We start from the raw sequence: 69,194 nt of genomic DNA on the forward strand, positions 1-69,194 counted from the left end.
TCTATAACCTTCCCTGGCACCAAGGTCAGGCTAACAGGCCTGTAGCTCCCCGAGTCCTCCTTACAACCCTTCTTGTAGATGGGAGTCACGCTGGCAAGCCTCCAGTCTTCTGGGACTCACCAGTCAACAAGGAGCGCTGATAGATGATGGAAAGTGGCTCAGCTGGCACCTCCACCAGTTCCTTCAGCACTCTTGGGTGAATCTTGTCTGGCCCCATGGACTTGTTGTCCAGTTGGAGCAGTAGATCTCTGACTGTTTCCTCCTGAATTGTGGGGGGTTTTGTCTGCTCCCCAGCTGAGACTACCAGGTCAGAGTGTGGAGTAGTCTGAGGATAACTGGTCTGATCTTTAAAGACAGAGATAAAGAAGGCATTCAGAACATCTGTCTTTTCCTTATCCTCAGTGGTCACATTCCCAGCCTCATCTCCTTAGTCCTCTTCTTACTGTTGATGTATCTGTAAAAGAGTTCCTTGTTCTTTTTTACCCTAGTGACCAGGCTGACTTCAAGCTGCGCTTTTGCCTTTCTGATTTTCCCTCTACTGTTAACAACTTCTCTGTACTCTTTATGCATCACCTGCCCCTTCTTCCACAGGAAGTAGATTCTCTTTTTCTCCTGGAGCCTCAAGAATAGCCCTTTATTCATCCACGCCGCTCTTCTTCCCCACCAGCTCATTTTGTGGCTCAGGGGGACAGTCTGCTCCTGTTCCTTTAAGACTTCTTTCTTGAACAGTGACCATCCATCTTGGACCCCATTACTCTCAAAGACTGAATCCCAGGGCACTCCCCCTACTACTCTTCTGAACAATTCAAAGTCCACCCTCCGGAAGTCCGAGGTAGCAGCTCTGCTGCTCCCCCTCCTGGCTCCCTCAAGAATCGAGAACTCTAGCATTTCATGGTCACTCTGTGCAAGACAGCCTCCAACCTCCACATCTCCCACCAGACCACCTTTTCTGTTTGTGAACAGCAGGTCTAGCAGGGAAGCTCCTCTTGTTGGCTCTCTCACCAGCTGCATCAGAAAATTATTTTCCATACACTCCAGAAACCTTTTAGACTGCAATATTGATATCAGCTGCTCTTCCTTTATTCACTGATGCTGTAGCTCCATCATAATAAAAGGCCACAAAGTTTGTCAAACAGAATTTGTCCTTGGTGAAGCCATATTGTTAACCAACCATCACCTCATTTTTATTTTCTATGTGCCTTAGTAGGGCTTTCAGTAGGATTTGCTCTATTACCTTGCCAGGCACAGACATGAGACTGACTGGCCTGTAATTCCCTGGATCTTTTTTTTTTTTTTTTTTTTTTTTTTTTTTCCTTGAAAATGGGGATTATGTTTCTTCTTTTCCAATCTGTGGGAACTTCAAGAGACTGCTGTGATCTTTCAAATATGGTGGATAGAAGCTTGGCAACTTCATCTGCCAGTTCCCTCAGAAACCATAGATGGATCTTATCAGGATTATCCCATGGACTTGTGCACCTTCGGGTTCTTTAGATGATCTTGAACCTGGTCTTCACTTACACTTAGGTCTACACTTACACTTAGGCAGATGTTCCTCCTCCCTGTTCTTACCTTTACAAGCAGGTTCTTGTTCAGCCATGCTTGTTTCCTGTCTCCTCTGCTTGACTTCTTATGCTGGGGGTTGGAGAACTCCTGTGCTCTTAAAACATCATCCTTAAAGTGCTGCCAGTTCTGTTCCTTTCCCATGCCCCTAAGGACTGTTTGCCAGAGCATCTCATTCAGCAATTACTTAAAAGGTATGAAGTTCACTCTCCTGAAGTTCAGGGTCCTGTCTCTGCTCTTTGTCAGACCCACACATATCATGAACTCAGGTCATGATTATCTGGGTGAACAAAATCATGAACTTGACCAACTTATGGTTGTTACAGCCCAGGCTGCCTTTGATGTTAGTGATCTCCTCTGTATTGGTAAGCACCAGCTTTAGTAACACTCCATCTCTTGATGGTCTATCCAATACCTGGATCAGGAAATTATCCTCAACAGACTTAAGGAGTCTCCTGAATTGTTTTCAGCTTACCATGCTGTTTTCCCAACAGATGACCAGATGAGAGCCTGATTACATGGTGCCTTTTGTAGCTGAAGAAAAAAGACCTTGTCAACAGGCTCCTCTTTATCAGATGTAGAGCCCAAACACCAGATTTCCTTTGTTGTTCTGGTCCCTAATCTTAACTCACAACTCTCAACCTGGTCTTGACTGTTTCTCAGAAGCAGCTCTTCCCCATATATTCACTTCTTTACATAGATAGAAGGTATCTTCCCCACCCCTTTTTCCCCGATTATCCCTTTAAAAAAGTTTGTGGCCCTCGGTCATAGTATTCCAGTTCTGTGATTCATCCCAGCACATTTTTGTGATATCAGTCAGGTCATAATTTTCTAATAGCACTACAGTTTCCATCTCCTGCTTATTTCCCATGCTGTCTGCATTGGTGTAGAGGCACTTCAGCTGGGTAACACAGTTTGCTGTGTTACCTTCTTGGAAGAGACCATCCCTCTGCTTCTTAAACTGACTGTTGCCTGTCACTCAGTGGTACATCTCCTTCCTCCATCAAATCAAGTTTAAAGCTTGCTGCCTGATATGTTCTTTCCCTTCCTGGTCATCTGCACTACATTTATGTCACCAAGCCCTGTCACAAGGTGCATCCAAGATCATGGAACCCACTATCCTGAGTATGACACTATCAATGCAGCCATTAATTCAACTGGCCTGTGCTCATCATCATAGTATCATAGTATCGTGCGAGTTGGAAGGGACCTTAGAGATCATCAAGTCCAACCCCTGGGATTCGAGCCCTCTGTGTAGCAGAGCGGCAATTCTACCACTTGCGCCACAGGGGAGATTCGAACCCGGGCCTCCGGTGTTGCAGTGGCAGTTCTACCACCGTGTGCCACCGGGGGCACACACTAATCCTTCTTCTTGTATCCCAGCTTCCAACCAGGAGGACTGAGGAGAGCACTGCCTTGGCTCCCAATCCCTTCAACATCTTCCTAAAAGACATAAAGTCTTTTTTGGTATTTTGTGATATCCTAGTCTGTTGCTGTGTGTGCCCAAGGTCCAAACTCCCCTTGCCCAGATTGTAGTGAAACCCCCGCTAGGGCCAAGAAGACCACTGTGACTCAGCAAGGAAGGTGGCAAAATGGCCCTTTATAGAAGCCGACACACACTTATATATTCTATGCCTTTTGTGTACACCCACTAGGAATGTACATGTCCTAATCCTTATCACAAGGAGAAAGGCATAACACATCACAACCCAAGGCCGTATGCCCACTGGGGCCGTACAGTCACTAATACTTATCACAAGGGGAGAGCCTAATGCGTTACAATCTGAGGTCGGTACATTCGCCTAATACAACACTAGTCATAGCCTCATATGATCAAGTATGAAAGAACAGGAGTGGATAGTACTCCTCTAGCTTTATCAGACCTGGTAGCCTCTTTCTGGTGTCACAAATGCAGGCCCCTATAGAGGCAGGCAGTAATCCTCTTTAGAGAGATTATCTGAGTGACAAATGGGTGCCTTAGCGTCCCTTGATGTGGAGTCCCCAGTTACTAAGAATTTACGCTTTTTTAATTTTAATTTTATTTTATTTTTATTTTTGGCAGTATTGGGGCTGTCTTTGTTTCCTCATCTGGACCACCTGAATGTGGTTGTTCCTTTCTTGTTCTGAACCATTAACCAGATCATTTTTTCTTTCAATTCCAAGAGCTTCATATTTGTTGTTTAGAGGGACTTGAGGAGCAATGGGGTGGCTCCTTTTGCCCTCAGTACCCAAGACAAACCCTTTTCTCTCAGGCCCTTGAAAGATTTTCAGATTCTGGAGTTCCCCACAACCAAAGGTCTGAGCAGACTGTCATTGTATGAAGACTCAAGGACCTAATTTCTCATCTGGTTTGCAATTACCAAGCAGAATGAGAGTAAAAAGAAGAGTTATTTACTTCTCATAAAGGAACAGTCTGACCTTTTCTCTTTGGATATAGTCTCCATGCTGCTGGATTCCCTCTGCATGGCAGCAAATTGTGTGAGTCAGTGCACAGAAGTTGTGTGGAGATCCACTTTGAAGTGTGGGTGCCCTATCCCACCACACAAGAGGATTTATATCCAGCTCCATGGAGACTGACACTGGGTATTTAAGTTTCCTGGTTTCTGTGTGGGGCAGATGTGAAGATTTGGTCTGTGCTCTGAACTCTTCCCTAGGCTCACAAAATTGTACTTCACAGGGTGACCTTCATAGCAAGCCCTCTGAGATGCTGAAGTATCCCTGAGAGTTGGCCTCTGCAGAAGATGGTCAGGATCTTCTAAAACTGCAGCAACTGGCAAGACACCTGCCAGGAGAATTTGTCTCCTGAGAGAGAACTGTTCTTACTCCCAAAGAGATTGTATTGCCTCAATAGGAAAGTGAAAAGGAGGCAACTTTTCTGAATTAGAGGCAGGTATGGTCTGGTGTATTACTTTGACTTTGCAATGAGAATGCCATTCAATTCAGTGGGTGCAGAACACAATGGTTTAGCAAGTCCAGCACCTTCACTAGTCAGCAAATCTGTCAGAAAGCTGAAGTGCTTGCAGTGGCCACTCCTATTCCTGTTTGTCTTGCTGTTCAATCTCTCACCCCTAGTCATCCTTATGCACTTGCTCCTCCTACTGCTGCTCCTACTGCACTGGTTCCCTGTCTTAGTTTCAGCTGGGATGGAACTGTTTTCTTCATAGTGTCTGACATGATGCAATGATTTCAGTTCTAGGAGAGAAACAATGCAGATAACACACCAATGTTTATAGTTGCTACTAAGCAGTGTTTTACAGAGCCAAGGCCATTCACCAAAAAAGGCTCAAGGAGCTGGAAGTGGATAGAATGAAGGCAGGTGACTTAAACTGGCCAAAGAGATATTCCATACCATACAACATCTTGCAGAAGGAGTTTTGGAGAGGGTGGGAGTCCATCTCAACCTCTTCCGCTGCTCAGGAGAATAGCTGGACATCAGCTGGGGGGGTGATGAGCAAATGCTTCTACATCACTTGTCATATTTACATTCACATATATTTATATTCACACACATATATATATTTAAATTGTTGTAACCATTATCCTTTCCCTTTTCTCAATCTTAGTAAATAGTTTCATCTCAATCCATAAGTTGTCCTGAGTAGGGAGAAATAATGTAGAGGCCAGGCAGGATTCCTGTGCTCTGTGGGACAGGATGGCGACATGGTGCTGACTTGTGTTCCCAAGACTAGTTCCTGGAAAGACTCTTTTCTTGAGGCTGAGACCAGCAAGACAGGCTGATTCCAACCCACTAGGTCATGCACCCTTGAAAACAGAAATGTCAGGATAGGATTGCACACCATGGAACAGATATCAATGGCAAGTCCTTGGCAGTCATATCTGTCTATACAGCGTGTGCTGTGTTGGGGATCAGGATACATGTATGATCCATTTGCATACATGTACTGCTTTTTATGCTCTTCCTGTTTAATTCCTGTCTTGTACAAAGTAGAGAAATCCACAGCCCTGGGGTCTGGGACAAGAAGCACTTTCACACTGGTCACACATAGGCACAGCACCATCTCCAACCACAGATCATTCCCTGCATCTGTGACAGAAGTCCTAGGAATACATACAGTAGGATATTACAAAGGTTCCTCCACAAGAGGGACTTTGCTCCCAACAGAAGAACTCCCAGTAGTTTCTCAAACCCCCCTGTGGCGCAAGTGGTAGAAGTGCCGCTCTGCTTACACAGAGGCTCGAATCCCGGGAGTTGGACTCGATGATCTCTAAGGTCCCTTCCAACTCGCACGATACTATGATACTATGATGACACAGCACCAGAAATAAAGCCTTGTAGATTGAAATTGTCTTACACATTCTCTTTCCGTTGATGTTGCAAGACTGCCAGATTTGGTCCTTGCAAAAAAAGGAGTTGAAAAGCTCTGTGAGGACAAGCTGTGTAAGATTCTTTGCAACGATTAAATGGTTTTTTAGCAAAGAATTTCCTTGCAAAGCACCCAGGGACAGGATAGGCTACGACCGATACAGCAGAACTACTGGTAGTTGCAGAGGTATTTAGTGCTCAAAAGAGTCGTTCAATAGAAAATTTGGGATTCCTTCACATGTTCCAATGTGGTTATAAAAGTGTGTTAGTAAGTAATGACAAAATGTAAATGAGCTCAGTAGAAAAAGACATTTTCCATACAGAAAAGAACAAAAGACATTAAATTATCAGACCCAAGAACTAGGGACAAAAATCATGACATTGTGGCCTCTGAAAATTACAAACCACACTTGGGATTAGTACTCAACTTCCTCGCCAAAAGACCTCACCATTCCAGAGGGTGGAAGCTGATGTTCAACCCAGGCCCCCTGTGATCCGGTGAGAAACTTCATTGTGCGTATGCAGAGAGGGAAACTTTGAGACCATAGCTGGAGTGGGCCAGGCAGCTCCGTGGCGCGTCTCTGCTCCCCCCGGCCATGATGATGCACACAATTTCCTGACCTGCAAAGGCTTCCAGCTGTTTCCTTTATTTGGGTAAAGTCAGAGTGTTTTGTGTGGGAAGGGCACGGGCTGTGCCTTACCAAACTGGATTTACTCATTGCACGCCCGGGGAGAGGCTGGAGCACCAGGAGGCCCTGGTGAAGGAGGGAGGCTGCTGAGTCAGGCCTGGAAGCGGGCCACCGCCAAGTGGTTCTGCTTCAGCATTCTCTCGCCAGACCACACTGGCCTTGGGCCCTTTCCCTAGTCGCTTGTTTTCCCAGACGTGTGCCACGAGAACCTGGCTTCCTTTCTCTTGGCAGGGGACACAGAGGCGCAGGTAGTGCCTTTTAATTGCCAGGTGGCCCTCGCAGGCCCCCTGTGACTGACCAGGAGTTGCTGAGCCACTGTAAGGAGCCTCTGCTCTACCTCACTCTGAGTCATCCATCCGCACGTTAGCATCAGGGACGTTGAGGGAAAAGAGCTGAGACATGCTAAGGGCTCTAGGCACAACCTCACGTCCTTGTTCCTGCAGAAATGCAGCTTCTGTGCTGTCACAGCCATTAGCCTCTTGCCCGACCACTTGGCAATGCCTTGAAATGCTGTCATGCTGCCCCTTGGTGAAAGAGCAGGCAAAGGAGGATGGCAGAGACAGGCCCTGATGCCCCTACTCCCATCTCACTCAGCATATTTATGAAGGAAGGTGGCTAGAGAATGGTTGACTTCTGTTCCCGTGGTGCGTTGCTCTCCTTTCTTTGTCTAGCAAGCTAGTCTCCCCCCTGTAACAGTATCAGATGCTTTGCTGAAGTCTGGCAAAGCAACGTCCGCAGCCTTTTCCTAGCTCACCAGGAGCTAGGCCTTCTTATCCTAGGAGGCGCTGTGTCTAGTGAAGCAGGAGCTGCCTTGTGTAGAAAGGCGTGCTGACTGGGTGCGATCACGGGGTTGTCCTGGACGTGCTGTGTGATGGCACTCAAGACGATGTGCTCAGTGACCTTCCCTTGTACCAAGGTCAGAGTGAGGAGCCTGTAATTCCCCGGAGCCTTCTCCTTCACCAATTAGTTGATGGCATCCCATTGCCTAAGCCGCAATAAACTGGGCCCTCCTAGTTAACCAGGAGAGCTGTGAAAAGTGGCAAGTGGCTAGCCAGCAATTCCACCCTTACTTTCAGTAACCTTGAATGGATCCCACATGGCCCCATCAATTTATGTGTGTTCAAGCGGCATGAAGTAGGTCACTAACTACTTCCCCTTGGATTATAAAGGCTTGATTCGGCTTCCTGTCCATGTCTTCCAGCTCCACGGGGCTTGATGATGTGAGAATGATCAGTCTTACCTACAGAGACTGGTGTAGAGACATGATCAAATTGTGTATTTGAATATTTGATTGCAACTGCAAACATTCCATTTGAAAATTTGCAGACATGTCGCTGCCAGCGACGACAACCAGGGTGAACGGACGAGGAGACAGCTCCCAAAGCGCCTACGGCTAGGCGGACAGAATAACAGACTGACACTAATCTTGTGATATCCGTCTTCCTGCTTTATTATGTGGGACGAAGGAAAAAACCCACACCCCCACAGCAAGGTGACCATTCTTATAGTGCTAAACAAACGCAACGGAGCCCCGATTGGCTCCCCTTGGCACTGTGTCCTAGTTGGGATTGGTTGTTGCCAGACTTCCTCATTAACTCCCGTCAGGGTCGGTTCAAGTAGTCTCTTGGGATACTGGGTTGCTCAACTCCAGCTGCAGCCGATCACGGCCCCGCTCAACTCCAGCTGCAGCCAATCACAGTCCTGCTCCATCAAAAACATCCCCACACAGACAATGTAATTATGTTGACTGAAAACGATGTATCAGCTGTTCCAAAAGTTGGACAATATTTTCAGCCGTCTGGAAACCACTTCTCAAATTGCTGTATCAGAACAGAAAGCAAGGCTGCATGCTTTTGCTGTTCACAGGCCTTTGTTTAGCGAGTGTCTCAAAATGCATTCAATTACTCCCTGTAACTCGAGTTCGCACTGCACTGCGCCCTCCCCATGCCCTGGTTTCAGTTCAGACAGAGTCAATTGCATGCCCGTGTTTGGCTGTTGCTGAGGGATGGGTGCATGCCCGGGGCCAGGCAGGGCCACTCCATGGGAAAGAGCTGTTCCCATCGTTTGCAACTGGAGTACTCAACAGTTTTCTTGCCTCGCTATCCCTGGCAAATGTAGGTAGGCCAATGCCCTCACAGCTGCAGTCAGACGGAGAAGCCTGTAATTCATCACAGAATCATAGAACCATTTGCGTTGGAAGGGACCTTTAAAGGTCATCTAGTCCAAGTCCACTGCAGTCAACGGGGACACCTAAAGCCCAGTCGGGTGCTCAGAGCCCCGTCCAGCCTGACCTCTAGCTTGCATTCTTTTACCATTAGTAGTACAGCTGTTCTCTCCCCTTATCATAATTGGGTAGACCCTTCCATCTGCTTCTTCGTGCCAGCTGGGTGGTCGGTCACATAGTCCTGCCACAGTTTCTGCCGTGTTGGTCTTTTGCCTGACCCCCGTGCAGCCACGCATGGCCCTGCCATCACGACAACTAAGTTGCGTCCAGTCAAGCCTGTCCGTAACACAGAGGGCTCCCTTGCCTTCTCTCCTTCCCTGCCCTCCGGTCATGAAAGCCATCCCATCTCGTCCCACCGAGGCCTACGACCTCGTAGTCCTGAGCCTGGGCTAAAAATTCCCATTCCCCGCTGCGTATTTCTCACGACACGTGCATTTGTAGCGAGGCATTTAAGTTGGTCCCTTAATTAAATGGAGTTGTAACTCAGCCCAGTGATAGTTGCGGACGTCCATCTCAACACCAGAACCATCTGTCTTAAAGTGAGGGTGGTCACCGAATGGAAAGGAGGGCCCCGAGAAGCTGTGGACTTGACATCCTTTGAGGTACTGAAACCTGGCCGGACTGTGCCCCCACCAACCAGCTCAAGCTGACCTTGCTTCAGCAGCTGTCTCGGACTGATCAGTCTCAAGAGGTCCCTTCAAACCTCCACAGTTCCCTAACTCTGCGTTACTTCTGTTACTCTTTCTTTCTGCTCTGCTTCGTTAGTTTTTCTCCTGCACACATGCACAGACGCGTGCGCACCCACAAACGCACACACACGCACAATGTAAGTAAATGAATTAAAAAAAAAAAAAAAAAGGAGTGATCCTCAGTCCTCAGAGCTGGGACCAGAAGCGCTTTCATGCTGATCTCTCCCAGACACCGTTCCCGTTTCAGCCACGCTCACGCCTTCTCAACCCGTAGGCTTGTGATTGTCCTGGGAACAGATGGAGCACCATGTTACTCGGCTTCCCCCGCCAGAGAGAACTTGGTCCTTTCCAACTAGCTTTGTCGAGCTCAGGAGTTTCTTCCTTGGTCAAACTGTCCCCTTTGTGGAGGAGACGGTGAAACGGACACAGTGTCTTTCTCTCTCCCAAAATGGAGTGCGGGAGAGTTTGCCTGTTTCACGCCTCCACTCCCGACTTTCCGTGTGTGACGGGACAGCTGGCTTGGGCCCTTGTGGATGGAGAAGGAGCTGGAAAGCTGCCTGTCTCGAGAACGGGTGAAATTCCTTGAGGAAAATGGAGTTGGGAAGCTGCCTGTCTTGTGAACGGTCGGTATGGCGTGAGTTGACTTTCTGGCTTGTTAGAAAAACGTTTCCTACCAAAGTAGCCCGAGACTGCATGGGTTCTTACCAACCCAGGAGGATCTCCTGTCCCTGCAGCAGTTAAAGCAGCCCAGGAACATTCCGCAGAAAATGCCGTCTCCCTTCACACTTGGCTGCGTGGCTCCTGAGCGGTGCCAGTGAGCAATGATCGTCCTTCCCAGAGAGCTCTCAGCGTGAAATGATCTTATCTCCCCCTGCGAGGAATGGAAGACTCTGCACTCTCAAAGCCCAGAAGTACAGAGTCCCCCAGAGTTTTGCAAGGAGATGAAGTCTGTTGCATACTGGGCTGGCGGGGGCTGGGCAAGGAGGGAGAAGGAAAGGAGACTCGTTTCCAAAGCTGATGCTCAATGTCTTTAATGGGAGAAGGAGAGGGACAGGCTACAGCTGAGAGCTTCAGCAGTGCCCTTTGGGCGTTCTGTAAAGCTCAGTGAAAGCGGAAGACCACGGAGAGTAAGCAGGGGAAAGAGGGCGGGCGATGAGCAGGAGAAGTCGGTGGGAACTCGGCTCCTCTGCAGGCCGTGGCCATGCCGTCAGGGCTGGCTCCAGGGCTGCCTTCAAGACCCGCGGTGCTCATGCGCAGGCAGCTGATCCACGGGCTTTAGCAGAAGACATTGCCACGTCCCAGAGTCCCACAGAGCCCACGGCCCAGCCCTGACCACCCAAAGCCCCCCAGCCCCAGGGAGCCCCCAGCACCGACGGGCACACTGCCAGCGCTGAGAGAGCTCCCCACGGCAGCCGACGCTGTGGATCCCACGGCTGTGCTCTGAGGGAAGGAGCTGAGGATTGGGCCCGGCAGCGTCACCACGACCGGCGGGGGCTGGATCGCTACACTGGAGTCGGCACAACGAAGGACACACGGCTCGTTGCAGCTGTTGGCAAGCGGGGCTGGGCCGCAGGCGGCTGTCTGGCACGGGCCGTAGCACGACATGTCTGGCGGAGGACGGAGGTGACTCTGCAAGATGGAGGGGAGAGTGAGCTGAGGGCTCGAGCTGCCGCTGAGGGCTCGAGCTGCCGCTCAAGGCGCTCTGGTGTCACGAGCCAAGAGCTGAAGGCCCTGCCGTGGCTGCTGAGGGGGAGTGTGTGAGTATCTGGGTAGGCTGGGGATGGGTATTGGTGGGTAGGTTAGGGATGGCGGTCAGAGAGGGAAGCTCCTCCCGTCCAGCTGAAGCTCCTTTCCAGTCTGTCTTGTCCCTCCCCAGTGTGCCCAGCGGAGGCCCTCTCCAACTCGCCCTTGCTCCGTGATCAAGGGTCCACGTCCAGGCTGCAAGGGCGTTTCCCTCACAGCCCACAGCCATCATTCTAGTCAGCCTTGAAGGCTGGCCTGGAATTTTCATCTGTGAGAAGAGGCTCCTCCTCACACCACATCCTGAGAAAGGTATGAGGAACAGGACGCTAACTCTTTCCGGGGGGATGTGGGGTGTGTGTGTGTGGGGGGAGGGGGGGGGGATGTGTGTGTGTGTAGGGGGGGGGGGGATGAGTTTGTCCTCGCTGCTATCTCCTCGGTCGGGGGGGAAAGATGTTCTACAGTACAACAGAAAAGCATCACTCTCAGCATTACTCTGTGGAGGTCCTGCACTTGAGCCTTTCTTTCCAGTGGGTGGTTACCTATTCTTCCAGAAGCAAGACCTCAGCTAGTTTCCTCAACGGCTTTTCCCTGTAAAAAGAGCTCTCCTTCTGCTCCGACAGCTCTGCTGCTCTGTCCCCCTCACTCCCCCAGCTTCTTTCAGAAGGAGACAAGTGCAAGCAAAGCGCAACAGGGCTACTGAAGACAGAAGACACTGCGTACTAAGACACCTCTGGTGGAACTAGCTTTCCTGAGGAAATTCCAGGCCGCGCTAATAATGCAAAAGGTGCATTGCCGCCCTGGTGGGGGATGGTGGAGGAAGAGGCCAAGGCACTGGTTAGAAATTTCTGGCCGCACAGCCAGGGTCTTGAATGGCTTTCAAAGCAGCCCTGCAACGCCCCGCTTCAGATGAAAAAGCCACGCTCCCCAACCGCCCTCCCCAGATACAGGCTGGCACGGTTGGTAGCCCCAGACCGTTTGTGGAGGACAAGGCAGGAAAAATGAATGCAGCCCCCTCCTTGGGAGGCATTCTGACCGGTGAGCAGACAGAAAGCAAGGAGATCGCAGACTTACCGGCTTCACAGAGGAGAGCAAGGCCCCAGCAGGGAATAGAGTAGCTGGGAGACGAGGCAACTATTTATGCTGCGCCTGATGGCCCCGAGGGAGCTGAAGTGTCAAAAACACAAAGCGCATTCAGAAAGGGTGATTTTGGCTTCCCAAGCTCTGCTGGCAGATGAAAGACATTCTTCCTTCACCTGAAATGCTTAGCTCCCTTGTCATGCTGCGTAAGGCTGAAGCAATCTGGTTGATGGCGGTTGTGTTTCTTCCTCAGGCCGACGCTCGCAAGAGGCCTCGTTGCCATTGCTGGTGAAGACCTGCAGAAGAATCAGGCCGTGCGCAGGTGCTGTGCGCTTCCTCCCCATCCCAGAGGTCACGGCTCCTGCTTGGTAGGGCTTTGCGTGTGGACCACTGCTGAAGGGATGGCACACGTGCCTTGCGCTGACAGGCTGAGCCTACCCTGAGCAAAAGTGGTGCCGGCGGGCTACGCAGGAGCTCCTAGCACAGGCAAGCCTCTACAGGGGACTCCGATGTCCGCGTGAGGGTGGAAGCTGATGTTCAACCCAGGCCCCCTGTGATCCGGTGAGAAACTTCATTGTGCGTATGCAGAGAGGGAAACTTTGAGACCATAGCTGGAGTGGGCCAGGCAGCTCCGCGGCGCGTCTCTGCTCCCCCCGGCCATGATGATGCACACAATTTCCTGACCTGCAAAGGCTTCCAGCTGTTTCCTTTATTTGGGTAAAGTCAGAGTGTTTTGTGTGGGAAGGGCACGGGCTGTGCCTTACCAAACTGGATTTACTCATTGCACGCCTGGGGAGAGGCTGGAGCACCAGGAGGCCCTGGTGAAGGAGGGAGGCTGCTGAGTCAGGCCTGGAAGCGGGCCACCGCCAAGTGGTTCTGCTTCAGCATTCTCTCGCCAGACCACACTGGCCTTGGGCCCTTTCCCTAGTCGCTTGTTTTCCCAGACGTGTGCCACGAGAACCTGGCTTCCTTTCTCTTGGCAGGGGACACAGAGGCGCAGGTAGTGCCTTTTAATTGCCAGGTGGCCCTCGCAGGCCCCCTGTGACTGACCAGGAGTTGCTGAGCCACTGTAAGGAGCCTCTGCTCTACCTCACTCTGAGTCATCCATCCGCACGTTAGCATCAGGGACGTTGAGGGAAAAGAGCTGAGACATGCTAAGGGCTCTAGGCACAACCTCACGTCCTTGTTCCTGCAGAAATGCAGCTTCTGTGCTGTCACAGCCATTAGCCTCTTGCCCGACCACTTGGCAATGCCTTGAAATGCTGTCATGCTGCCCCTTGGTGAAAGAGCAGGCAAAGGAGGATGGCAGAGACAGGCCCTGATGCCCCTACTCCCATCTCACTCAGCATATTTATGAAGGAAGGTGGCTAGAGAATGGTTGACTTCTGTTCCCGTGGTGCGTTGCTCTCCTTTCTTTGTCTAGCAAGCTAGTCTCCCCCCTGTAACAGTATCAGATGCTTTGCTGAAGTCTGGCAAAGCAACGTCCGCAGCCTTTTCCTAGCTCACCAGGAGCTAGGCCTTCTTATCCTAGGAGGCGCTGTGTCTAGTGAAGCAGGAGCTGCCTTGTGTAGAAAGGCGTGCTGACTGGGTGCGATCACGGGGTTGTCCTGGACGTGCTGTGTGATGGCACTCAAGACGATGTGCTCAGTGACCTTCCCTTGTACCAAGGTCAGAGTGAGGAGCCTGTAATTCCCCGGAGCCTTCTCCTTCACCAATTAGTTGATGGCATCCCATTGCCTAAGCCGCAATAAACTGGGCCCTCCTAGTTAACCAGGAGAGCTGTGAAAAGTGGCAAGTGGCTAGCCAGCAATTCCACCCTTACTTTCAGTAACCTTGAATGGATCCCACATGGCCCCATCAATTTATGTGTGTTCAAGCGGCTTGAAGTAGGTCACTAACTACTTCCCCTTGGATTATAAAGGCTTGATTCGGCTTCCTGTCCATGTCTTCCAGCTCCACGGGGCTTGATGATGTGAGAATGATCAGTCTTACCTACAGAGACTGGTGTAGAGACATGATCAAATTGTGTATTTGAATATTTGATTGCAACTGCAAACATTCCATTTGAAAATTTGCAGACATGTCGCTGCCAGCGACGACAACCAGGGTGAACGGACGAGGAGACAGCTCCCAAAGCGCCTACGGCTAGGCGGACAGAATAACAGACTGACACTAATCTTGTGATATCCGTCTTCCTGCTTTATTATGTGGGACGAAGGAAAAAACCCACACCCCCACAGCAAGGTGACCATTCTTATAGTGCTAAACAAACGCAACGGAGCCCCGATTGGCTCCCCTTGGCACTGTGTCCTAGTTGGGATTGGTTGTTGCCAGACTTCCTCATTAACTCCCGTCAGGGTCGGTTCAAGTAGTCTCTTGGGATACTGGGTTGCTCAACTCCAGCTGCAGCCGATCACGGCCCCGCTCAACTCCAGCTGCAGCCAATCACAGTCCTGCTCCATCAAAAACATCCCCACACAGACAATGTAATTATGTTGACTGAAAACGATGTATCAGCTGTTCCAAAAGTTGGACAATATTTTCAGCCGTCTGGAAACCACTTCTCAAATTGCTGTATCAGAACAGAAAGCAAGGCTGCATGCTTTTGCTGTTCACAGGCCTTTGTTTAGCGAGTGTCTCAAAATGCATTCAATTACTCCCTGTAACTCGAGTTCGCACTGCACTGCGCCCTCCCCATGCCCTGGTTTCAGTTCAGACAGAGTCAATTGCATGCCCGTGTTTGGCTGTTGCTGAGGGATGGGTGCATGCCCGGGGCCAGGCAGGGCCACTCCATGGGAAAGAGCTGTTCCCATCGTTTGCAACTGGAGTACTCAACAGTTTTCTTGCCTCGCTATCCCTGGCAAATGTAGGTAGGCCAATGCCCTCACAGCTGCAGTCAGACGGAGAAGCCTGTAATTCATCACAGAATCATAGAACCATTTGCGTTGGAAGGGACCTTTAAAGGTCATCTAGTCCAAGTCCACTGCAGTCAACGGGGACACCTAAAGCCCAGTCGGGTGCTCAGAGCCCCGTCCAGCCTGACCTCTAGCTTGCATTCTTTTACCATTAGTAGTACAGCTGTTCTCTCCCCTTATCATAATTGGGTAGACCCTTCCATCTGCTTCTTCGTGCCAGCTGGGTGGTCGGTCACATAGTCCTGCCACAGTTTCTGCCGTGTTGGTCTTTTGCCTGACCCCCGTGCAGCCACGCATGGCCCTGCCATCACGACAACTAAGTTGCGTCCAGTCAAGCCTGTCCGTAACACAGAGGGCTCCCTTGCCTTCTCTCCTTCCCTGCCCTCCGGTCATGAAAGCCATCCCATCTCGTCCCACCGAGGCCTACGACCTCGTAGTCCTGAGCCTGGGCTAAAAATTCCCGTTCCCCGCTGCGTATTTCTCACGACACGTGCATTTGTAGCGAGGCATTTAAGTTGGTCCCTTAATTAAATGGAGTTGTAACTCAGCCCAGTGATAGTTGCGGACGTCCATCTCAACACCAGAACCATCTGTCTTAAAGTGAGGGTGGTCACCGAATGGAAAGGAGGGCCCCGAGAAGCTGTGGACTTGACATCCTTTGAGGTACTGAAACCTGGCCGGACTGTTCCCCCACCAACCAGCTCAAGCTGACCTTGCTTCAGCAGCTGTCTCGGACTGATCAGTCTCAAGAGGTCCCTTCAAACCTCCACAGTTCCCTAACTCTGCGTTACTTCTGTTACTCTTTCTTTCTGCTCCGCTTCGTTAGTTTTTCTCCTGCACACATGCACAGACGCGTGCGCACCCACAAACGCACACACACGCACAATGTAAGTAAATGAATTAAAAAAAAAAAAAAAAAGGAGTGATCCTCAGTCCTCAGAGCTGGGACCAGAAGCGCTTTCATGCTGATCTCTCCCAGACACCATTCCCGTTTCAGCCACGCTCACGCCTTCTCAACCCGTAGGCTTGTGATTGTCCTGGGAACAGATGGAGCACCATGTTACTCGGCTTCCCCCGCCAGAGAGAACTTGGTCCTTTCCAACTAGCTTTGTCGAGCTCAGGAGTTTCTTCCTTGGTCAAACTGTCCCCTTTGTGGAGGAGACGGTGAAACGGACACAGTGTCTTTCTCTCTCCCAAAATGGAGTGCGGGAGAGTTTGCCTGTTTCACGCCTCCACTCCCGACTTTCCGTGTGTGACGGGACAGCTGGCTTGGGCCCTTGTGGATGGAGAAGGAGCTGGAAAGCTGCCTGTCTCGAGAACGGGTGAAATTCCTTGAGGAAAATGGAGTTGGGAAGCTGCCTGTCTTGTGAACGGTCGGTATGGCGTGAGTTGACTTTCTGGCTTGTTAGAAAAACGTTTCCTACCAAAGTAGCCCGAGACTGCATGGGTTCTTACCAACCCAGGAGGATCTCCTGTCCCTGCAGCAGTTAAAGCAGCCCAGGAACATTCCGCAGAAAATGCCGTCTCCCTTCACACTTGGCTGCGTGGCTCCTGAGCGGTGCCAGTGAGCAATGATCGTCCTTCCCAGAGAGCTCTCAGCGTGAAATGATCTTATCTCCCCCTGCGAGGAATGGAAGACTCTGCACTCTCAAAGCCCAGAAGTACAGAGTCCCCCAGAGTTTTGCAAGGAGATGAAGTCTGTTGCATACTGGGCTGGCGGGGGCTGGGCAAGGAGGGAGAAGGAAAGGAGACTCGTTTCCAAAGCTGATGCTCAATGTCTTTAATGGGAGAAGGAGAGGGACAGGCTACAGCTGAGAGCTTCAGCAGTGCCCTTTGGGCGTTCTGTAAAGCTCAGTGAAAGCGGAAGACCACGGAGAGTAAGCAGGGGAAAGAGGGCGGGCGATGAGCAGGAGAAGTCGGTGGGAACTCGGCTCCTCTGCAGGCCGTGGCCATGCCGTCAGGGCTGGCTCCAGGGCTGCCTTCAAGACCCGCGGTGCTCATGCGCAGGCAGCTGATCCACGGGCTTTAGCAGAAGACATTGCCACGTCCCAGAGTCCCACAGAGCCCACGGCCCAGCCCTGACCACCCAAAGCCCCCCAGCCCCAGGGAGCCCCCAGCACCGACGGGCACACTGCCAGCGCTGAGAGAGCTCCCCACGGCAGCCGACGCTGTGGATCCCACGGCTGTGCTCTGAGGGAAGGAGCTGAGGATTGGGCCCGGCAGCGTCACCACGACCGGTGGGGGCTGGATCGCTACACTGGAGTCGGCACAACGAAGGACACACGGCTCGTTGCAGCTGTTGGCAAGCGGGGCTGGGCCGCAGGCGGCTGTCTGGCACGGGCCGTAGCACGACATGTCTGGCGGAGGACGGAGGTGACTCTGCAAGATGGAGGGGAGAGTGAGCTGAGGGCTCGAGCTGCCGCTGAGGGCTCGAGCTGCCGCTCAAGGCGCTCTGGTGTCACGAGCCAAGAGCTGAAGGCCCTGCCGTGGCTGCTGAGGGGGAGTGTGTGAGTATCTGGGTAGGCTGGGGATGGGTATTGGTGGGTAGGTTAGGGATGGCGGTCAGAGAGGGAAGCTCCTCCCGTCCAGCTGAAGCTCCTTTCCAGTCTGTCTTGTCCCTCCCCAGTGTGCCCAGCGGAGGCCCTCTCCAACTCGCCCTTGCTCCGTGATCAAGGGTCCACGTCCAGGCTGCAAGGGCGTTTCCCTCACAGCCCACAGCCATCATTCTAGTCAGCCTTGAAGGCTGGCCTGGAATTTTCATCTGTGAGAAGAGGCTCCTCCTCACACCACATCCTGAGAAAGGTATGAGGAACAGGACGCTAACTCTTTCCGGGGGGATGTGGGGTGTGTGTGTGTGGGGGGAGGGGATGAGTTTGTCCTCGCTGCTATCTCCTCGGTCGGGGGGGAAGGATGTTCTACGGTACAACAGAAAAGCATCACTCTCAGCATTACTCTGTGGAGGTCCTGCACTTGAGCCTTTCTTTCCAGTGGGTGGTTACCTATTCTTCCAGAAGCAAGACCTCAGCTAGTTTCCTCAACGGCTTTTCCCTGTAAAAAGAGCTCTCCTTCTGCTCCGACAGCTCTGCTGCTCTGCCCCCCTCACTCCCCCTGCTTCTTTCAGAAGGAGACAAGTGCAAGCAAAGCGCAACAGGGCTACTGAAGACAGAAGACACTGCGTACTAAGACACCTCTGGTGGAACTAGCTTTCCTGAGGAAATTCCAGGCCGCGCTAATAATGCAAAAGGTGCATTGCCGCCCTGGTGGGGGATGGTGGAGGAAGAGGCCAAGGCACTGGTTAGAAATTTCTGGCCGCACAGCCAGGGTCTTGAATGGCTTTCAAAGCAGCCCTGCAACGCCCCGCTTCAGATGAAAAAGCCACGCTCCCCAACCGCCCTCCCCAGATACAGGCTGGCACGGTTGGTAGCCCCAGACCGTTTGTGGAGGACAAGGCAGGAAAAATGAATGCAGCCCCCTCCTTGGGAGGCATTCTGACCGGTGAGCAGACAGAAAGCAAGGAGATCGCAGACTTACCGGCTTCACAGAGGAGAGCAAGGCCCCAGCAGGGAATAGAGTAGCTGGGAGACGAGGCAACTATTTATGCTGCGCCTGATGGCCCCGAGGGAGCTGAAGTGTCAAAAACACAAAGCGCATTCAGAAAGGGTGATTTTGGCTTCCCAAGCTCTGCTGGCAGATGAAAGACATTCTTCCTTCACCTGAAATGCTTAGCTCCCTTGTCATGCTGCGTAAGGCTGAAGCAATCTGGTTGATGGCGGTTGTGTTTCTTCCTCAGGCCGACGCTCGCAAGAGGCCTCGTTGCCATTGCTGGTGAAGACCTGCAGAAGAATCAGGCCGTGCGCAGGTGCTGTGCGCTTCCTCCCCATCCCAGAGGTCACGGCTCCTGCTTGGTAGGGCTTTGCGTGTGGACCACTGCTGAAGGGATGGCACACGTGCCTTGCGCTGACAGGCTGAGCCTACCCTGAGCAAAAGTGGTGCCGGCGGGCTACGCAGGAGCTCCTAGCACAGGCAAGCCTCTACAGGGGACTCCGATGTCCGCGTGAGGGTGGAAGCTGATGTTCAACCCAGGCCCCCTGTGATCCGGTGAGAAACTTCATTGTGCGTATGCAGAGAGGGAAACTTTGAGACCATAGCTGGAGTGGGCCAGGCAGCTCCGCGGCGCGTCTCTGCTCCCCCCGGCCATGATGATGCACACAATTTCCTGACCTGCAAAGGCTTCCAGCTGTTTCCTTTATTTGGGTAAAGTCAGAGTGTTTTGTGTGGGAAGGGCACGGGCTGTGCCTTACCAAACTGGATTTACTCATTGCACGCCTGGGGAGAGGCTGGAGCACCAGGAGGCCCTGGTGAAGGAGGGAGGCTGCTGAGTCAGGCCTGGAAGCGGGCCACCGCCAAGTGGTTCTGCTTCAGCATTCTCTCGCCAGACCACACTGGCCTTGGGCCCTTTCCCTAGTCGCTTGTTTTCCCAGACGTGTGCCACGAGAACCTGGCTTCCTTTCTCTTGGCAGGGGACACAGAGGCGCAGGTAGTGCCTTTTAATTGCCAGGTGGCCCTCGCAGGCCCCCTGTGACTGACCAGGAGTTGCTGAGCCACTGTAAGGAGCCTCTGCTCTACCTCACTCTGAGTCATCCATCCGCACGTTAGCATCAGGGACGTTGAGGGAAAAGAGCTGAGACATGCTAAGGGCTCTAGGCACAACCTCACGTCCTTGTTCCTGCAGAAATGCAGCTTCTGTGCTGTCACAGCCATTAGCCTCTTGCCCGACCACTTGGCAATGCCTTGAAATGCTGTCATGCTGCCCCTTGGTGAAAGAGCAGGCAAAGGAGGATGGCAGAGACAGGCCCTGATGCCCCTACTCCCATCTCACTCAGCATATTTATGAAGGAAGGTGGCTAGAGAATGGTTGACTTCTGTTCCCGTGGTGCGTTGCTCTCCTTTCTTTGTCTAGCAAGCTAGTCTCCCCCCTGTAACAGTATCAGATGCTTTGCTGAAGTCTGGCAAAGCAACGTCCGCAGCCTTTTCCTAGCTCACCAGGAGCTAGGCCTTCTTATCCTAGGAGGTGCTGTGTCTAGTGAAGCAGGAGCTGCCTTGTGTAGAAAGGCGTGCTGACTGGGTGCGATCACGGGGTTGTCCTGGACGTGCTGTGTGATGGCACTCAAGACGATGTGCTCAGTGACCTTCCCTTGTACCAAGGTCAGAGTGAGGAGCCTGTAATTCCCCGGAGCCTTCTCCTTCACCAATTAGTTGATGGCATCCCATTGCCTAAGCCGCAATAAACTGGGCCCTCCTAGTTAACCAGGAGAGCTGTGAAAAGTGGCAAGTGGCTAGCCAGCAATTCCACCCTTACTTTCAGTAACCTTGAATGGATCCCACATGGCCCCATCAATTTATGTGTGTTCAAGCGGCATGAAGTAGGTCACTAACTACTTCCCCTTGGATTATAAAGGCTTGATTCGGCTTCCTGTCCATGTCTTCCAGCTCCACGGGGCTTGATGATGTGAGAATGATCAGTCTTACCTACAGAGACTGGTGTAGAGACATGATCAAATTGTGTATTTGAATATTTGATTGCAACTGCAAACATTCCATTTGAAAATTTGCAGACATGTCGCTGCCAGCGACGACAACCAGGGTGAACGGACGAGGAGACAGCTCCCAAAGCGCCTACGGCTAGGCGGACAGAATAACAGACTGACACTAATCTTGTGATATCCGTCTTCCTGCTTTATTATGTGGGACGAAGGAAAAAACCCACACCCCCACAGCAAGGTGACCATTCTTATAGTGCTAAACAAACGCAACGGAGCCCCGATTGGCTCCCCTTGGCACTGTGTCCTAGTTGGGATTGGTTGTTGCCAGACTTCCTCATTAACTCCCGTCAGGGTCGGTTCAAGTAGTCTCTTGGGATACTGGGTTGCTCAACTCCAGCTGCAGCCGATCACGGCCCCGCTCAACTCCAGCTGCAGCCAATCACAGTCCTGCTCCATCAAAAACATCCCCACACAGACAATGTAATTATGTTGACTGAAAACGATGTATCAGCTGTTCCAAAAGTTGGACAATATTTTCAGCCGTCTGGAAACCACTTCTCAAATTGCTGTATCAGAACAGAAAGCAAGGCTGCATGCTTTTGCTGTTCACAGGCCTTTGTTTAGCGAGTGTCTCAAAATGCATTCAATTACTCCCTGTAACTCGAGTTCGCACTGCACTGCGCCCTCCCCATGCCCTGGTTTCAGTTCAGACAGAGTCAATTGCATGCCCGTGTTTGGCTGTTGCTGAGGGATGGGTGCATGCCCGGGGCCAGGCAGGGCCACTCCATGGGAAAGAGCTGTTCCCATCGTTTGCAACTGGAGTACTCAACAGTTTTCTTGCCTCGCTATCCCTGGCAAATGTAGGTAGGCCAATGCCCTCACAGCTGCAGTCAGACGGAGAAGCCTGTAATTCATCACAGAATCATAGAACCATTTGCGTTGGAAGGGACCTTTAAAGGTCATCTAGTCCAAGTCCACTGCAGTCAACGGGGACACCTAAAGCCCAGTCGGGTGCTCAGAGCCCCGTCCAGCCTGACCTCTAGCTTGCATTCTTTTACCATTAGTAGTACAGCTGTTCTCTCCCCTTATCATAATTGGGTAGACCCTTCCATCTGCTTCTTCGTGCCAGCTGGGTGGTCGGTCACATAGTCCTGCCACAGTTTCTGCCGTGTTGGTCTTTTGCCTGACCCCCGTGCAGCCACGCATGGCCCTGCCATCACGACAACTAAGTTGCGTCCAGTCAAGCCTGTCCGTAACACAGAGGGCTCCCTTGCCTTCTCTCCTTCCCTGCCCTCCGGTCATGAAAGCCATCCCATCTCGTCCCACCGAGGCCTACGACCTCGTAGTCCTGAGCCTGGGCTAAAAATTCCCGTTCCCCGCTGCGTATTTCTCACGACACGTGCATTTGTAGCGAGGCATTTAAGTTGGTCCCTTAATTAAATGGAGTTGTAACTCAGCCCAGTGATAGTTGCGGACGTCCATCTCAACACCAGAACCATCTGTCTTAAAGTGAGGGTGGTCACCGAATGGAAAGGAGGGCCCCGAGAAGCTGTGGACTTGACATCCTTTGAGGTACTGAAACCTGGCCGGACTGTTCCCCCACCAACCAGCTCAAGCTGACCTTGCTTCAGCAGCTGTCTCGGACTGATCAGTCTCAAGAGGTCCCTTCAAACCTCCACAGTTCCCTAACTCTGCGTTACTTCTGTTACTCTTTCTTTCTGCTCCGCTTCGTTAGTTTTTCTCCTGCACACATGCACAGACGCGTGCGCACCCACAAACGCACACACACGCACAATGTAAGTAAATGAATTAAAAAAAAAAAAAAAAAGGAGTGATCCTCAGTCCTCAGAGCTGGGACCAGAAGCGCTTTCATGCTGATCTCTCCCAGACACCATTCCCGTTTCAGCCACGCTCACGCCTTCTCAACCCGTAGGCTTGTGATTGTCCTGGGAACAGATGGAGCACCATGTTACTCGGCTTCCCCCGCCAGAGAGAACTTGGTCCTTTCCAACTAGCTTTGTCGAGCTCAGGAGTTTCTTCCTTGGTCAAACTGTCCCCTTTGTGGAGGAGACGGTGAAACGGACACAGTGTCTTTCTCTCTCCCAAAATGGAGTGCGGGAGAGTTTGCCTGTTTCACGCCTCCACTCCCGACTTTCCGTGTGTGACGGGACAGCTGGCTTGGGCCCTTGTGGATGGAGAAGGAGCTGGAAAGCTGCCTGTCTCGAGAACGGGTGAAATTCCTTGAGGAAAATGGAGTTGGGAAGCTGCCTGTCTTGTGAACGGTCGGTATGGCGTGAGTTGACTTTCTGGCTTGTTAGAAAAACGTTTCCTACCAAAGTAGCCCGAGACTGCATGGGTTCTTACCAACCCAGGAGGATCTCCTGTCCCTGCAGCAGTTAAAGCAGCCCAGGAACATTCCGCAGAAAATGCCGTCTCCCTTCACACTTGGCTGCGTGGCTCCTGAGCGGTGCCAGTGAGCAATGATCGTCCTTCCCAGAGAGCTCTCAGCGTGAAATGATCTTATCTCCCCCTGCGAGGAATGGAAGACTCTGCACTCTCAAAGCCCAGAAGTACAGAGTCCCCCAGAGTTTTGCAAGGAGATGAAGTCTGTTGCATACTGGGCTGGCGGGGGCTGGGCAAGGAGGGAGAAGGAAAGGAGACTCGTTTCCAAAGCTGATGCTCAATGTCTTTAATGGGAGAAGGAGAGGGACAGGCTACAGCTGAGAGCTTCAGCAGTGCCCTTTGGGCGTTCTGTAAAGCTCAGTGAAAGCGGAAGACCACGGAGAGTAAGCAGGGGAAAGAGGGCGGGCGATGAGCAGGAGAAGTCGGTGGGAACTCGGCTCCTCTGCAGGCCGTGGCCATGCCGTCAGGGCTGGCTCCAGGGCTGCCTTCAAGACCCGCGGTGCTCATGCGCAGGCAGCTGATCCACGGGCTTTAGCAGAAGACATTGCCACGTCCCAGAGTCCCACAGAGCCCACGGCCCAGCCCTGACCACCCAAAGCCCCCCAGCCCCAGGGAGCCCCCAGCACCGACGGGCACACTGCCAGCGCTGAGAGAGCTCCCCACGGCAGCCGACGCTGTGGATCCCACGGCTGTGCTCTGAGGGAAGGAGCTGAGGATTGGGCCCGGCAGCGTCACCACGACCGGTGGGGGCTGGATCGCTACACTGGAGTCGGCACAACGAAGGACACACGGCTCGTTGCAGCTGTTGGCAAGCGGGGCTGGGCCGCAGGCGGCTGTCTGGCACGGGCCGTAGCACGACATGTCTGGCGGAGGACGGAGGTGACTCTGCAAGATGGAGGGGAGAGTGAGCTGAGGGCTCGAGCTGCCGCTGAGGGCTCGAGCTGCCGCTCAAGGCGCTCTGGTGTCACGAGCCAAGAGCTGAAGGCCCTGCCGTGGCTGCTGAGGGGGAGTGTGTGAGTATCTGGGTAGGCTGGGGATGGGTATTGGTGGGTAGGTTAGGGATGGCGGTCAGAGAGGGAAGCTCCTCCCGTCCAGCTGAAGCTCCTTTCCAGTCTGTCTTGTCCCTCCCCAGTGTGCCCAGCGGAGGCCCTCTCCAACTCGCCCTTGCTCCGTGATCAAGGGTCCACGTCCAGGCTGCAAGGGCGTTTCCCTCACAGCCCACAGCCATCATTCTAGTCAGCCTTGAAGGCTGGCCTGGAATTTTCATCTGTGAGAAGAGGCTCCTCCTCACACCACATCCTGAGAAAGGTATGAGGAACAGGACGCTAACTCTTTCCGGGGGGATGTGGGGTGTGTGTGTGTGGGGGGAGGGGATGAGTTTGTCCTCGCTGCTATCTCCTCGGTCGGGGGGGAAGGATGTTCTACGGTACAACAGAAAAGCATCACTCTCAGCATTACTCTGTGGAGGTCCTGCACTTGAGCCTTTCTTTCCAGTGGGTGGTTACCTATTCTTCCAGAAGCAAGACCTCAGCTAGTTTCCTCAACGGCTTTTCCCTGTAAAAAGAGCTCTCCTTCTGCTCCGACAGCTCTGCTGCTCTGCCCCCCTCACTCCCCCTGCTTCTTTCAGAAGGAGACAAGTGCAAGCAAAGCGCAACAGGGCTACTGAAGACAGAAGACACTGCGTACTAAGACACCTCTGGTGGAACTAGCTTTCCTGAGGAAATTCCAGGCCGCGCTAATAATGCAAAAGGTGCATTGCCGCCCTGGTGGGGGATGGTGGAGGAAGAGGCCAAGGCACTGGTTAGAAATTTCTGGCCGCACAGCCAGGGTCTTGAATGGCTTTCAAAGCAGCCCTGCAACGCCCCGCTTCAGATGAAAAAGCCACGCTCCCCAACCGCCCTCCCCAGATACAGGCTGGCACGGTTGGTAGCCCCAGACCGTTTGTGGAGGACAAGGCAGGAAAAATGAATGCAGCCCCCTCCTTGGGAGGCATTCTGACCGGTGAGCAGACAGAAAGCAAGGAGATCGCAGACTTACCGGCTTCACAGAGGAGAGCAAGGCCCCAGCAGGGAATAGAGTAGCTGGGAGACGAGGCAACTATTTATGCTGCGCCTGATGGCCCCGAGGGAGCTGAAGTGTCAAAAACACAAAGCGCATTCAGAAAGGGTGATTTTGGCTTCCCAAGCTCTGCTGGCAGATGAAAGACATTCTTCCTTCACCTGAAATGCTTAGCTCCCTTGTCATGCTGCGTAAGGCTGAAGCAATCTGGTTGATGGCGGTTGTGTTTCTTCCTCAGGCCGACGCTCGCAAGAGGCCTCGTTGCCATTGCTGGTGAAGACCTGCAGAAGAATCAGGCCGTGCGCAGGTGCTGTGCGCTTCCTCCCCATCCCAGAGGTCACGGCTCCTGCTTGGTAGGGCTTTGCGTGTGGACCACTGCTGAAGGGATGGCACACGTGCCTTGCGCTGACAGGCTGAGCCTACCCTGAGCAAAAGTGGTGCCGGCGGGCTACGCAGGAGCTCCTAGCACAGGCAAGCCTCTACAGGGGACTCCGATGTCCGCGTGAGGGTGGAAGCTGATGTTCAACCCAGGCCCCCTGTGATCCGGTGAGAAACTTCATTGTGCGTATGCAGAGAGGGAAACTTTGAGACCATAGCTGGAGTGGGCCAGGCAGCTCCGCGGCGCGTCTCTGCTCCCCCCGGCCATGATGATGCACACAATTTCCTGACCTGCAAAGGCTTCCAGCTGTTTCCTTTATTTGGGTAAAGTCAGAGTGTTTTGTGTGGGAAGGGCACGGGCTGTGCCTTACCAAACTGGATTTACTCATTGCACGCCTGGGGAGAGGCTGGAGCACCAGGAGGCCCTGGTGAAGGAGGGAGGCTGCTGAGTCAGGCCTGGAAGCGGGCCACCGCCAAGTGGTTCTGCTTCAGCATTCTCTCGCCAGACCACACTGGCCTTGGGCCCTTTCCCTAGTCGCTTGTTTTCCCAGACGTGTGCCACGAGAACCTGGCTTCCTTTCTCTTGGCAGGGGACACAGAGGCGCAGGTAGTGCCTTTTAATTGCCAGGTGGCCCTCGCAGGCCCCCTGTGACTGACCAGGAGTTGCTGAGCCACTGTAAGGAGCCTCTGCTCTACCTCACTCTGAGTCATCCATCCGCACGTTAGCATCAGGGACGTTGAGGGAAAAGAGCTGAGACATGCTAAGGGCTCTAGGCACAACCTCACGTCCTTGTTCCTGCAGAAATGCAGCTTCTGTGCTGTCACAGCCATTAGCCTCTTGCCCGACCACTTGGCAATGCCTTGAAATGCTGTCATGCTGCCCCTTGGTGAAAGAGCAGGCAAAGGAGGATGGCAGAGACAGGCCCTGATGCCCCTACTCCCATCTCACTCAGCATATTTATGAAGGAAGGTGGCTAGAGAATGGTTGACTTCTGTTCCCGTGGTGCGTTGCTCTCCTTTCTTTGTCTAGCAAGCTAGTCTCCCCCCTGTAACAGTATCAGATGCTTTGCTGAAGTCTGGCAAAGCAACGTCCGCAGCCTTTTCCTAGCTCACCAGGAGCTAGGCCTTCTTATCCTAGGAGGTGCTGTGTCTAGTGAAGCAGGAGCTGCCTTGTGTAGAAAGGCGTGCTGACTGGGTGCGATCACGGGGTTGTCCTGGACGTGCTGTGTGATGGCACTCAAGACGATGTGCTCAGTGACCTTCCCTTGTACCAAGGTCAGAGTGAGGAGCCTGTAATTCCCCGGAGCCTTCTCCTTCACCAATTAGTTGATGGCATCCCATTGCCTAAGCCGCAATAAACTGGGCCCTCCTAGTTAACCAGGAGAGCTGTGAAAAGTGGCAAGTGGCTAGCCAGCAATTCCACCCTTACTTTCAGTAACCTTGAATGGATCCCACATGGCCCCATCAATTTATGTGTGTTCAAGCGGCATGAAGTAGGTCACTAACTACTTCCCCTTGGATTATAAAGGCTTGATTCGGCTTCCTGTCCATGTCTTCCAGCTCCACGGGGCTTGATGATGTGAGAATGATCAGTCTTACCTACAGAGACTGGTGTAGAGACATGATCAAATTGTGTATTTGAATATTTGATTGCAACTGCAAACATTCCATTTGAAAATTTGCAGACATGTCGCTGCCAGCGACGACAACCAGGGTGAACGGACGAGGAGACAGCTCCCAAAGCGCCTACGGCTAGGCGGACAGAATAACAGACTGACACTAATCTTGTGATATCCGTCTTCCTGCTTTATTATGTGGGACGAAGGAAAAAACCCACACCCCCACAGCAAGGTGACCATTCTTATAGTGCTAAACAAACGCAACGGAGCCCCGATTGGCTCCCCTTGGCACTGTGTCCTAGTTGGGATTGGTTGTTGCCAGACTTCCTCATTAACTCCCGTCAGGGTCGGTTCAAGTAGTCTCTTGGGATACTGGGTTGCTCAACTCCAGCTGCAGCCGATCACGGCCCCGCTCAACTCCAGCTGCAGCCAATCACAGTCCTGCTCCATCAAAAACATCCCCACACAGACAATGTAATTATGTTGACTGAAAACGATGTATCAGCTGTTCCAAAAGTTGGACAATATTTTCAGCCGTCTGGAAACCACTTCTCAAATTGCTGTATCAGAACAGAAAGCAAGGCTGCATGCTTTTGCTGTTCACAGGCCTTTGTTTAGCGAGTGTCTCAAAATGCATTCAATTACTCCCTGTAACTCGAGTTCGCACTGCACTGCGCCCTCCCCATGCCCTGGTTTCAGTTCAGACAGAGTCAATTGCATGCCCGTGTTTGGCTGTTGCTGAGGGATGGGTGCATGCCCAGGGCCAGGCAGGGCCACTCCATGGGAAAGAGCTGTTCCCATCGTTTGCAACTGGAGTACTCAACAGTTTTCTTGCCTCGCTATCCCTGGCAAATGTAGGTAGGCCAATGCCCTCACAGCTGCAGTCAGACGGAGAAGCCTGTAATTCATCACAGAATCATAGAACCATTTGCGTTGGAAGGGACCTTTAAAGGTCATCTAGTCCAAGTCCACTGCAGTCAACGGGGACACCTAAAGCCCAGTCGGGTGCTCAGAGCCCCGTCCAGCCTGACCTCTAGCTTGCATTCTTTTACCATTAGTAGTACAGCTGTTCTCTCCCCTTATCATAATTGGGTAGACCCTTCCATCTGCTTCTTCGTGCCAGCTGGGTGGTCGGTCACATAGTCCTGCCACAGTTTCTGCCGTGTTGGTCTTTTGCCTGACCCCCGTGCAGCCACGCATGGCCCTGCCATCACGACAACTAAGTTGCGTCCAGTCAAGCCTGTCCGTAACACAGAGGGCTCCCTTGCCTTCTCTCCTTCCCTGCCCTCCGGTCATGAAAGCCATCCCATCTCGTCCCACCGAGGCCTACAACCTCGTAGTCCTGAGCCTGGGCTAAAAATTCCCATTCCCCGCTGCGTATTTCTCACGACACGTGCATTTGTAGCGAGGCATTTAAGTTGGTCCCTTAATTAAATGGAGTTGTAACTCAGCCCAGTGATAGTTGCGGACGTCCATCTCAACACCAGAACCATCTGTCTTAAAGTGAGGGTGGTCACCGAATGGAAAGGAGGGCCCCGAGAAGCTGTGGACTTGACATCCTTTGAGGTACTGAAACCTGGCCGGACTGTGCCCCCACCAACCAGCTCAAGCTGACCTTGCTTCAGCAGCTGTCTCGGACTGATCAGTCTCAAGAGGTCCCTTCAAACCTCCACAGTTCCCTAACTCTGCGTTACTTCTGTTACTCTTTCTTTCTGCTCCGCTTCGTTAGTTTTTCTCCTGCACACATGCACAGACGCGTGCGCACCCACAAACGCACACACACGCACAATGTAAGTAAATGAATTAAAAAAAAAAAAAAAAAGGAGTGATCCTCAGTCCTCAGAGCTGGGACCAGAAGCGCTTTCATGCTGATCTCTCCCAGACACCATTCCCGTTTCAGCCACGCTCACGCCTTCTCAACCCGTAGGCTTGTGATTGTCCTGGGAACAGATGGAGCACCATGTTACTCGGCTTCCCCCGCCAGAGAGAACTTGGTCCTTTCCAACTAGCTTTGTCGAGCTCAGGAGTTTCTTCCTTGGTCAAACTGTCCCCTTTGTGGAGGAGACGGTGAAACGGACACAGTGTCTTTCTCTCTCCCAAAATGGAGTGCGGGAGAGTTTGCCTGTTTCACGCCTCCACTCCCGACTTTCCGTGTGTGACGGGACAGCTGGCTTGGGCCCTTGTGGATGGAGAAGGAGCTGGAAAGCTGCCTGTCTCGAGAACGGGTGAAATTCCTTGAGGAAAATGGAGTTGGGAAGCTGCCTGTCTTGTGAACGGTCGGTATGGCGTGAGTTGACTTTCTGGCTTGTTAGAAAAACGTTTCCTACCAAAGTAGCCCGAGACTGCATGGGTTCTTACCAACCCAGGAGGATCTCCTGTCCCTGCAGCAGTTAAAGCAGCCCAGGAACATTCCGCAGAAAATGCCGTCTCCCTTCACACTTGGCTGCGTGGCTCCTGAGCGGTGCCAGTGAGCAATGATCGTCCTTCCCAGAGAGCTCTCAGCGTGAAATGATCTTATCTCCCCCTGCGAGGAATGGAAGACTCTGCACTCTCAAAGCCCAGAAGTACAGAGTCCCCCAGAGTTTTGCAAGGAGATGAAGTCTGTTGCATACTGGGCTGGCGGGGGCTGGGCAAGGAGGGAGAAGGAAAGGAGACTCGTTTCCAAAGCTGATGCTCAATGTCTTTAATGGGAGAAGGAGAGGGACAGGCTACAGCTGAGAGCTTCAGCAGTGCCCTTTGGGCGTTCTGTAAAGCTCAGTGAAAGCGGAAGACCACGGAGAGTAAGCAGGGGAAAGAGGGCGGGCGATGAGCAGGAGAAGTCGGTGGGAACTCGGCTCCTCTGCAGGCCGTGGCCATGCCGTCAGGGCTGGCTCCAGGGCTGCCTTCAAGACCCGCGGTGCTCATGCGCAGGCAGCTGATCCACGGGCTTTAGCAGAAGACATTGCCACGTCCCAGAGTCCCACAGAGCCCACGGCCCAGCCCTGACCACCCAAAGCCCCCCAGCCCCAGGGAGCCCCCAGCACCGACGGGCACACTGCCAGCGCTGAGAGAGCTCCCCACGGCAGCCGACGCTGTGGATCCCACGGCTGTGCTCTGAGGGAAGGAGCTGAGGATTGGGCCCGGCAGCGTCACCACGACCGGTGGGGGCTGGATCGCTACACTGGAGTCGGCACAACGAAGGACACACGGCTCGTTGCAGCTGTTGGCAAGCGGGGCTGGGCCGCAGGCGGCTGTCTGGCACGGGCCGTAGCACGACATGTCTGGCGGAGGACGGAGGTGACTCTGCAAGATGGAGGGGAGAGTGAGCTGAGGGCTCGAGCTGCCGCTGAGGGCTCGAGCTGCCGCTCAAGGCGCTCTGGTGTCACGAGCCAAGAGCTGAAGGCCCTGCCGTGGCTGCTGAGGGGGAGTGTGTGAGTATCTGGGTAGGCTGGGGATGGGTATTGGTGGGTAGGTTAGGGATGGCGGTCAGAGAGGGAAGCTCCTCCCGTCCAGCTGAAGCTCCTTTCCAGTCTGTCTTGTCCCTCCCCAGTGTGCCCAGCGGAGGCCCTCTCCAACTCGCCCTTGCTCCGTGATCAAGGGTCCACGTCCAGGCTGCAAGGGCGTTTCCCTCACAGCCCACAGCCATCATTCTAGTCAGCCTTGAAGGCTGGCCTGGAATTTTCATCTGTGAGAAGAGGCTCCTCCTCACACCACATCCTGAGAAAGGTATGAGGAACAGGACGCTAACTCTTTCCGGGGGGATGTGGGGTGTGTGTGTGGGGGGGGGGGGGATGACTTTGTCCTCGCTGCTATCTCCTCGGTCGGGGGGGAAAGATGTTCTACGGTACAACAGAAAAGCATCACTCTCAGCATTACTCTGTGGAGGTCCTGCACTTGAGCCTTTCTTTCCAGTGGGTGGTTACCTATTCTTCCAGAAGCAAGACCTCAGCTAGTTTCCTCAACGGCTTTTCCCTGTAAAAAGAGCTCTCCTTCTGCTCCGACAGCTCTGCTGCTCTGCCCCCCTCACTCCCCCTGCTTCTTTCAGAAGGAGACAAGTGCAAGCAAAGCGCAACAGGGCTACTGAAGACAGAAGACACTGCGTACTAAGACACCTCTGGTGGAACTAGCTTTCCTGAGGAAATTCCAGGCCGCGCTAATAATGCAAAAGGTGCATTGCCGCCCTGGTGGGGGATGGTGGAGGAAGAGGCCAAGGCACTGGTTAGAAATTTCTGGCCGCACAGCCAGGGTCTTGAATGGCTTTCAAAGCAGCCCTGCAACGCCCCGCTTCAGATGAAAAAGCCACGCTCCCCAACCGCCCTCCCCAGATACAGGCTGGCACGGTTGGTAGCCCCAGACCGTTTGTGGAGGACAAGGCAGGAAAAATGAATGCAGCCCCCTCCTTGGGAGGCATTCTGACCGGTGAGCAGACAGAAAGCAAGGAGATCGCAGACTTACCGGCTTCACAGAGGAGAGCAAGGCCCCAGCAGGGAATAGAGTAGCTGGGAGACGAGGCAACTATTTATGCTGCGCCTGATGGCCCCGAGGGAGCTGAAGTGTCAAAAACACAAAGCGCATTCAGAAAGGGTGATTTTGGCTTCCCAAGCTCTGCTGGCAGATGAAAGACATTCTTCCTTCACCTGAAATGCTTAGCTCCCTTGTCATGCTGCGTAAGGCTGAAGCAATCTGGTTGATGGCGGTTGTGTTTCTTCCTCAGGCCGACGCTCGCAAGAGGCCTCGTTGCCATTGCTGGTGAAGACCTGCAGAAGAATCAGGCCGTGCGCAGGTGCTGTGCGCTTCCTCCCCATCCCAGAGGTCACGGCTCCTGCTTGGTAGGGCTTTGCGTGTGGACCACTGCTGAAGGGATGGCACACGTGCCTTGCGCTGACAGGCTGAGCCTACCCTGAGCAAAAGTGGTGCCGGCGGGCTACGCAGGAGCTCCTAGCACAGGCAAGCCTCTACAGGGGACTCCGATGTCCGCGTGAGGGTGGAAGCTGATGTTCAACCCAGGCCCCCTGTGATCCGGTGAGAAACTTCATTGTGCGTATGCAGAGAGGGAAACTTTGAGACCATAGCTGGAGTGGGCCAGGCAGCTCCGCGGCGCGTCTCTGCTCCCCCCGGCCATGATGATGCACACAATTTCCTGACCTGCAAAGGCTTCCAGCTGTTTCCTTTATTTGGGTAAAGTCAGAGTGTTTTGTGTGGGAAGGGCACGGGCTGTGCCTTACCAAACTGGATTTACTCATTGCACGCCTGGGGAGAGGCTGGAGCACCAGGAGGCCCTGGTGAAGGAGGGAGGCTGCTGAGTCAGGCCTGGAAGCGGGCCACCGCCAAGTGGTTCTGCTTCAGCATTCTCTCGCCAGACCACACTGGCCTTGGGCCCTTTCCCTAGTCGCTTGTTTTCCCAGACGTGTGCCACGAGAACCTGGCTTCCTTTCTCTTGGCAGGGGACACAGAGGCGCAGGTAGTGCCTTTTAATTGCCAGGTGGCCCTCGCAGGCCCCCTGTGACTGACCAGGAGTTGCTGAGCCACTGTAAGGAGCCTCTGCTCTACCTCACTCTGAGTCATCCATCCGCACGTTAGCATCAGGGACGTTGAGGGAAAAGAGCTGAGACATGCTAAGGGCTCTAGGCACAACCTCACGTCCTTGTTCCTGCAGAAATGCAGCTTCTGTGCTGTCACAGCCATTAGCCTCTTGCCCGACCACTTGGCAATGCCTTGAAATGCTGTCATGCTGCCCCTTGGTGAAAGAGCAGGCAAAGGAGGATGGCAGAGACAGGCCCTGATGCCCCTACTCCCATCTCACTCAGCATATTTATGAAGGAAGGTGGCTAGAGAATGGTTGACTTCTGTTCCCGTGGTGCGTTGCTCTCCTTTCTTTGTCTAGCAAGCTAGTCTCCCCCCTGTAACAGTATCAGATGCTTTGCTGAAGTCTGGCAAAGCAACGTCCGCAGCCTTTTCCTAGCTCACCAGGAGCTAGGCCTTCTTATCCTAGGAGGCGCTGTGTCTAGTGAAGCAGGAGCTGCCTTGTGTAGAAAGGCGTGCTGACTGGGTGCGATCACGGGGTTGTCCTGGACGTGCTGTGTGATGGCACTCAAGACGATGTGCTCAGTGACCTTCCCTTGTACCAAGGTCAGAGTGAGGAGCCTGTAATTCCCCGGAGCCTTCTCCTTCACCAATTAGTTGATGGCATCCCATTGCCTAAGCCGCAATAAACTGGGCCCTCCTAGTTAACCAGGAGAGCTGTGAAAAGTGGCAAGTGGCTAGCCAGCAATTCCACCCTTACTTTCAGTAACCTTGAATGGATCCCACATGGCCCCATCAATTTATGTGTGTTCAAGCGGCTTGAAGTAGGTCACTAACTACTTCCCCTTGGATTATAAAGGCTTGATTCGGCTTCCTGTCCATGTCTTCCAGCTCCACGGGGCTTGATGATGTGAGAATGATCAGTCTTACCTACAGAGACTGGTGTAGAGACATGATCAAATTGTGTATTTGAATATTTGATTGCAACTGCAAACATTCCATTTGAAAATTTGCAGACATGTCGCTGCCAGCGACGACAACCAGGGTGAACGGACGAGGAGACAGCTCCCAAAGCGCCTACGGCTAGGCGGACAGAATAACAGACTGACACTAATCTTGTGATATCCGTCTTCCTGCTTTATTATGTGGGACGAAGGAAAAAACCCACACCCCCACAGCAAGGTGACCATTCTTATAGTGCTAAACAAACGCAACGGAGCCCCGATTGGCTCCCCTTGGCACTGTGTCCTAGTTGGGATTGGTTGTTGCCAGACTTCCTCATTAACTCCCGTCAGGGTCGGTTCAAGTAGTCTCTTGGGATACTGGGTTGCTCAACTCCAGCTGCAGCCGATCACGGCCCCGCTCAACTCCAGCTGCAGCCAATCACAGTCCTGCTCCATCAAAAACATCCCCACACAGACAATGTAATTATGTTGACTGAAAACGATGTATCAGCTGTTCCAAAAGTTGGACAATATTTTCAGCCGTCTGGAAACCACTTCTCAAATTGCTGTATCAGAACAGAAAGCAAGGCTGCATGCTTTTGCTGTTCACAGGCCTTTGTTTAGCGAGTGTCTCAAAATGCATTCAATTACTCCCTGTAACTCGAGTTCGCACTGCACTGCGCCCTCCCCATGCCCTGGTTTCAGTTCAGACAGAGTCAATTGCATGCCCGTGTTTGGCTGTTGCTGAGGGATGGGTGCATGCCCGGGGCCAGGCAGGGCCACTCCATGGGAAAGAGCTGTTCCCATCGTTTGCAACTGGAGTACTCAACAGTTTTCTTGCCTCGCTATCCCTGGCAAATGTAGGTAGGCCAATGCCCTCACAGCTGCAGTCAGACGGAGAAGCCTGTAATTCATCACAGAATCATAGAACCATTTGCGTTGGAAGGGACCTTTAAAGGTCATCTAGTCCAAGTCCACTGCAGTCAACGGGGACACCTAAAGCCCAGTCGGGTGCTCAGAGCCCCGTCCAGCCTGACCTCTAGCTTGCATTCTTTTACCATTAGTAGTACAGCTGTTCTCTCCCCTTATCATAATTGGGTAGACCCTTCCATCTGCTTCTTCGTGCAACTGGGTGGTCGGTCACATAGTCCTGCCACAGTTTCTGCCGTGTTGGTCTTTTGCCTGACCCCCGTGCAGCCACGCATGGCCCTGCCATCACGACAACTAAGTTGCGTCCAGTCAAGCCTGTCCGTAACACAGAGGGCTCCCTTGCCTTCTCTCCTTCCCTGCCCTCCGGTCATGAAAGCCATCCCATCTCGTCCCACCGAGGCCTACGACCTCGTAGTCCTGAGCCTGGGCTAAAAATTCCCATTCCCCGCTGCGTATTTCTCACGACACGTGCATTTGTAGCGAGGCATTTAAGTTGGTCCCTTAATTAAATGGAGTTGTAACTCAGCCCAGTGATAGTTGCGGACGTCCATCTCAACACCAGAACCATCTGTCTTAAAGTGAGGGTGGTCACCGAATGGAAAGGAGGGCCCCGAGAAGCTGTGGACTTGACATCCTTTGAGGTACTGAAACCTGGCCGGACTGTGCCCCCACCAACCAGCTCAAGCTGACCTTGCTTCAGCAGCTGTCTCGGACTGATCAGTCTCAAGAGGTCCCTTCAAACCTCCACAGTTCCCTAACTCTGCGTTACTTCTGTTACTCTTTCTTTCTGCTCCGCTTCGTTAGTTTTTCTCCTGCACACATGCACAGACGCGTGCGCACCCACAAACGCACACACACGCACAATGTAAGTAAATGAATTAAAAAAAAAAAAAAAAAGGAGTGATCCTCAGTCCTCAGAGCTGGGACCAGAAGCGCTTTCATGCTGATCTCTCCCAGACACCGTTCCCGTTTCAGCCACGCTCACGCCTTCTCAACCCGTAGGCTTGTGATTGTCCTGGGAACAGATGGAGCACCATGTTACTCGGCTTCCCCCGCCAGAGAGAACTTGGTCCTTTCCAACTAGCTTTGTCGAGCTCAGGAGTTTCTTCCTTGGTCAAACTGTCCCCTTTGTGGAGGAGACGGTGAAACGGACACAGTGTCTTTCTCTCTCCCAAAATGGAGTGCGGGAGAGTTTGCCTGTTTCACGCCTCCACTCCCGACTTTCCGTGTGTGACGGGACAGCTGGCTTGGGCCCTTGTGGATGGAGAAGGAGCTGGAAAGCTGCCTGTCTCGAGAACGGGTGAAATTCCTTGAGGAAAATGGAGTTGGGAAGCTGCCTGTCTTGTGAACGGTCGGTATGGCGTGAGTTGACTTTCTGGCTTGTTAGAAAAACGTTTCCTACCAAAGTAGCCCGAGACTGCATGGGTTCTTACCAACCCAGGAGGATCTCCTGTCCCTGCAGCAGTTAAAGCAGCCCAGGAACATTCCGCAGAAAATGCCGTCTCCCTTCACACTTGGCTGCGTGGCTCCTGAGCGGTGCCAGTGAGCAATGATCGTCCTTCCCAGAGAGCTCTCAGCGTGAAATGATCTTATCTCCCCCTGCGAGGAATGGAAGACTCTGCACTCTCAAAGCCCAGAAGTACAGAGTCCCCCAGAGTTTTGCAAGGAGATGAAGTCTGTTGCATACTGGGCTGGCGGGGGCTGGGCAAGGAGGGAGAAGGAAAGGAGACTCGTTTCCAAAGCTGATGCTCAATGTCTTTAATGGGAGAAGGAGAGGGACAGGCTACAGCTGAGAGCTTCAGCAGTGCCCTTTGGGCGTTCTGTAAAGCTCAGTGAAAGCGGAAGACCACGGAGAGTAAGCAGGGGAAAGAGGGCGGGCGATGAGCAGGAGAAGTCGGTGGGAACTCGGCTCCTCTGCAGGCCGTGGCCATGCCGTCAGGGCTGGCTCCAGGGCTGCCTTCAAGACCCGCGGTGCTCATGCGCAGGCAGCTGATCCACGGGCTTTAGCAGAAGACATTGCCACGTCCCAGAGTCCCACAGAGCCCACGGCCCAGCCCTGACCACCCAAAGCCCCCCAGCCCCAGGGAGCCCCCAGCACCGACGGGCACACTGCCAGCGCTGAGAGAGCTCCCCACGGCAGCCGACGCTGTGGATCCCACGGCTGTGCTCTGAGGGAAGGAGCTGAGGATTGGGCCCGGCAGCGTCACCACGACCGGTGGGGGCTGGATCGCTACACTGGAGTCGGCACAACGAAGGACACACGGCTCGTTGCAGCTGTTGGCAAGCGGGGCTGGGCCGCAGGCGGCTGTCTGGCACGGGCCGTAGCACGACATGTCTGGCGGAGGACGGAGGTGACTCTGCAAGATGGAGGGGAGAGTGAGCTGAGGGCTCGAGCTGCCGCTGAGGGCTCGAGCTGCCGCTCAAGGCGCTCTGGTGTCACGAGCCAAGAGCTGAAGGCCCTGCCGTGGCTGCTGACGGGGAGTGTGTGAGTATCTGGGTAGGCTGGGGATGGGTATTGGTGGGTAGGTTAGGGATGGCGGTCAGAGAGGGAAGCTCCTCCCGTCCAGCTGAAGCTCCTTTCCAGTCTGTCTTGTCCCTCCCCAGTGTGCCCAGCGGAGGCCCTCTCCAACTCGCCCTTGCTCCGTGATCAAGGGTCCACGTCCAGGCTGCAAGGGCGTTTCCCTCACAGCCCACAGCCATCATTCTAGTCAGCCTTGAAGGCTGGCCTGGAATTTTCATCTGTGAGAAGAGGCTCCTCCTCACACCACATCCTGAGAAAGGTATGAGGAACAGGACGCTAACTCTTTCCGGGGGGATGTGGGGTGTGTGTGTGTGGGGGGGGGGGATGAGTTTGTCCTCGCTGCTATCTCCTCGGTCGGGGGGGAAGGATGTTCTACGGTACAACAGAAAAGCATCACTCTCAGCATTACTCTGTGGAGGTCCTGCACTTGAGCCTTTCTTTCCAGTGGGTGGTTACCTATTCTTCCAGAAGCAAGACCTCAGCTAGTTTCCTCAACGGCTTTTCCCTGTAAAAAGAGCTCTCCTTCTGCTCCGACAGCTCTGCTGCTCTGCCCCCCTCACTCCCCCTGCTTCTTTCAGAAGGAGACAAGTGCAAGCAAAGCGCAACAGGGCTACTGAAGACAGAAGACACTGCGTACTAAGACACCTCTGGTGGAACTAGCTTTCCTGAGGAAATTCCAGGCCGCGCTAATAATGCAAAAGGTGCATTGCCGCCCTGGTGGGGGATGGTGGAGGAAGAGGCCAAGGCACTGGTTAGAAATTTCTGGCCACACAGCCAGGGTCTTGAATGGCTTTCAAAGCAGCCCTGCAACGCCCCGCTTCAGATGAAAAAGCCACGCTCCCCAGCCGCCCTCCCCAGATACAGGCTGGCACGGTTGGTAGCCCCAGACCGTTTGTGGAGGACAAGGCAGGAAAAATGAATGCAGCCCCCTCCTTGGGAGGCATTCTGACCGGTGAGCAGACAGAAAGCAAGGAGATCGCAGACTTACCGGCTTCACAGAGGAGAGCAAGGCCCCAGCAGGGAATAGAGTAGCTGGGAGACGAGGCAACTATTTATGCTGCGCCTGATGGCCCCGAGGGAGCTGAAGTGTCAAAAACACAAAGCGCATTCAGAAAGGGTGATTTTGGCTTCCCAAGCTCTGCTGGCAGATGAAAGACATTCTTCCTTCACCTGAAATGCTTAGCTCCCTTGTCATGCTGCGTAAGGCTGAAGCAATCTGGTTGATGGCGGTTGTGTTTCTTCCTCAGGCCGACGCTCGCAAGAGGCCTCGTTGCCATTGCTGGTGAAGACCTGCAGAAGAATCAGGCCGTGCGCAGGTGCTGTGCGCTTCCTCCCCATCCCAGAGGTCACGGCTCCTGCTTGGTAGGGCTTTGCGTGTGGACCACTGCTGAAGGGATGGCACACGTGCCTTGCGCTGACAGGCTGAGCCTACCCTGAGCAAAAGTGGTGCCGGCGGGCTACGCAGGAGCTCCTAGCACAGGCAAGCCTCTACAGGGGACTCCGATGTCCGCGTGAGGGTGGAAGCTGATGTTCAACCCAGGCCCCCTGTGATCCGGTGAGAAACTTCATTGTGCGTATGCAGAGAGGGAAACTTTGAGACCATAGCTGGAGTGGGCCAGGCAGCTCCGCGGCGCGTCTCTGCTCCCCCCGGCCATGATGATGCACACAATTTCCTGACCTGCAAAGGCTTCCAGCTGTTTCCTTTATTTGGGTAAAGTCAGAGTGTTTTGTGTGGGAAGGGCACGGGCTGTGCCTTACCAAACTGGATTTACTCATTGCACGCCTGGGGAGAGGCTGGAGCACCAGGAGGCCCTGGTGAAGGAGGGAGGCTGCTGAGTCAGGCCTGGAAGCGGGCCACCGCCAAGTGGTTCTGCTTCAGCATTCTCTCGCCAGACCACACTGGCCTTGGGCCCTTTCCCTAGTCGCTTGTTTTCCCAGACGTGTGCCACGAGAACCTGGCTTCCTTTCTCTTGGCAGGGGACACAGAGGCGCAGGTAGTGCCTTTTAATTGCCAGGTGGCCCTCGCAGGCCCCCTGTGACTGACCAGGAGTTGCTGAGCCACTGTAAGGAGCCTCTGCTCTACCTCACTCTGAGTCATCCATCCGCACGTTAGCATCAGGGACGTTGAGGGAAAAGAGCTGAGACATGCTAAGGGCTCTAGGCACAACCTCACGTCCTTGTTCCTGCAGAAATGCAGCTTCTGTGCTGTCACAGCCATTAGCCTCTTGCCCGACCACTTGGCAATGCCTTGAAATGCTGTCATGCTGCCCCTTGGTGAAAGAGCAGGCAAAGGAGGATGGCAGAGACAGGCCCTGATGCCCCTACTCCCATCTCACTCAGCATATTTATGAAGGAAGGTGGCTAGAGAATGGTTGACTTCTGTTCCCGTGGTGCGTTGCTCTCCTTTCTTTGTCTAGCAAGCTAGTCTCCCCCCTGTAACAGTATCAGATGCTTTGCTGAAGTCTGGCAAAGCAACGTCCGCAGCCTTTTCCTAGCTCACCAGGAGCTAGGCCTTCTTATCCTAGGAGGTGCTGTGTCTAGTGAAGCAGGAGCTGCCTTGTGTAGAAAGGCGTGCTGACTGGGTGCGATCACGGGGTTGTCCTGGACGTGCTGTGTGATGGCACTCAAGACGATGTGCTCAGTGACCTTCCCTTGTACCAAGGTCAGAGTGAGGAGCCTGTAATTCCCCGGAGCCTTCTCCTTCACCAATTAGTTGATGGCATCCCATTGCCTAAGCCGCAATAAACTGGGCCCTCCTAGTTAACCAGGAGAGCTGTGAAAAGTGGCAAGTGGCTAGCCAGCAATTCCACCCTTACTTTCAGTAACCTTGAATGGATCCCACATGGCCCCATCAATTTATGTGTGTTCAAGCGGCATGAAGTAGGTCACTAACTACTTCCCCTTGGATTATAAAGGCTTGATTCGGCTTCCTGTCCATGTCTTCCAGCTCCACGGGGCTTGATGATGTGAGAATGATCAGTCTTACCTACAGAGACTGGTGTAGAGACATGATCAAATTGTGTATTTGAATATTTGATTGCAACTGCAAACATTCCATTTGAAAATTTGCAGACATGTCGCTGCCAGCGACGACAACCAGGGTGAACGGACGAGGAGACAGCTCCCAAAGCGCCTACGGCTAGGCGGACAGAATAACAGACTGACACTAATCTTGTGATATCCGTCTTCCTGCTTTATTATGTGGGACAAAGGAAAAAACCCACACCCCCACAGCAAGGTGACCATTCTTATAGTGCTAAACAAACGCAACGGAGCCCCGATTGGCTCCCCTTGGCACTGTGTCCTAGTTGGGATTGGTTGTTGCCAGACTTCCTCATTAACTCCCGTCAGGGTCGGTTCAAGTAGTCTCTTGGGATACTGGGTTGCTCAACTCCAGCTGCAGCCGATCACGGCCCCGCTCAACTCCAGCTGCAGCCAATCACAGTCCTGCTCCATCAAAAACATCCCCACACAGACAATGTAATTATGTTGACTGAAAACGATGTATCAGCTGTTCCAAAAGTTGGACAATATTTTCAGCCGTCTGGAAACCACTTCTCAAATTGCTGTATCAGAACAGAAAGCAAGGCTGCATGCTTTTGCTGTTCACAGGCCTTTGTTTAGCGAGTGTCTCAAAATGCATTCAATTACTCCCTGTAACTCGAGTTCGCACTGCACTGCGCCCTCCCCATGCCCTGGTTTCAGTTCAGACAGAGTCAATTGCATGCCCGTGTTTGGCTGTTGCTGAGGGATGGGTGCATGCCCGGGGCCAGGCAGGGCCACTCCATGGGAAAGAGCTGTTCCCATCGTTTGCAACTGGAGTACTCAACAGTTTTCTTGCCTCGCTATCCCTGGCAAATGTAGGTAGGCCAATGCCCTCACAGCTGCAGTCAGACGGAGAAGCCTGTAATTCATCACAGAATCATAGAACCATTTGCGTTGGAAGGGACCTTTAAAGGTCATCTAGTCCAAGTCCACTGCAGTCAACGGGGACACCTAAAGCCCAGTCGGGTGCTCAGAGCCCCGTCCAGCCTGACCTCTAGCTTGCATTCTTTTACCATTAGTAGTACAGCTGTTCTCTCCCCTTATCTTAATTGGGTAGACCCTTCCATCTGCTTCTTTGTGCCAGCTGGGTGGTCGGTCACATAGTCCTGCCACAGTTTCTGCCATGTTGGTCTTTTGCCTGACCCCCGCGCAGCCACGCATGGCCCTGCCATCACGACAACTAAGTTGCGTCCAGTCAAGCCTGTCCGTAACACAGAGGGCTCCCTTGCCTTCTCTCCTTCCCTGCCCTCCGGTCATGAAAGCCATCCCATCTCGTCCCACCGAGGCCTACGACCTCGTAGTCCTGAGCCTGGGCTAAAAATTCCCGTTCCCCGCTGCGTATTTCTCACGACACGTGCATTTGTAGCGAGGCATTTAAGTTGGTCCCTTAATTAAATGGAGTTGTAACTCAGCCCAGTGATAGTTGCGGACGTCCATCTCAACACCAGAACCATCTGTCTTAAAGTGAGGGTGGTCACCGAATGGAAAGGAGGGCCCCGAGAAGCTGTGGACTTGACATCCTTTGAGGTACTGAAACCTGGCCGGACTGTGCCCCCACCAACCAGCTCAAGCTGACCTTGCTTCAGCAGCTGTCTCGGACTGATCAGTCTCAAGAGGTCCCTTCAAACCTCCACAGTTCCCTAACTCTGCGTTACTTCTGTTACTCTTTCTTTCTGCTCCGCTTCGTTAGTTTTTCTCCTGCACACATGCACAGACGTGTGCGCACCCACAAACGCACACACACGCACAATGTAAGTAAATGAATTAAAAAAAAAAAAAAAAAAGGAGTGATCCTCAGTCCTCAGAGCTGGGACCAGAAGTGCTTTCATGCTGATCTCTCCCAGACACCGTTCCCGTTTCAGCCACGCTCACGCCTTCTCAACCCGTAGGCTTGTGATTGTCCTGGGAACAGATGGAGCACCATGTTACTCGGCTTCCCCCGCCAGAGAGAACTTGGTCCTTTCCAACTAGCTTTGTCGAGCTCAGGAGTTTCTTCCTTGGTCAAACTGTCCCCTTTGTGGAGGAGACGGTGAAACGGACACAGTGTCTTTCTCTCTCCCAAAATGGAGTGCGGGAGAGTTTGCCTGTTTCACGCCTCCACTCCCGACTTTCCGTGTGTGACGGGACAGCTGGCTTGGGCCCTTGTGGATGGAGAAGGAGCTGGAAAGCTGCCTGTCTCGAGAACGGGTGAAATTCCTTGAGGAAAAAGGAGTTGGGAAGCTGTCTGTCTTGTGAACGGTCGGTATGGCTTGAGTTGACTTTCTGGCTTGTTAGAAAAACGTTTCCTACCAAAGTAGCCCGAGACTGCATGGGTTCTTACCAACCCAGGAGGATCTCCTGTCCCTGCAGCAGTTAAAGCAGCCCAGGAACATTCCGCAGAAAATGCCGTCTCCCTTCACACTTGGCTGCGTGGCTCCTGAGCGGTGCCAGTGAGCAATGATCGTCCTTCCCAGAGAGCTCTCAGCGTGAAATGATCTTATCTCCCCCTGCGAGGAATGGAAGACTCTGCACTCTCAAAGCCCAGAAGTACAGAGTCCCCCAGAGTTTTGCAAGGAGATGAAGTCTGTTGCATACTGGGCTGGCGGGGGCTGGGCAAGGAGGGAGAAGGAAAGGAGACTCATTTCCAAAGCTGATGCTCAATGTCTTTAATGGGAGAAGGAGAGGGACAGGCTACAGCTGAGAGCTTCAGCAGTGCCCTTTGGGCGTTCTGTAAAGCTCAGTGAAAGCGGAAGACCACGGAGAGTAAGCAGGGGAAAGAGGGCGGGCAATGAGCAGGAGACGTCGGTGGGAACTCGGCTCCTCTGCAGGCCGTGGCCATGCCGTCAGGGCTGGCTCCAGGGCTGCCTTCAAGACCCGCGGTGCTCATGCGCAGGCAGCTGATCCACGGGCTTTAGCAGAAGACATTGCCACGTCCCAGAGTCCCACAGAGCCCACGGCCCAGCCCTGACCACCCAAAGCCCCCCAGCCCCAGGGAGCCCCCAGCACCGACGGGCACACTGCCAGCGCTGAGAGAGCTCCCCACGGCAGCCGACGCTGTGGATCCCACGGCTGTGCTCTGAGGGAAGGAGCTGAGGATTGGGCCCGGCAGCGTCACCACGACCGGTGGGGGCTGGATCGCTACACTGGAGTCAGCACAACGAAGGACACACGGCTCGTTGCAGCTGTTGGCAAGCGGGGCTGGGCCGCAGGCGGCTGTCTGGCACGGGCCGTAGCACGACATGTCTGGCAGAGGACGGAGGTGACTCTGCAAGATGGAGGGGAGAGTGAGCTGAGGGCTCGAGCTGCCGCTGAGGGCTCGAGCTGCCGCTCAAGGCGCTCTGGTGTCACGAGCCAAGAGCTGAAGGCCCTGCCGTGGCTGCTGAGGGGGAGTGTGTGAGTATCTGGGTAGGCTGGGGATGGGTATTGGTGGGTAGGTTAGGGATGGCGGTCAGAGAGGGAAGCTCCTCCCGTCCAGCTGAAGCTCCTTTCCAGTCTGTCTTGTCCCTCCCCAGTGTGCCCAGCGGAGGCCCTCTTCAACTCGCCCTTGCTCCGTGATCAAGGGTCCACGTCCAGGCTGCAAGGGCGTTTCCCTCACAGCCCACAGCCATCATTCTAGTCAGCCTTGAAGGCTGGCCTGGAATTTTCATCTGTGAGAAGAGGCTCCTCCTCACACCACATCCTGAGAAAGGTATGAGGAACAGGACGCTAACTCTTTCCGGGGGGATGTGGGGTGTGTGTGTGGGGGGGGGGGGGGATGACTTTGTCCTCGCTGCTATCTCCTCGGTCGGGGGGGAAAGATGTTCTACGGTACAACAGAAAAGCATCACTCTCAGCATTACTCTGTGGAGGTCCTGCACTTGAGCCTTTCTTTCCAGTGGGTGGTTACCTATTCTTCCAGAAGCAAGACCTCAGCTAGTTTCCTCAACGGCTTTTCCCTGTAAAAAGAGCTCTCCTTCTGCTCCGACAGCTCTGCTGCTCTGCCCCCCTCACTCCCCCTGCTTCTTTCAGAAGGAGACAAGTGCAAGCAAAGCGCAACAGGGCTACTGAAGACAGAAGACACTGCGTACTAAGACACCTCTGGTGGAACTAGCTTTCCTGAGGAAATTCCAGGCCGCGCTAACAATGCAAAAGGTGCATTGCCGCCCTGGTGGGGTATGGTGGAGGAAGAGGCCAAGGCACTGGTTAGAAATTTCTGGCCGCACAGCCAGGGTCTTGAATGGCTTTCAAAGCAGCCCTGCAACGCCCCGCTTCAGATGAAAAAGCCACGCTCCCCAGCCGCCCTCCCCAGATACAGGCTGGCACGGTTGGTAGCCCCAGACCGTTTGTGGAGGACAAGGCAGGAAAAATGAATGCAGCCCCCTCCTTGGGAGGCATTCTGACCGGTGAGCAGACAGAAAGCAAGGAGATCGCAGACTTACCGGCTTCACAGAGGAGAGCAAGGCCCCAGCAGGGAATAGAGTAGCTGGGAGACGAGGCAACTATTTATGCTGCGCCTGATGGCCCCGAGGGAGCTGAAGTGTCAAAAACACAAAGCGCATTCAGAAAGGGTGATTTTGGCTTCCCAAGCTCTGCTGGCAGATGAAAGACATTCTTCCTTCACCTGAAATGCTTAGCTCCCTTGTCATGCTGCGTAAGGCTGAAGCAATCTGGTTGATGGCGGTTGTGTTTCTTCCTCAGGCCGACGCTCGCAAGAGGCCTCGTTGCCATTGCTGGTGAAGACCTGCAGAAGAATCAGGCCGTGCGCAGGTGCTGTGCGCTTCCTCCCCATCCCAGAGGTCACAGCTCCCAGTTGGTAGGGCTTTGCGTGCGGACCACTGCTGAAGGGATGGCACACGTGCCTTGCGCTGACAGGCTGAGCCTACCCTGAGCAAAAGTGGTGCCGGCGGGCTACGCAGGAGCTCCTAGCACAGGCAAGCCTCTACAGGGGACTCCGATGTCCGCGTGAGGGTGGAAGCTGATGTTCAACCCAGGCCCCCTGTGATCCGGTGAGAAACTTCATTGTGCGTATGCAGAGAGGGAAACTTTGAGACCATAGCTGGAGTGGGCCAGGCAGCTCCGCGGCGCGTCTCTGCTCCCCCCGGCCATGATGATGCACACAATTTCCTGACCTGCAAAGGCTTCCAGCTGTTTCCTTTATTTGGGTAAAGTCAGAGTGTTTTGTGTGGGAAGGGCACGGGCTGTGCCTTACCAAACTGGATTTACTCATTGCACGCCCGGGGAGAGGCTGGAGCACCAGGAGGCCCTGGTGAAGGAGGGAGGCTGCTGAGTCAGGCCTGGAAGCGGGCCACCGCCAAGTGGTTCTGCTTCAGCATTCTCTCGCCAGAACACACTGGCCTTGGGCCCTTTCCCTAGTCGCTTGTTTTCCCAGACGTGCGCCACGAGAACCTGGCTTCCTTTCTCTTGGCAGGGGACACAGAGGCGCAGGTAGTGCCTTTTAATTGCCAGGTGGCCCTCGCAGGCCCCCTGTGACTGACCAGGAGTTGCTGAGCCACTGTAAGGAGCCTCTGCTCTACCTCACTCTGAGTCATCCATCCGCACGTTAGCATCAGGGACGTTGAGGGAAAAGAGCTGAGACATGCTAAGGGCTCTAGGCACAACCTCACGTCCTTGTTCCTGCAGAAATGCAGCTTCTGTGCTGTCACAGCCATTAGCCTCTTGCCCGACCACTTGGCAATGCCTTGAAATGCTGTCATGCTGCCCCTTGGTGAAAGAGCAGGCAAAGGAGGATGGCAGAGACAGGCCCTGATGCCCCTACTCCCATCTCACTCAGCATATTTATGAAGGAAGGTGGCTAGAGAATGGTTGACTTCTGTTCCCGTGGTGCGTTGCTCTCCTTTCTTTGTCTAGCAAGCTAGTCTCCCCCCTGTAACAGTATCAGATGCTTTGCTGAAGTCTGGCAAAGCAACGTCCGCAGCCTTTTCCTAGCTCACCAGGAGCTAGGCCTTCTTATCCTAGGAGGTGCTGTGTCTAGTGAAGCAGGAGCTGCCTTGTGTAGAAAGGCGTGCTGACTGGGTGCGATCACGGGGTTGTCCTGGACGTGCTGTGTGATGGCACTCAAGACGATGTGCTCAGTGACCTTCCCTTGTACCAAGGTCAGAGTGAGGAGCCTGTAATTCCCCGGAGCCTTCTCCTTCACCAATTAGTTGATGGCATCCCATTGCCTAAGCCGCAATAAACTGGGCCCTCCTAGTTAACCAGGAGAGCTGTGAAAAGTGGCAAGTGGCTAGCCAGCAATTCCACCCTTACTTTCAGTAACCTTGAATGGATCCCACATGGCCCCATCAATTTATGTGTGTTCAAGCGGCATGAAGTAGGTCACTAACTACTTCCCCTTGGATTATAAAGGCTTGATTCGGCTTCCTGTCCATGTCTTCCAGCTCCACGGGGCTTGATGATGTGAGAATGATCAGTCTTACCTACAGAGACTGGTGTAGAGACATGATCAAATTGTGTATTTGAATATTTGATTGCAACTGCAAACATTCCATTTGAAAATTTGCTGACATGTCGCTGCCAGCGACGACAACCAGGGTGAACGGACGAGGAGACAGCTCCCAAAGCGCCTACGGCTAGGCGGACAGAATAACAGACTGACACTAATCTTGTGATATCCGTCTTCCTGCTTTATTATGTGGGACGAAGGAAAAAACCCACACCCCCACAGCAAGGTGACCATTCTTATAGTGCTAAACAAACGCAACGGAGCCCCGATTGGCTCCCCTTGGCACTGTGTCCTAGTTGGGATTGGTTGTTGCCAGACTTCCTCATTAACTCCCGTCAGGGTCGGTTCAAGTAGTCTCTTGGGATACTGGGTTGCTCAACTCCAGCTGCAGCCGATCACGGCCCGCTCAACTCCAGCTGCAGCCAATCACAGTCCTGCTCCATCAAAAACATCCCCACACAGACAATGTAATTATGTTGACTGAAAACGATGTATCAGCTGTTCCAAAAGTTGGACAATATTTTCAGCCGTCTGGAAACCACTTCTCAAATTGCTGTATCAGAACAGAAAGCAAGGCTGCATGCTTTTGCTGTTCACAGGCCTTTGTTTAGCGAGTGTCTCAAAATGCATTCAATTACTCCCTGTAACTCGAGTTCGCACTGCACTGCGCCCTCCCCATGCCCTGGTTTCAGTTCAGACAGAGTCAATTGCATGCCCGTGTTTGGCTGTTGCTGAGGGATGGGTGCATGCCCAGGGCCAGGCAGGGCCACTCCATGGGAAAGAGCTGTTCCCATCGTTTGCAACTGGAGTACTCAACAGTTTTCTTGCCTCGCTATCCCTGGCAAATGTAGGTAGGCCAATGCCCTCACAGCTGCAGTCAGACGGAGAAGCCTGTAATTCATCACAGAATCATAGAACCATTTGCGTTGGAAGGGACCTTTAAAGGTCATCTAGTCCAAGTCCACTGCAGTCAACGGGGACACCTAAAGCCCAGTCGGGTGCTCAGAGCCCCGTCCAGCCTGACCTCTAGCTTGCATTCTTTTACCATTAGTAGTACAGCTGTTCTCTCCCCTTATCTTAATTGGGTAGACCCTTCCATCTGCTTCTTCGTGCCAGCTGGGTGGTCGGTCACATAGTCCTGCCACAGTTTCTGCCATGTTGGTCTTTTGCCTGACCCCCGCGCAGCCACGCATGGCCCTGCCATCACGACAACTAAGTTGCGTCCAGTCAAGCCTGTCCGTAACACAGAGGGCTCCCTTGCCTTCTCTCCTTCCCTGCCCTCCGGTCATGAAAGCCATCCCATCTCGTCCCACCGAGGCCTACGACCTCGTAGTCCTGAGCCTGGGCTAAAAATTCCCGTTCCCCGCTGCGTATTTCTCACGACACGTGCATTTGTAGCGAGGCATTTAAGTTGGTCCCTTAATTAAATGGAGTTGTAACTCAGCCCAGTGATAGTTGCGGACATCCATCTCAACACCAGAACCATCTGTCTTAAAGTGAGGGTGGTCACCGAATGGAAAGGAGGGCCCCGAGAAGCTGTAAACTTGACATCCTTTGAGGTACTGAAACCTGGCCGGACTGTGCCCCCACCAACCAGCTCAAGCTGACCTTGCTTCAGCAGCTGTCTCGGACTGATCAGTCTCAAGAGGTCCCTTCAAACCTCCACAGTTCCCTAACTCTGCGTTACTTCTGTTACTCTTTCTTTCTGCTCCGCTTCGTTAGTTTTTCTCCTGCACACATGCACAGACGTGTGCGCACCCACAAACGCACACACACGCACAATGTAAGTAAATGAATTAAAAAAAAAAAAAAAAAGGAGTGATCCTCAGTCCTCAGAGCTGGGACCAGAAGCGCTTTCATGCTGATCTCTCCCAGACACTGTTCCCGTTTCAGCCACGCTCACGCCTTCTCAACCCGTAGGCTTGTGATTGTCCTGGGAACAGATGGAGCACCATGTTACTCGGCTTCCCCCGCCAGAGAGAACTTGGTCCTTTCCAACTAGCTTTGTCGAGCTCAGGAGTTTCTTCCTTGGTCAAACTGTCCCCTTTGTGGAGGAGACGGTTAAACGGACACAGTGTCTTTCTCTCTCCCAAAATGGAGTGCGGGAGAGTTTGCCTGTTTCACGCCTCCACTCCCGACTTTCCGTGTGTGACGGGACAGCTGGCTTGGGCCCTTGTGGATGGAGAAGGAGCTGGAAAGCTGCCTGTCTCGAGAACGGGTGAAATTCCTTGAGGAAAAAGGAGTTGGGAAGCTGTCTGTCTTGTGAACGGTCGGTATGGCTTGAGTTGACTTTCTGGCTTGTTAGAAAAACGTTTCCTACCAAAGTAGCCCGAGACTGCATGGGTTCTTACCAACCCAGGAGGATCTCCTGTCCCTGCAGCAGTTAAAGCAGCCCAGGAACATTCCGCAGAAAATGCCGTCTCCCTTCACACTTGGCTGCGTGGCTCCTGAGCGGTGCCAGTGAGCAATGATCGTCCTTCCCAGAGAGCTCTCAGCGTGAAATGATCTTATCTCCCCCTGCGAGGAATGGAAGACTCTGCACTCTCAAAGCCCAGAAGTACAGAGTCCCCCAGAGTTTTGCAAGGAGATGAAGTCTGTTGCATACTGGGCTGGCGGGGGCTGGGCAAGGAGGGAGAAGGAAAGGAGACTCATTTCCAAAGCTGATGCTCAATGTCTTTAATGGGAGAAGGAGAGGGACAGGCTACAGCTGAGAGTTTCAGCAGTGCCCTTTGGGCGTTCTGTAAAGCTCAGTGAAAGCGGAAGACCACGGAGAGTAAGCAGGGGAAAGAGGGCGGGCAATGAGCAGGAGACGTCGGTGGGAACTCGGCTCCTCTGCAGGCCGTGGCCATGCCGTCAGGGCTGGCTCCAGGGCTGCCTTCAAGACCCGCGGTGCTCATGCGCAGGCAGCTGATCCACGGGCTTTAGCAGAAGACATTGCCACGTCCCAGAGTCCCACAGAGCCCACGGCCCAGCCCTGACCACCCAAAGCCCCCCAGCCCCAGGGAGCCCCCAGCACCGACGGGCACACTGCCAGCGCTGAGAGAGCTCCCCACGGCAGCCGACGCTGTGGATCCCACGGCTGTGCTCTGAGGGAAGGAGCTGAGGATTGGGCCCGGCAGCGTCACCACGACCGGTGGGGGCTGGATCGCTACACTGGAGTCGGCACAACGAAGGACACACGGCTCGTTGCAGCTGTTGGCAAGCGGGGCTGGGCCGCAGGCGGCTGTCTGGCACGGGCCGTAGCACGACATGTCTGGCGGAGGACGGAGGTGACTCTGCAAGATGGAGGGGAGAGTGAGCTGAGGGCTCGAGCTGCCGCTGAGGGCTCGAGCTGCCGCTCAAGGCGCTCTGGTGTCACGAGCCAAGAGCTGAAGGCCCTGTCGTGGCTGCTGACGGGGAGTGTGTGAGTATCTGGGTAGGCTGGGGATGGGTATTGGTGGGTAGGTTAGGGATGGCGGTCAGAGAGGGAAGCTCCTCCCGTCCAGCTGAAGCTCCTTTCCAGTCTGTCTTGTCCCTCCCCAGTGTGCCCAGCGGAGGCCCTCTCCAACTCGCCCTTGCTCCGTGATCAAGGGTCCACGTCCAGGCTGCAAGGGCGTTTCCCTCACAGCCCACAGCCATCATTCTAGTCAGCCTTGAAGGCTGGCCTGGAATTTTCATCTGTGAGAAGAGGCTCCTCCTCACACCACATCCTGAGAAAGGTATGAGGAACAGGACGCTAACTCTTTCCGGGGGGATGTGGGGTGTGTGTGTGGGGGGGGGGGGGATGACTTTGTCCTCGCTGCTATCTCCTCGGTCGGGGGGGAAAGATGTTCTACGGTACAACAGAAAAGCATCACTCTCAGCATTACTCTGTGGAGGTCCTGCACTTGAGCCTTTCTTTCCAGTGGGTGGTTACCTATTCTTCCAGAAGCAAGACCTCAGCTAGTTTCCTCAACGGCTTTTCCCTGTAAAAAGAGCTCTCCTTCTGCTCCGACAGCTCTGCTGCTCTGCCCCCCTCACTCCCCCTGCTTCTTTCAGAAGGAGACAAGTGCAAGCAAAGCGCAACAGGGCTACTGAAGACAGAAGACACTGCGTACTAAGACACCTCTGGTGGAACTAGCTTTCCTGAGGAAATTCCAGGCCGCGCTAACAATGCAAAAGGTGCATTGCCGCCCTGGTGGGGTATGGTGGAGGAAGAGGCCAAGGCACTGGTTAGAAATTTCTGGCCGCACAGCCAGGGTCTTGAATGGCTTTCAAAGCAGCCCTGCAACGCCCCGCTTCAGATGAAAAAGCCATGCTCCCCAACCGCCCTCCCCAGATACAGGCTGGCACGGTTGGTAGCCCCAGACCGTTTGTGGAGGACAAGGCAGGAAAAATGAATGCAGCCCCCTCCTTGGGAGGCATTCTGACCGGTGAGCAGACAGAAAGCAAGGAGATCGCAGACTTACCGGCTTCACAGAGGAGAGCAAGGCCCCAGCAGGGAATAGAGTAGCTGGGAGACGAGGCAACTATTTATGCTGCGCCTGATGGCCCCGAGGGAGCTGAAGTGTCAAAAACACAAAGCGCATTCAGAAAGGGTGATTTTGGCTTCCCAAGCTCTGCTGGCAGATGAAAGACATTCTTCCTTCACCTGAAATGCTTAGCTCCCTTGTCATGCTGCGTAAGGCTGAAGCAATCTGGTTGATGGCGGTTGTGTTTCTTCCTCAGGCCGACGCTCGCAAGAGGCCTCGTTGCCATTGCTGGTGAAGACCTGCAGAAGAATCAGGCCGTGCGCAGGTGCTGTGCGCTTCCTCCCCATCCCAGAGGTCACAGCTCCCAGTTGGTAGGGCTTTGCGTGCGGACCACTGCTGAAGGGATGGCACACGTGCCTTGCGCTGACAGGCTGAGCCTACCCTGAGCAAAAGTGGTGCCGGCGGGCTACGCAGGAGCTCCTAGCACAGGCAAGCCTCTACAGGGGACTCCGATGTCCGCGTGAGGGTGGAAGCTGATGTTCAACCCAGGCCCCCTGTGATCCGGTGAGAAACTTCATTGTGCGTATGCAGAGAGGGAAACTTTGAGACCATAGCTGGAGTGGGCCAGGCAGCTCCGCGGCGCGTCTCTGCTCCCCCCGGCCATGATGATGCACACAATTTCCTGACCTGCAAAGGCTTCCAGCTGTTTCCTTTATTTGGGTAAAGTCAGAGTGTTTTGTGTGGGAAGGGCACGGGCTGTGCCTTACCAAACTGGATTTACTCATTGCACGCCTGGGGAGAGGCTGGAGCACCAGGAGGCCCTGGTGAAGGAGGGAGGCTGCTGAGTCAGGCCTGGAAGCGGGCCACCGCCAAGTGGTTCTGCTTCAGCATTCTCTCGCCAGACCACACTGGCCTTGGGCCCTTTCCCTAGTCGCTTGTTTTCCCAGACGTGTGCCACGAGAACCTGGCTTCCTTTCTCTTGGCAGGGGACACAGAGGCGCAGGTAGTGCCTTTTAATTGCCAGGTGGCCCTCGCAGGCCCCCTGTGACTGACCAGGAGTTGCTGAGCCACTGTAAGGAGCCTCTGCTCTACCTCACTCTGAGTCATCCATCCGCACGTTAGCATCAGGGACGTTGAGGGAAAAGAGCTGAGACATGCTAAGGGCTCTAGGCACAACCTCACGTCCTTGTTCCTGCAGAAATGCAGCTTCTGTGCTGTCACAGCCATTAGCCTCTTGCCCGACCACTTGGCAATGCCTTGAAATGCTGTCATGCTGCCCCTTGGTGAAAGAGCAGGCAAAGGAGGATGGCAGAGACAGGCCCTGATGCCCCTACTCCCATCTCACTCAGCATATTTATGAAGGAAGGTGGCTAGAGAATGGTTGACTTCTGTTCCCGTGGTGCGTTGCTCTCCTTTCTTTGTCTAGCAAGCTAGTCTCCCCCCTGTAACAGTATCAGATGCTTTGCTGAAGTCTGGCAAAGCAACGTCCGCAGCCTTTTCCTAGCTCACCAGGAGCTAGGCCTTCTTATCCTAGGAGGTGCTGTGTCTAGTGAAGCAGGAGCTGCCTTGTGTAGAAAGGCGTGCTGACTGGGTGCGATCACGGGGTTGTCCTGGACGTGCTGTGTGATGGCACTCAAGACGATGTGCTCAGTGACCTTCCCTTGTACCAAGGTCAGAGTGAGGAGCCTGTAATTCCCCGGAGCCTTCTCCTTCATCAATTAGTTGATGGCATCCCATTGCCTAAGCCGCAATAAACTGGGCCCTCCTAGTTAACCAGGAGAGCTGTGAAAAGTGGCAAGTGGCTAGCCAGCAATTCCACCCTTACTTTCAGTAACCTTGAATGGATCCCACATGGCCCCATCAATTTATGTGTGTTCAAGCGGCATGAAGTAGGTCACTAACTACTTCCCCTTGGATTATAAAGGCTTGATTCGGCTTCCTGTCCATGTCTTCCAGCTCCACGGGGCTTGATGATGTGAGAATGATCAGTCTTACCTACAGAGACTGGTGTAGAGACATGATCAAATTGTGTATTTGAATATTTGATTGCAACTGCAAACATTCCATTTGAAAATTTGCAGACATGTCGCTGCCAGCGACGACAACCAGGGTGAACGGACGAGGAGACAGCTCCCAAAGCGCCTACGGCTAGGCGGACAGAATAACAGACTGACACTAATCACATGGTATCACTGTATCACAATAACTTGCAAGTTGGAAGGGACCTTAGAGATCATCGAGTCCAATTCCCGGGATTCGAGCCTTTCCGTGGAGCAGAGCAGCATTTCTGCCACTTGCGCCACAGGGGGGATTCAACCCCCAGGCCTCTGGTGTTGCAAGCAGCACCTCATACCACTGCGCCACTGGAGGCACACTGTTCGAATCAGTAGGAATTGGGAGGTGGCCTTTTTGTTCTAAAACTGTGGTAACTGTATGTGGTACAAATACAGTTATTCTTTGTCCCATAGTAAATTTTCGTGCTCGTTGTATATCTCAGATTACTGCTGCTATCGCTCTCAAGCAGGCAGGCCAGCCCTTGCTTACCTCATCCAGCTGTTTAGAGAAGCCAGATACTGCCCTTCTGTATGGCACCAGTTCCTGTGCCAGCACCCCCGTAGCTATTCCTTGTTTTTCGCATGAAAATAAAATAAATGGCTTGGACACATCCAGGAGTCCCAGGGATGGGGCCTCCATCAATCTCTGCTTTAGTTCCCAGAACGCTCTTTTAGCTTCTCCATTCCCAGTTAATTTTGCTGGATTTTTCTTCAGCAGCTGCTATAACGGTTTTACTAATAGTCTGTAATTATGAATTTGTAATCAGCACCATCCTCTCATTCCTAAATAAGTCCACAAGTCCTTTGCTGCAGTGGGCATGGGAGTTCTACATATTGCTTCTGTCCTCTCCTTTCCTAGTTCACGCTGTCCTCCTGACAGCGTGTAACCTAAACAGGTTACTTGGGTCTGCTCTGGTTGGGCCTTCTGCTGTGATAGTCTGTATCCACTTAGCCCCAGGAAACTGAGAAGCCTTACTGTCCATTGATAGCATTCCTCTTCGGTCTCCATTGCAATCAGGAGATAATCTACATACTGTAGCAGAATTCCATTGCTAGAGGGAGGCTCCCACTCCTCCAACTCCTTGGCTAGCTGATTTCCAAAACTGTTGGGGCTGTTCTTAAATCCCTGGGGTAACACTATGCAGCTTAACTGAGTTTTTCTTCCTGAATCTGGGTTTTCCCACTCAAATGCAAGCAATTTTTGACTTTCTGCAGCCAAAGGGAGGCAGAAAAAGCCATCTTTCAGACCTAACGCTGTAAAGAATTTCCATTCTGGCTTGAGTCTCGTTAACAGTGTACTGGGCTTGCAGCTACTGGGTGTAAACCTTCCACAATCTTATTTCTTGCTCTTAGATCCTGAACTAGTCTATAGCCTTTCCCACTGGGCTTTTTAACAGGTAGTATGGGAGTACTAAATTCTAACTCACGTTCTACCAATAGTGAACCTAGAATGTATTTGTCAGTAATTGCTTTTACCCCTTTCTGATCTTCTAATTTCAGGGGATACTGTTTAATTTGGATTGGGCTTAAGCTTTACTACTACCAGTTGTGCCCTTTTACTTCTTCCTGGGGACTCTGTGGCCCAAACACCAGGGAACACTTCATCCAAGATACAGGCTCATATTTCCACCACCTTTTCTTTCTTGGCTGTGGGCCAGGCTCAGGAATTTTATCCATCTGCCATTTCCCACTTTAAACTCTATTTTGCCCCCTTGAAATTTTATTTCTGCCTCTACTTGTCCAAGTACATCTCATACTAATAATGGTTTTGAGGTGTTAGTTAAGTATGAGAACTCATGTATACCAGTCTGCTTCCCAATCTTGTACTGTAACAGCCTTAAGAAATGAATTTTCTGCCTCCCCTGTTGCCCCTACTACATTTACAAAGTTCTCCCCTGCTGGTTCTGATTTTTTATTTCATACTGAATATGTAGCTCCTGTGTCTACTGAGCGCTCTACCTCCTCACACTGTTCCTCTGGCTTTATTTGAACCAGTGGATCAAATAGGGAAAGCCCCCAGTTTAAATTAGAGGAAGGGGAAAGCTGGGTCCTTAATGGATCATTAAATTATAAAATACTCCTTCAGTTAATGTTGTTTCTAAAAAGGGAAAGTAAATGGGGTGAAGTAACATATGCGGATATGTCCTTCACTCTTAGAAATTATCCAGAATGGCAAAAGGAATGTGGGACTGATCTGGCTCCACAAGATTCTTTAGTATTAGCCTTAGAGAAGGAAAAGAGAGGGAAGGGTGAAAGATTGAGACGACGCTGTTCAGCATGTAGCACTGGGGAAAGATGTTTAAAAGTAAGAGAAATAAGGGAAAGGCTGGAGGATTATGTTCCCCCCATGAGAAGGAAAGAGAGCTATAAGACAAAGAAGGTGATAAGAAGAAGGTTATAAGAGCAGAAACCCAAGAATGAGGAGAAGGAAATGAACTGACAGAGAGGGGCTTGTCACCAGTCACAGCCCGTACTCGTAGCAAGGTAGGAACGATTATGCAAGCTTCTGTCAGACAAGCAGTGGGTTCTACATACCCATTAGAATTAAGATACCGTTTGCAACAAGCGATTTAGACAACTGGAAATGCGTAGTTCAGGAACATAGGAGCGATCCACTAGGGGTCGCCTAAAGATTTGAAATGATTCTAAAAGCAGGATCCCGATTGGGCGGGTATAGACGTGATGCTGGATGAGTTCATGTCACAGGTTACCTAGATTTACCTGTATCCGTGACAGGGCAGCCGCCCCATAGGGCCTCCCCTCCTTCCCCTCCCGGGGCCCTGGAAAGGAAGGGAAAATAAAACAGTGGCAGCAATCTAAGGAGGAAAACTTATTTTACTAAATATGATATTGGAATACAATGATTGAGGCTAATAAATCGAACAAAACAGAGAGAGAGAGTCCCCGAAAACTGAGAAGCCTACTGTGAAGTCTAGGCGACATGGCAGGAATGCTTCTCACTCCCTGAGAGTCTGAGAGAGAGAGAGAGAGTTCCAGCCTGGGAGTGAGATTATATATGTCCTCCTCCCGTGACTTATCTCTGGCTGTGGCGTCCTCCGGGATATGTAGTTCTTCTCCGAGAGCTGAGCACCCGGGATGCTACCATTCTACGGAACTGGAGTATGAATGATCCATACTGCACATGATGTTATGATGTGGAATATTGACAGCAACACCACAAAACTATGACAGTTCACAGAGACAGAAAAACAATTGATTCTGAACACGGCTAGGACTCACGTCCAGGCTCAAATTACTGCCCGAATCCCGCAAGGGCAGATGGAGAATTTTGTCCCCACAGTAGATCCCAGCTGGGACCCGAATGTGGCAGTGGAATGTAGACAATTAAATCCGGGAGAAACTGCAAAAATGAAAGGAACCAGATGTTAGAGATTTAAAGAAACTTTTAGAGGAAGCATGCAGGGTCTATCAAAATACAGAAATAGGTAAGATCTGGAAACGGAGCAAGACTGTAGCCACCACGACTGTGGCAGCTATACGGAATGCAGGAAGAAATGGACCCTTAGGGAGAAATCAGTGCAGAAAACGTCAAGGTTTTGGACACTGGGTTAGCAAATGCCCCAGTTGTGCTAGCAATGCTCTTCCCCCTTAATGATGTAGGAAATGTAAAGGGAAAGGACGCTGAGAGGAGGATTGTCCCAGCCTTGAAAAAAGGACAAGCAATCTGATGATGGCAGAAGTGGAATCTACTTGATGGGGACTGGGGAGTTTTCCCTATTTGATCCACTGGTTCAAATAAAGCTAGCGGAACAGGGTGAGGAGGTAGAGTTCTTGGTAGACAGAGGGGCTACTGCCCTGAATCGGGGCAGGCAGTGAGGGAAGGAAGCACCTGGAAGGAGGAGTTTTCAGCATTGAGCACATATAGGAGAAAAAATATGGTGGCAAAGGCTGTCAGTACAATGCTTATGCCTGCAGGTGAATAGAGGACAGTCTGCCCTATAGCAGTCATAGATTAGAAATCAGAGATTGAAGGGACCTCAAGGACTTTTGAGTTCCAAACCCCCTGACACAGGCAGGGTTACTAACTGCTAGATAAGGCACTAGTACAGTGCCCAGGCCTCATCCAAACTGACCTTGGAACACCTTCCGGGATGGGGCAGCTCAAACCTCTCTGAACAGCCTGTTCCAGCACCTCACCACTCCCCCTCTTCCTATCACTATCTGTTGTGTAAAAAGTTGATTTCCCTCATGTTTGTAAACTCCTTTTAAATACTGGAAGCCACAGTGAGATCTCCAAGCAACCTTCTCTTTTCCAGGCTGAACAAACCGAGCTCCTTCAACCCATCTTCATATAGGCTCCAGCCTTCTGATCATCTCCTTGGCCCTCCTCTATACATTCTCTAAAACCTAGATATCTTTCCTGTCCTGGACACAATACTCCTGAGGAGGCCTCATAAGGACAGAGAAGAGAGGGAAAATCCCTCACCCTGATGGCCACCCCTGTTCTGATGGAACGTAGGATAGCACTGGCCTTCAGGCTGCAAGCACACACTGCTGGCTCACGTTTAGTCTTTCATTTACCAGGACCCCGAAGACCTTCTCAGCAGTGCTACTCTCAAGGACTTCTTGCAGCTTGTATGCATATCTTGGATTACTTTAGTCCAAGTGCAACACCTTGTACATTGCTTTGTTGAACACAGTGGTACACACGGGCCCACCCTTCGAGTTTATCATGGCCTCTCTGGATGGCATTCCTCCTTTCTGATGCATCAAATGCTCTGCTTAGCTTGGTGTCACCAGCAAACTTGCTGAGAGTGAACTTGATCCCATCATCTGTATCACTGATATGTTAACGAGTACCTGACCCAAGACAGAACCCTGGAGGTCACTGCTTATTACCAGCTTCCACCTGGACATGGAGCCATTGACAACCACCCTCTGGTGTTGACCTTTAACCAGTTCCTTATTCACTGAATAGTCCACCCTTCAAAGCCATATCTCTCCAATTTAGAGACAAGGATGTGGCGGAGGACCATGGTTTTGCACAAATCCAGGTAGGTGACGCCGGTCGCTTTTCCACTGTCCACCAAAACCATCATAGAAGGCCACCATATTGGTCAAACATGACCTTCCCTCAGTGAAGCCATGTTGGCTGTGTCAGATTGCCTGTTCAACCCGTAAGCAGCTTAACATCTTCCAGGATCAGTTCCATGATCTTCCCAGGTGCAGAGGTGAGGCTCAGTGGCCGGTAGTTGCCCAGTTCCTCCTTCCTTCCTTTCTTGTAAATGGCAGTTCCCTTTTCCCAGTCTCTGGGGACTTTGTCTGACAGCCATGACTTTTCAAATATGATGGAGAACAACTAAGCAATCACTTCAACCTTCTCCCATAAGACCCTGGAACGTATGTCAACCACCCCCATGGACTTGCATATGCTCAGTCTTATGTGCCAGTCTTGGACTTGCTCCACCCTTACAGTGGGAGGGGAGGAGTTTGCTACCCCAGTTTCCACCTGTATGGGCATGTTCTGATCTGTGGAGGAATGCTTGGGTTAGCACTCAGTGACTCATGCAGGGATGGGTCTTGTCCGTGTCAGTAAAAGTAGCAATTGGTTAAACAGAGCCACAGGCTCTCCTGCTCTAATGAGGTGTTTTGTTTTTTTTCATGTCCCAAAGAGTTACAGTGTGCCTGTGTGCAGCAGCACTACTTCACAAGGTGAAGGTGGGTGAGTGCAAAAGAAATCTTCAAGTGCAATAAAGAGGGCAAACCCATGACATAGTTCAAGGAGCACCGCTGCCTGCAACAAAGCTGGGAGCAGACTACTCTGCACCCGTGGTAGGTGCCCTTCATTGCCTGTGCAGAGCACAGATTTGGAAAGTCATGAAAAGAGGGAAAGAAAAGCAGATCTGATCCATCTTCTTGTTCCAGAGAGGGAGACAGTTGCCAAGACCCACAGCAAGCACAGCAAGCAATGCCCCCCCTGGCCGGTTGTTCTTCTGGCTGACCACCTAAAAAAATAACTGGGCTCTGCAAAAGAGGAGAGTCCTGAGCTGGAAGGCTCCAGAGGGGAACTCTTGGTTCCGGAGCCCTAGCTTACTGAGTTGAAGAAAGAACAGAATGTCCTTGCAAAATAAGATCTGAGAAGAACTAGTTAAACAAACTTATCCTGCAGGTATACAGCTATATATAGTAGCTTAGCTTTCTGCCTGTAAATCTCGTATTCTTGACAGAACAAAGAGTATACATTTTGTCAAACGGGATACAATGATAGTTGGGGAAAACAACAAAGGAAATGGCAGGGTGTAGCGGAAATGCTAAGTCATGGCCTGAAACAGTGATGGAGCACCTGGTGGGAAGGCAGGGCCAACCCAGGGGAGCTCAGGGGCATGCAGTGGACCTGAGTGACAGGAAGGGATGAAGCCAGGATCCACCCTCTCCCAGACCTTATTGTACAGTTGGCAGTGGAGGTGAGGGTATCTCTCTGGAGATCCCTACTTGCCTGAGGCCTTCTGAAGGAGAGCAGCCTTTTTCCTTAATGTCTGCTGTTGCTGCATTTGGGCTTGTTCTCATTTGCTGTATGTATCAGCAAATGTATTGCTGTATTGCTTTTCCATCCTGCTATTATTGCATTACCTTCCATCTTGTTATAGCATTCCACAGGAGGTACTTACAGGGGGGAGATGAGTGTGTAATAGGTGACCTGAGAAGAATGTGAACCCTGAGTACCTTAGCAATAGGGAAAGGGGGAAGGGTCCACTAACATTAGGGAAGAGGGATAAAAGAGTGGCTCTGTCCCCTGATACTTTGAGAGACCCCGCAGGGGTCTGCATTTCGTGTGCAGGAATTTAAATATTGCTTGGTTATTTCTGATACAAAGTGAGGTCTTCTATCTGACAGGAGTCTTCCCGAATGCAAAATCTTGGAGTTATTTCTGTTAGTTGAAGGCTACTTCTAGACTACTTCTCTTGCTTGGTTAGTTTAACACAGGAATGTCTCAGGCCACCCTGAAAAACTGTCAACCAATATCAATAAATATCTGCACTTATTTCACTGTTGTAACTCATAAAAATCAATATGTCAGTATTCCCTGGGTAGAGAACCCCTTTTTGCCATTTCTGGGGGTTCTTCTCTGAAGTTTAGGATTACCTGTAAGACAGATCTACGTGACTAGGTACTACTTCTGACAATCAATAATATATTAATCCCCAGCATGTATCTTTCTACTGCTTGAGCTAGATCTTCTGTCCCTGTGAGTACTTCTGTGTGTTTTTTCCATTAATTATTTCATTATCGAAACTACGCATTGTTCATGAGATGTTACCTATCCTTCCATACGTACAATTTAATAGTGCTGTTAACTTATCCTCTTTTTTCATATAAACAGGAGTCTTAAATTTAAAGATCTTCTCAGGAAATAAGGCTCCTACAGTAACTGATTATGCTGTTTTCTTGGCAGCTTCCTCTGCTCTTCTGTTCCCTTTGGTGACATCAGCGTGTCCAAACTGGTGGGTCTTTCAATATTTTAATTGCCACTTCTCTTGGTTTAATAACTGCATTAAATATTCTCATCATTTCTATACAGTACCTGATAGGAACACCTGGAGATTATCATAATCCTCTACCTTTCAAATAGTTCCATGGACATATGCATCACTGCAAAGGCACACAGTGAGTCAGTACAAATCTTAGCTCATTTTTCGTTTGACAATTCTAGTGCTTGAGTCAGAGTGATAACTTAGCTTACTGAGCTGACATATTGCCTGGCAAGGGTCTTAGTAACTTATGTAAGTGAGTAGGAGCCAATCGTGATTTTAGGTCTGGCCAGATGGCATACGCTTGTTCAATTGCTATTAAACAATCATAAGGATGGCTTGTCTCTCTCATTTGCAGGTAGCAGACATGCAGGATTTAAAATGCTTGAAATTTTCAATTTCAAAGTACAAGAGAAGGTCACTGAGCACATCGTCTTGAGTGCCATCACACAGCATGCCCAGGAGAACCCTGTGAACGCACCCAGTCAGCACGCCTTTCTATGCAACTCCTGCTTCACTAGACACAGCACCTCCTAGGAGAAGAAAGCCGACATGGTGAGCTAGGAAAAGGCTGTGGACGTTGTTTTGCCTGACTTCAACAAAGCATCTGATACTGTTACAGGAGGGAGACTAGCTTGCTAGACAAAGAAAGGAGAGCAACGCACCACGGGAACAGAAGTCAACCGCTCTCTAGCCACCTTCCTTCATAAATATTCTGAGTGAGATGGGAGTAGGGGCATCAGGGCCTGTTGTAAAAGTATGTCACATAAATGCTCACGTACCCAAGTAGAACCAAAAAAGACCAGTTGGTGGAGTGGGCAGCTAGGACTGAAGCGGCTCATATAAATCTGGTCATGCAACATTATAGCCATGTGTTTCTAGCTTGGTGGGCCTGCGAAGCCTGAGGCGTGAAGGAAAAGATGCAACCTATAGATGATCTCAGGACTTGACTATGGATGCTCTTGCGTTGATCATCCATGAATGTGAAACTTGTGCTGCAATTAAGCAAGCAAAGCAGATAAAACCTCTTTGCTATGGAGAATGGTGGCTGAAATATAAATATGGGAAGTACCAGCAGATGGATTATATCACACTCCAACAGACTTCTATGAACATGGCAAATGCCATGTGTTGACAGTGGTGGAAGCAATGACTGGAGGAATGGAAACATATCCAAACCCCATGCCACAGCCCAAAATACTATTCTGGACCTTGAAAAGCAAGTCTTGTGGCAGCATGGCACCCCAGGAAGAGCAGAGTCAGAATACAGGATTTAGTACCAAAACAATGTCATAGCTACTCGGGCCAAAGAGCATTGCACTTCTACACTGTATACCCATAACAGCACAGGAAAAGGTTGCCCTAGAGGTAGTGGAGAAGTTGCTCTACTTGTAAATTGTCTAAATAATGTCTAATGTCTAAATGCAGTAGGTGTGTAACAACCTCCGGAAGAATCTCCAGAAATTTTCCAGTGTCTTAACTGGTGTAAAATTGTTTGATTTTGACGAAGAATGAAGAGCAATGGTGAGCTTAGTTTGTAGTCGGAACAGGGAGTCAAAAGTTCTTTCTGAATTAGGTGCAGAGTACATTGGAGGATGGATGTCACTACCTCTCCTGTGCACGTGTGGGAAATTTCCCCTATTGCCAGATAGGCCCATCACATCATCAATATACTGATGTACACCAACTCCCCCTTTAGCTCACAGAGTGGCTTGAGTTGGAAGGGACCTCAAGGATCAACTAGTTCCAATTCCCCTGCTGCATGCAGGATTGCCTACCACTAGATCAAGCATTAGATCAGGTTTCCCAGGGCCCCGTCAGCCTGGCCTCAAATACCTCCAGGGAGGAGACATCTACAGCTTCTCTGGGCAGTTCCAGCAGCCTCCATCTACAGTCTCCTAAGTGTTCCAGCACCTCACCCTCTCAGTGAAAAACTGCCCCTGACACCTAGTACAAATTGCTCCTCATTTTGTCTAAAACCAGTCCCCCTTGTGCTATCATTAACTGCCCATGTAAAAAGTTGGTTTCTGAAGATGGAATCTTCTCCATCTGAAGATGTAAGACTAAGAAATACCATGCCCCAGCTGGGCATGCTTTGAGACTGCTCAGACAGAAATCTGTATTCTCACACTAATCCTTATGAGTGTATGGGAATTGCTAATTCACAGCCTGAACCAGTGATTGAGCACCCAGTGAAGGTGAAGGGACACAGCCAGCCCTGGGGGCACAGGTGAAGGTTATTCCTGGTTCCACCAATCCCCAAGCCTCGTTTAAGGGCTGGCTGCCACAAGGGAAGGATTTCTACCTGGAGATCCTTCCTTTTGCAATCTTTGGCAACCCCTGATCCTTAGGATGTACAAGCAAGTCTTTCTTTGTTTTGGAAATGTCTTGGAAAACTGAATATGGCAAGAACACGTTCTAAGCAATTGGACTTAATATTCTCTCAGAGAATTAAATGCCTAGCTCCAGCAAGTGTCCAAAATGGCATTACAAAATTGGTTAGTACTATATATGTTACTACCGTTAAATGAGGGAGTGTCTGGTAAGCTGAACTTAACTGAGAGAACGTTCTGTCACCATCCACAATGCCACCACTTCTGCTGAAGAAGCCCTCACAAAAATAAAGGAGGTCACCAGCCCGACTTGAGAATTTTTCCAAGCCGTGTAACCAGATGAACTGGTTTGAAGAATGGAGTCCTAGATCCTGTCTTGCCTCAATGCTAAACTTGTTGGGGCTCACGGGATGGGGAAAAATGGCTTGTAAATATTCATTTGACATAACTATGTCGGTTTGTGTTTTTGATTATCAGCGTTGTGGTTGTAGAATGTATGATATCTCATATTCTTTTTACCTCTTTCTCCTTAGCTCTGTTAAGCTTGAGATTACTGCTGTAGAGAACGGCAATAGGAGACCCAAAGAATGAACAATGCATTAATTGTATGATCCAAAGAGTAGTGTAGGATCCCGTGGAAAGTCTCCAAAACTATTTCAGGGTCTCAAACACTGGGGTGTTGCTTAGAGGAAAAGAAGAAACAGAAATTGTGCACTTAGTTGCACTTAGTTGGAACACGGAACCAAAAGTGCTTGATGGAGAAGGTTCTGTGTACTCACGTGCTTAGTCTGCAGTGAAACAGGGAACAAAAAGTGCTTGCCTTTGGGCACACCATACATCTGAGGATGGATGACCCTACTCCTCTTATGCAAGTCTGAGTTATTTCCCTTCTTGAAAGAAATGCTTATGTGATGAGGGGCAGGATCTCTACACCCTCTGGCTCAACTGGAGGAAAGGAGTGATGTGATCATTCCCCTTCCATGCATCCACAAATGCTGGTTCTCCCCTACTCCCAACTTCCAAATTACAGATACATATGCAAAACATCTCCTTTGTTCAACAAGTAAACAAACTATGACTCAACCAACAGTCAACTTTGCAGGCGACAGCAAAACATTAGTGGACCACAGATTATGCAGGAACCAAGGGTGGTGGTCCAGTTTTCCTTTCCTGCCTATCCAACCTACTTTTTCATTTCTACCTATCTCTTTTCTCTCCCTGTTCCTCTCTCTTTCCAAGAGATATTAGGATGTAATGCAAGGCATCGATTTATGCGTGTTTAAGTGGCATGAAGTAGGTTGCTAACCACTCCTGTTGGATAATAAAGGCTTGATTCGGCTTCCTGTCTTTGTCTTCCATCAGCATGGGCTTGATCCCCTGAGAACGATCAATCTCACCAATAGAGACTGAGGCAAAAGAGGTGGCATGAAGTATCTCAGCCATCTCATCTCTCATCAACTGGTTTCCCCTCACAACCAAGAAAGAATGGATAATACCACAATCCACCGATGTTCAAAATTTATCTTGCGTGGCCCAGGTTCAGTGGGGCAAATATTTGTGGGCTTTATATGAGATGTGTTATTTCCTTCAAAAGCAGTGCCTCATTTTTTTTATTTTTCTTTATTATTATTATTTTTTTTCCCATGGAAGCTTGTCATGATTTGATGTTTTTTCGTTGGTACTCCACATCATATATCATGCAGGGCACTGGGAGTTATAGAGTTAATGCTGTGGTTCTGTGGGCTTTTAGTATTTCTTGATCTCAGAAGAGAAGAATGAACTACAGCTCCAAGAAGACATAAGTTTTTCTTAGCTCTTTGCTGCCTTTTTCCTTCATCTAGGTCCATCTCCCCACCTTTTCCCTTTGTCTGCCATGTTTTCCCGGGGCAAGGGTCAATAGGTCCCTTTGACTGATTTAGCGGAGCGTTGTTATTTAGGCTAGTATGGTTAGGTTGTGGTTAGATTCTATCATCTTTAAGGTCTTTTCCAACCTGAGCAATTCTATGATTCTATAATTCTTTGCCCCCTTGTCACAGAACTGGGCCAAACCAGGCCGAACCTTGCCACAGCTGTAACAGTCACAAGTTACACTATAACTATGTTTGATAGAGCAAATTCTCAGCTACAATGTGCTAGTTACTTTTTTACCTAATCAGCACCATCATCTATGCATTTTCACCAGCAATTAACAAGAGCCTGAATACTGCTCTCACAAAATATCTTCTCCAGCTGAGGTGCTTTTGCTCTTACTACTACTGAAACACAGCACCCACTGCCTCACCGTACTGACACCCAGTGTTTGGCCTCTATAAACATGCAGCGTTTGGCCACCATAAGCATTCAGCATGTGTTGCTGGTGGTCATGGTTTCAATTTTTTCTGTGTGGAGATTTTCCATGTCAAATAATATTTTGTCTGTCTGCCCACTCTGTTGCAAGGCAACAAAATGTAATGGAATATCGGGGTGCTATGAGGAGAGGTAGTGAGTTGGGACTTTTCATCCTGGAGAAGACAAGGATTGAAAGTGCCAAAGTAGTCGACCAGCAAAGCAGTGCTTTGCCATGGGCAAACAACGCAGAGTTTAGGAGCTGACACTGCACCATGATGTAGCCAGTCTGGCAGTACAGTGAGACTTTCCCTTGTTGATAGAGTTAAAGAAGCAACAAGAAATAAACAAAGAAGAGAATGATAAGAGAATGTGCATCACAGGAAGCTTTTCAGCCAATTCCTGAAGCCCATGCACAATCTAGACATTGGTTTGGGGTGACCACGGTGGGCAGTAGAAGATGTATGGACAGATAATGGCTGCAAGTGGCGGGCACTAATGGGAGACTCAGGTAGTGGCAGGAGGAGTGATTCCCATGGAACAAGGTAGCAGTGGTGGCCAGGGCTGCTTTGCAGACATGCGAACACGTATGCATCAGGAACCCCTTCTTTTTGACTCCATGCTTTTCCGGTGCTGGCAGTTTTGTCCCAGGACAGAGAGTCCTTGTCAACTTGCCCCGGGGCTTTGGTGGTGGATCTGACAGCTGTTGAAGCATCAGAACACACAATTGGAGAGCAAACTGGCACACAGCTGCGGTGAGATGAACTCCTGCTAATGGGAACTGTCTGAGGATCACAGACTGACACAGGGAAAGTTCGGAGGAGATGAGCAATCACTCTCACTCATTGCATCCTGGGCAAACTGTTCATCAGAATCGTCAAGGTCATATCCAGCCACACTTGTTTCAACACTGGTACTTCTCCAATTTCCCAGTCTACTTCTTCTGGCCTTACTATGTACAACCACTACCATTCTCAGAAGACATTATTGTCTTGAGTCTGATGTGTCTGGTCATTTGAACTTTGCTCAGGGATCTCAAGGGCTGCTAACTGCAGATTCCTGCTCTGGTGTTTCTCCAGTTCTAGTACTGACACTATAGACAGTAGCTTTTTTCTTTCCTCACCCTGGAGAAATAAGTAAATAATCCAAAGGGATCAACATATTTGTTCCCTTAATACTCTTGGAGTCCTTTAGGTTGAAAACGAGCCTTAATAGCAGCAAGTCTAGCACTAAAGCACACCCCTAAGCCTCGCAACCACAGGCCTCATAAATACTTCCAGGGATGGCAACTCCACCACTCGCCTGGACAGCCTGTTCCACTGTCTAATCAACCTTTCTGTGAACCATCTCTCCTGATACCCAAACTAAATCTCTTCTGGCACAACTCGAGGTCATTTCCTCATGTTCTGTCATGTCTCCTGAGCAGAGGCTGACACCCACCTTGCTGAAATCTCCTTTCACATATTTGTAGAGAGTGATGAGCTCTCCCCTCACCCCCCTCTCCTCCAGACTAAACCACAGCATTTTCCTTTGCTGTTCTTTGTATGTCTTGTTTCCCAGTCTCTTCACTAGCTTCACTGGTTTTCTCTGAATGCATTCCAGCAACTCAGCACCTTACTAGCTGGGGCAGAAACCAAAAAAGGAATAGATCCCAAACTGCATTTGGGCTTGCCTGTCCAGAAGGGCCTTTATCTTATGGCCCCTGTAGGCCCACGTAACTAAATTACTACTAGATAAAGGAGTGCAAGTGTCTGTACTTAAACTGTGTTGACTGCACTAGGATTATAACAGAGACAACCTAGAGATAAATTAACTGGCATCAGTGGTACCAGCAGGCTATGTCCCACAGCTAGAGTAAGGATTTGGCTTCCCGGTGAAAAACAGCTTTGCAATGAAAGATCATTATGGAAAAACACAGGGGTTCAGTGTTTTAATGGGAACAAACCTGGCAGTTACCAAATGCATGCGTATGGTCATTTGGATCTAAAAGTCCCGAGGTGGAACTTAAAACTGGTAATATCTTTCTCTTGTGACCTGTACTTCCACTTTCCAACTCTAGTCTCACCAATGCTCCCCAGTATCCTGCCTTGGCTGCTGCCAAAGAAGGTGTTTTGACCATTTGTGCGTACCTATAATCTTGAGAAACTATTTTTTTGTAAGTATTCCCTATATAACTCTCCCCCTGCAAGACAGTAGAGCCAGAAGAGCTTCACCAAGGGTAAATCATGCCTGACCTATCTGTTGATCTTCTGTGATGGAATAACTGCATCAGACAGCAATACTGACCAATGACATCTACTTGGACTTCTGCAAGACCTTTGTTATGGTCTCGCACCATAGCCTTATATCTGAAGCTGAGAAATATGGAACTGAAGGGTGGATTGTTTGGATGGTGGTAGCCAGGGGGTTGAGGTCAATGTCTCCATGTCCAGGTGGAGGCCAGGGTCAAGTGATGTCCTCAGGGGCCCATCCAGGGACAGGTGCTCCTTGTCCATGACTCATATGGTGGGACTGAGTGTTCCCTCAGCAGTTTTGCAGACGACACCAATCTGAGTGGTGCAGTTGAGATGATAGAAGGAAGAGATACTATCCAGAGAGACCTGGACCACGAGATCCTAAATGAGATTCAACAAGGCCAAGTGCAAGGTATTGCACTGCACAGGCAGCGCAGGCAGGGACAGGTACCATGCTTCTAGGGATGCTGTTAGTCTGTGCAGGCCTGGCTGGAACTGGAGTTGGCAAAGGGTGCCAGTAAGAGCGAGAAAGATTTCTAAAGTTGCATCAAGCAGAAAAGTTCAAGAAGGTGTACACTTGCTAGTGAGAAATACAGACAGGCTGGGAACAGCAGAGGAGAAGGCTGAGTTGTTCAGCAGGTTTTTTATTGCCTCAGTCTACACTGGGAACTGCATTTCACACTGCCTAGACTGGATGCGTCAGAAGGTGGGAACTAGGGGGAGCAAGGTCTGTCCCATTAGGTGAGCCATTTGAAGGTTGATGAACTGATTGTAAGATAGTATCCAAAGAGTACAGGTGGACATATACTACCAGTATACTTGCTTTTGGTGGTTTGTTGCTATCTGTAATAAATAGAACTCTTTGGTAAACAGCTTCCATGTCACGGTGTATTAAAGAACACAACAAATCCACTGTTGTAACCGTTTTGTTCCTGCAGGCCAGGTAATTCCTTAGGTCATGACAGAAGTCCCCCAAACTGCACTGATGCTTGACTCACCAGAGCAACTTTCACTTCTCACCCTCGTGGTGCACATATGCTACACTCTCGATACAGGTCACCTCTGCTGCGTGGCCCAGTATGCCAGGGGGAGAATTCTCCTGCAGGCAGCAGTGCAGTGGGGGAGGAAACACAAAGAGAGGGCAAGCGATTTCAAGGATCAGATGCCTTCTCCATTGAAACAGCAGAGTGCACCTTGAGAGAGGGCAGGGGGCTGGAGAAGAGGTGCATCTGTGGAGCAAGCAGTGCACAAGCAGGTGTGTGTCCAAAGGGATCAACATATTTGTTCCCTTAATACTCTTGGAGCCCTCTAGGTTGAAAACGAGCCTCAATAGCAGCAAGTCTCTTAACTCTCCCTGACAGCACTATGGTTTTTTTAATCCTACATGTACTGTGTAGCAACAGAAGGAGATGATTAGGATATTAAGATCCTGTTGGGATAAAAGCACGCTTGTAAGGCGTTCATCGAGGAGAAGTTTAGAAAGTGACACAGCAAAAAGTTGCACACTCTTTCCAGAGAGAGGTGAAGTCTCAAGACTGGCACCATCTCCAAAAAGAGATATTGCTACTTTTGGGTACTTTTTAACAGCTATTCCAAAAAGAATTTCTCTGTAAACAGGGCAACCCAAAGTATTTATACAGACTGGAGGAAGATCTCCTTGAGTGCAGCTCTGTGGAGAAGAGCTTGGGGGTCCTGGTGGATGAAAAGATGGACATGAGCCAGCAGTGTGTGCTTGCAGTCCGG

General features: G+C 51.7%; 7 protein-coding genes across 7 annotated transcripts; all 7 read right to left on the reverse strand.

Annotated features, from left to right (window-relative positions):
• Window positions 1–10,761: 10,761 nt before the first annotated feature.
• On the reverse strand, window positions 10,762–11,091 carry LOC140254002 (beta-keratin-related protein). The gene has a single exon (XM_072340171.1). The coding sequence runs from the start codon at window positions 11,089–11,091 to the stop codon at window positions 10,762–10,764; it is 330 nt and encodes a 109-aa protein (XP_072196272.1).
• A 6,155-nt stretch (window positions 11,092–17,246) lies between these two features.
• Window positions 17,247–17,576, reverse strand: LOC140254003 (beta-keratin-related protein). Its single transcript, XM_072340172.1, has one exon. It carries the CDS (start codon window positions 17,574–17,576, stop codon window positions 17,247–17,249), a length of 330 nt encoding a protein of 109 aa, XP_072196273.1.
• Window positions 17,577–23,698: 6,122 nt separating this feature from the next.
• On the reverse strand, window positions 23,699–24,028 carry LOC140254004 (beta-keratin-related protein). Its single transcript, XM_072340173.1, has one exon. It carries the CDS (start codon window positions 24,026–24,028, stop codon window positions 23,699–23,701), a length of 330 nt encoding a protein of 109 aa, XP_072196274.1.
• Window positions 24,029–30,150: 6,122 nt separating this feature from the next.
• Window positions 30,151–30,480, reverse strand: LOC140254007 (beta-keratin-related protein). Its single transcript, XM_072340176.1, has one exon. It carries the CDS (start codon window positions 30,478–30,480, stop codon window positions 30,151–30,153), a length of 330 nt encoding a protein of 109 aa, XP_072196277.1.
• A 6,121-nt stretch (window positions 30,481–36,601) lies between these two features.
• Window positions 36,602–36,931, reverse strand: LOC140254009 (beta-keratin-related protein). Its single transcript, XM_072340180.1, has one exon. It carries the CDS (start codon window positions 36,929–36,931, stop codon window positions 36,602–36,604), a length of 330 nt encoding a protein of 109 aa, XP_072196281.1.
• A 6,123-nt stretch (window positions 36,932–43,054) lies between these two features.
• LOC140254011 (beta-keratin-related protein) lies at window positions 43,055–43,384 on the reverse strand. The gene has a single exon (XM_072340183.1). It carries the CDS (start codon window positions 43,382–43,384, stop codon window positions 43,055–43,057), a length of 330 nt encoding a protein of 109 aa, XP_072196284.1.
• Window positions 43,385–49,506: 6,122 nt separating this feature from the next.
• LOC140254012 (beta-keratin-related protein) lies at window positions 49,507–49,836 on the reverse strand. The gene has a single exon (XM_072340184.1). The coding sequence runs from the start codon at window positions 49,834–49,836 to the stop codon at window positions 49,507–49,509; it is 330 nt and encodes a 109-aa protein (XP_072196285.1).
• Between the last annotated feature and the right edge of the window lie 19,358 nt (window positions 49,837–69,194).

This window comes from Excalfactoria chinensis, chromosome 6 (assembly GCF_039878825.1).
Source record: "Excalfactoria chinensis isolate bCotChi1 chromosome 6, bCotChi1.hap2, whole genome shotgun sequence".
NCBI classification, from domain to species: Eukaryota; Metazoa; Chordata; class Aves; order Galliformes; family Phasianidae; genus Excalfactoria; species Excalfactoria chinensis.

What these genes read in the sequence shown, in the direction of transcription:
- LOC140254012 (XM_072340184.1), bottom strand. Translation starts at nt 49,836, where the DNA reads ATGTCGTGCTACGGCCCGTGCCAGACAGCCGCCTGCGGCCCAGCCCCG.
- LOC140254004 (XM_072340173.1), bottom strand. Translation starts at nt 24,028, where the DNA reads ATGTCGTGCTACGGCCCGTGCCAGACAGCCGCCTGCGGCCCAGCCCCG.
- LOC140254011 (XM_072340183.1), bottom strand. Translation starts at nt 43,384, where the DNA reads ATGTCGTGCTACGGCCCGTGCCAGACAGCCGCCTGCGGCCCAGCCCCG.
- LOC140254007 (XM_072340176.1), bottom strand. Translation starts at nt 30,480, where the DNA reads ATGTCGTGCTACGGCCCGTGCCAGACAGCCGCCTGCGGCCCAGCCCCG.
- LOC140254009 (XM_072340180.1), bottom strand. Translation starts at nt 36,931, where the DNA reads ATGTCGTGCTACGGCCCGTGCCAGACAGCCGCCTGCGGCCCAGCCCCG.
- LOC140254003 (XM_072340172.1), bottom strand. Translation starts at nt 17,576, where the DNA reads ATGTCGTGCTACGGCCCGTGCCAGACAGCCGCCTGCGGCCCAGCCCCG.
- LOC140254002 (XM_072340171.1), bottom strand. Translation starts at nt 11,091, where the DNA reads ATGTCGTGCTACGGCCCGTGCCAGACAGCCGCCTGCGGCCCAGCCCCG.